This window comes from Saccopteryx leptura, chromosome 3, assembly GCF_036850995.1.
Source record: "Saccopteryx leptura isolate mSacLep1 chromosome 3, mSacLep1_pri_phased_curated, whole genome shotgun sequence".
NCBI classification, from domain to species: domain Eukaryota; kingdom Metazoa; phylum Chordata; class Mammalia; order Chiroptera; family Emballonuridae; genus Saccopteryx; species Saccopteryx leptura.
The window spans coordinates 317413283-317485371 of NC_089505.1; the positions used below are offsets into that span (position 1 = coordinate 317413283).

The window sequence follows — 72089 nt, forward strand, 5'->3', positions numbered from 1 at the left end:
GCCTAAGATCATACAGCCCATAAGTGGTAGAACATAGATTTCAACTTAGATAGCCAGCAATAGACCCAGTTTCTTAACTGCGGTCATAAGCTACAAAATGAGGTTTTGGTCAACATAACTGTTGGTCTCATAAATTATAATGGATTTGAAAACCTTTTGCCTAATTACATCATAGATGTCATAGCCGTCATGAAGTCACAGCACAATGGTTCCAAAAATCAACAAGTTTGTGGCTGAGATAGCAAACAACTTTAACCTGGGTGTGGATAAGGATGACATCGAGGATCTCCTAGACTAGAGGTTGTTCCTAAGGCACTGGTTAATAAGGCGTTGCTGGAACTGAAACAGAAATGCAAAGCTCAAGAAGAGGCAAGACAAAAATGAAACTGCAGGACAAGAAAAAAATGAACTCTCAAGAAAATTCACAATGGGTCCTGGCCATTTGGCTCAGCGGTAGAGCGTCGGCCTGGCCTGCGGGGGACCGGGTTCCATTCCTGGCCAGGGCACATAGGAGAAGCGCCCATTTGCTTCTCCACCCCCCCCCCCCTTCCTCTCTGTCTCTCTCTTCCCCTCCCCCAGCCAAGGCTCCATTAGAGCAAAGATGGCCCGGGCGCTGGGGATGGCTCCTTGGCCTCTGCCCCAGGCACTAGAGTGGCTCTGGTTGCAACAGAGCGACGCCTGGAGGGGCAGAGCATTGTCCCCTGGTGGGCAGAGCTTCGCCCCTGGTGGGCGTGCCGGGTGGATCCCGGTCGGACGCATGCGGGAGTCTGTCTGACTGTCTCTCTCCGTTTCCAGCTTCAGAAAAATACAAAAAAAAAAAAAAAAAGAAAATTCACAATGAAGGGATTAGCAGAAGGTTTTTCAGATATCAACAAACTCCTTAAAATGTTTGGACATATAGACTCCAACACTGAAAGGTTTCCATAATAGAGAAGAACGTTCAAGGTAACACTTCCTCAAGAAGAGCCTTAGGCAGTAATACACATGAAAACTCCATGTGTATTATTGCCCTTGAAGACCTTCCAGTGGGACAAGGTGTGGAGGTAGAAGCCACTCATATCGATGACCCTGACCCTGTGCCCAGTGTAGGCCTAGGATAACATATGTGTCTTAAATTTTTAACCAAAAAAGTTTAAAATGTAAAAAAAAATTTTTTTAATAGAAAAAAGCTTCTAGAATAAGGATATAAAGAAAGACAATACTTATACAGCTATATAATATGTTTGTGTTTTAACCTGTGTTATTACAAAAAAGCTGAAAAGTAAAAAATTTTAAGAAAAAAAGTTACAGCAATTAAGTTTAATTTATTGTTAAAGATAAGAAATATTTTTCTATAAATTTAATGTAGCTAAGGGTACAGTGTTATAAAGTCTATAGTGGTGCACAGTAATATCCTAGGCCTTCACATTCACTCACCCCTTACTGATTTACCCAAAGCAATGTCCATTCCTGAAAGCTCCATTCATAAGTGTTTTATATAAGTGTACTATGCTTTATCTTTTATACTATATATTTACTGTACTTTTAAATGTTTAGATATGTTTACACACACATATATATATTTAGCATAGTGTTATCATTCCCTTCAGTGTTCAGCAGAGTAACATGCTGCCATGCTTGTAGCCTAGGAGCAATAGGCTATACTATATGGCCTAGGTGTGTAGTCGGCTGTACTATCTAGGTTTGTTTAAGTGCACTTTATGGTGTTCACACAACAAAAGCACATAACAATGCATTTCTTGGAACATATCCTCATCTTTAAGCAATGGACTCTTCTAGAGACTGGTTCCACTGACTCTAAGAAAAGGGATCCATTTTGCAACAGCAGCTAACATCTCACAGGCAAGAACTGTGTAAAATTCTTTACATAGATTATCTCTCTTAATCCTAGAGAAAACTCAACTATTACCTTGCAATTATAAAGGGGACATTGAGATTCCCAGACGGAACAAGTTGTCCAGGTTGTCAGTTCTATAAATAGCAGAGCTGGAATGTGTGCCTAATTCTGTCTTCCCTCAGTCTCTCTCCAACTGGCCTTGTAAAACTTTCTTTTCTCTTTCATTCACTCTTGCCTTTCTTCCTATTCTTTAGATAGTCTATATAAACCCTTTTTGGAAAGAAGTTTTTTAAAAGGCCTTTAATTCTAAGACAGTCTTCTCAGTACTCAAACTTACATTATATGTTTTCTCAGTAAGTACAAAGAAAAGGTTTTAATAAAATATTTTAAAATGTATTTTATTTTTAGATTATACACAAATTAGAAGAAACCTTCCTAATGAAATATGAATAAATATTGAGAGTTAAGAGCTCTGAGTCTCAGAATTTGTTGTCTAGATCACAATGTATTTAAACTAAGCAGGAAGTCAAAAACTTATATTTCAAGTGAAGAACCTACTGGTAGGCAAGGGTGATGGTATATGGTTCTTACTATGGGGGCCAAGATGGAGACCAAGAACTCTACAGAGTACGTCAGGAGCTGAGAGTCTAAAGCACAATACCATAGAATTGTCCAAGACCAGCTTTTGTTATAGTAGTCAAGAAGCTACATGGGGGTAGCATCCACCACTGATAACATGAAGGCTTCTGCATAAAGCAAGTTGGGTCACCTAGAGTCTAGTCTAGAATGACAGTCATATGAAGTCAGACAATGTGTTTTGTTTCAAGCACACTGTTTGGACTTAAACCAGTTTCCTTTCTGCCTCAGTGACTGAAAGAAATAGTTCTCCAAGTTCAGGAGTTCCTGACCTCTGAATTTCTTCTCATTAGTGTTACCCTGTGAGGATTGTCCTTCCCACATGAAGTTGGACATGTAGCTAACAAGTAATAATATTACTAGGAGCCAATTTACCAAAGCAAATACAATGTCAAGAAAGTGTTTCTATATTAAGGAAAAATACATATTAAGAGTAGGTAAAGCCATCTGAGAATTTTAGAAGTTTATTTATGAGAAATGCATACTAATACCAATAAGTACAAAGATAGTGACAGGGACTTTGAAAGAGCATGTCTCTCAGCCATGAAGAAGACAAATCCGTTCTCTATGTAGGTTTATGTGCTAACCAGGTGTTTCCCTTTAGCTATAACCATTGTCTCACCATTCACCATCTTTTTTGTGTGTATTTATTAATCTTGTGATTAGTAGTGGATCATCCAGAAAAAATGAAACAAGTCCTGAACTTTCCACATTACTTTAAATATCAAATTATTTTTACTTTACTGATCACCGGGACTGTCATGATAACCTGGCCTCATTTTTGCTTCAGCCACTGGCCACCATGTTCCTGGTGTTATGGATTAAGGCTTAGTATGGTGCTCAAAATGTCTTCCAGTATTAAAGTGAAATATTTAGATTCACCAAAGCAGTTATGTTTAAAAAAACAAGTAATAACTGATTTTGATAAAGATTCCAGTTCAATCCTTCCATGTTCAGTAGCAATCATGTTAAATAGGTCTGCTGGGAAGTACCACTGCATATAGTGATATAGTGAGGCCCAAGTCATTAGCTGAACCCACCATTGTTAGACATCACTCTCTCTTCCTACCCATCTCAGTTTCTCTTTCTTTCTCTCTGTTGCTCACTTTTGCATTTCTTCCTGTTCTGAAGGTAGTCTATAAAACATAAATAAAAGTGCACATGTAAACCTATATGTTTAAAAGTTTAAATATATATTTGAAATATGTGCCTGCCAAATATACAAATGAAACATAGACAAACTAAAAAATGTCTGTCAAAGGAAGCATTTTTTGTGTTTAGTTGACTCTCCAGTCCCCACCTTTGAGGACAGCCTCAGGCCCAGACGCCCACCGGGAGAAGGAGAGGCCAGGCAGTCCCACTCTTCTGACACTAGGTAGGGGCAGAAGGAAGAAGAGTAGTGGCATACAGAGGTGGGACACAGCACTGTTCTGATTGACTGCTGTTCTCTACGTGGTGGGCATTTCTGTTGGTTCTCTGTAGCCTTCCATAATCCTTATTCTCCTGCCGGGCACATGTGACCCTAGTCCCCTATCATGTATGATGCTCTCCAGCCTCTGTCTTGGAAAACTTTTTCTCCCAGAAGGCCTGTCACCTTGACCTGGCAACCAGGCTGTCCTCGTGCACAGTATCTCAAGAGAGCCCTAGGCTGTCTATCTTCTGGGCAACTGCTTTGTCTAGCGCAGATATCCAGCCCAACTTAACTGTGAATTCAGGCTACTTTATGTAGGCCTCTCTCTTGATTGTATTCTCCCAGGTGTCATCTATCAACCTCTTACCTTACACACTCTTCGACTCCCTGTGCCCTCACATTCTAGGACAATGTTTTTCTGTGTGTGTGTGTGTGTGTGTGTGTGTGTGTGTGTGTGTTTCTGAAGTTGGAAACGGGAGGCAGTCAGACAGCCTCCCGCATGCGCCCGACCGGGATCCAACCAGCATGTTCACCAGGGGACAATGCTCTGCCCATCTGGGGCGTTGCTCTGTTGTAACCAGAGCCATTCTAGCGCCTGAGGCAGAGGCCATAGAGCCATCCTTAGCACCCAGGCCAACTTTGCTCCAATGGAGTCTTGGCTGTGGGAGGGGAAGAGAGAGACAGAGAGGAAGGAGAGGGGGAGGGGTGGAGAAGCAGATAGGCACTTCTCCTGTGTGCCCTGGCCAGAAATCCAACCCAGGACTCCTGCACGCCAGGTCAATGCTCTACCACTAGCCAACTGGCCAGGGCTCTTCTTTTTTTTTTTTTTTTTTTTTTTTTAAGTAGTTTCATCCAAACCCTTATTCTTCTGTCTGAGGTACAGATGGGGAAATTATGGTGAGAACAGCATCTAGCAACCAACTTTAAAGGACTCCTCACTCACCCCTCTCTACTGATCATGCTCCTGGTCTCTGTGCAGGTGGAAGGGAAGGACTGGCTGGGTGCCTTTGGGGATCCTGACAGTATGTTTGAGGAGATAGCAGGTAAATGACTCTCTTGAGAATACAGTATATGGGGTCTTCATTCCTATTGTTCTCAGCTTTTGAATCTCAGCCCAAACTCCAAGACAGTGAGCAAAATTACACCTAATACCCTGTGGCACACAGTTAATGAAACTGGGCACCCACTGCCCCCATCATTTTTCCCAGTCATAAGCCATCACGTAATCAATCAACAATTAAATCTGGCCAGGTCTTGTGCCAGGCGCTCAGAAAGTTATGTAGGAAGACTAGATTATAAGTCTTTGAGAACTAACTAATCAGTTCAATAAATAAACAAATCACTTCAATTTAAAACACATTTAGTCAAAAGCAAACCAGCTGGCACAGCCCAGTTATAGGTTGGTCAGACCAGGCACATATAAACTGGGGTAGGGAGCTGGCTGCAAGTCTAGAGCTCCTGGATGGAAGTGGTGGGAGGTGATCTCATCTTTTCTCGTGGAGCATTCCTCAAGAATCACAGGACAGTGGCCCAGGGGCCAATGGCAAAGGGAGAAAGCATGGGGAAGGGAAGCAAGGGCAGCCTGCCCTGCCCTGCAGGATAAATTGAAGTGTTCAAATCCAGGGAGCCTCCTGGTCTCAGCCAGTCCAGGGTCCAATAGGTCATGGCAGCCTGACTCAGAGTCCCTTGTCCTTAGGAAAGAACCTTTCTCAGCCAACTAGCTAAAGAAAGCCAACATGCACAAAGTATCTGAGGAAAGTAGATGGAAAAGTGTGACCATCGCGGTGTATGAGAAACGCAAATAAAGAATTAGCATTTGAGGAAAACAACCTTTTGGTTGCTGAATTGTGTTCTTTGATTGCATGAGACTAAATCATGCTGGTGGAATGTAGTGAATATTGTGCATAAATAATTAAGAAGACAACACAGTGCTTAACTGAATAGTAAAAGTTTGGAGCACAAGAGACATTCAGAGTGGACTGATGAAAGTAGGCTGGAGTGGGAAGAAGGCCAACTCCATGGGCTCTGCCTGCTTAGACTTGGCCAGGCAAAGAAGGGCAGAGGGTGGAGCAGAAGGGAAAGCAGCTTCAGCTACCAAAAGAAACACCCATTGTTTATAATTTCTAACTGTTATTAAGGGAAAACAAAACACTCCACATTTCTGCTGCATCTTTGTTTTCTCTCTAGCCTCAGCCTCTGGAGCCCTTTCCTAGACATCTAAGCTTTGGCTGAAGCCTGCCTAAGTGCTCCAGTTAGGAAGCAAGCAGAGTGCCTTTCCAAGTTACTGTGCATCTAGCCCTCCTTTTCTTTCTTTCTTTCTTTCTTTCTTTCTTTCTTTCTTTCTTTCTTTCTTTCTTTCTTTCTTTCTTTCCTTTTTTTTGTGACAAAGAGAGGGACAAATAGGGACAGACAGACAGGAAGGGAGAGAGATGATAATCATCAATTTTTCGTTGCGGCTCCATAGTCTCCTTAGTTGTTCATTGATTACTTTCTCATATGTGCTTTGATGGGGGGCTAGAGCAGAGTGAGTGACCCCTTGTTTAAGCCAGTGACCTTGGACTCAAGCCAGTGACCTTGGACTCAAGCCAGTGACCATGTGGTCATGTGTATGATCCCACACTCAAGCCAGAGACCTTGCTTTCAAGCAGGTGAGCCCATGCTCAAGCCAGCGACCTTGGGGTTTCGAACCTGGGCCTCTGCCCCCTAGTCCGACGCTTTATCCACTGTGCCATTACTTGGTCAGGCTATCCTTCCTTCTGTTGTAGCCTTGCTGTGATAGATGTTGATATGTGACTTCACTTTTAAAAGTTGCCCTAGTTTTTCTCATCTAGGTCAGTCTTTCAAAGACCTTAGGTCACAAATCCAGCCAGACTGGGAACTTAATTCACCCTCATGATTTATATTAATTTTCTGTGTGCCCTGTCAAAAAGAACATCGGTTTGCCCATCTCCTAGTCATATGCATTCTAGTCTGGCTAATTGAAGGGTTACTTTTTTTCCCTTGCTTATTGATGTTTATTTCTACCTTCACAAGTCAGTGTGGAGAATGGGCTTGCAGACTCTGCTAGACAGAAAGAGAAGACATTTCTTATCTTTTAAAAACAGTACAGTAGGATCATCCTGTTGGAACATGCAGTTAGTTGTAACATAGCATGATCACAGCAGCAATGCAGATATTAGCTCTGCCCCTCTTCTCCAATTTGTCCCCTGAGAGTTACATCAACATTACATACAGAATCGGTTTCTTAACTTGGTTTCTTCCTTCCTTCTTTCCTTCCTTCTGCCCTCTCTCCCAGCCTTCCTTCCTTCCTTCCTTCCTTCCTTCCTTCCTTCCTTCCTTCCTTCTTTCCTTCTTTCCTTCCTTCCTTCCTTTCTTCTTTCCTTCCTTCCTTCCTTCCTTCCTTCCTTCCTTCCTTCCTTCCTTCCTTCCTTCCTCCCTTCCTTCCTTCCTTGTTTATTTCTTCCTTCTATCCTTCCTTCTGTCCTTCTAAAAAATCAGTTTTTTGAGGTGTATTCTATGTACAATAAAAATTCACTGCCTGACCAGGCAGTGGAGCAGTGGATAGAGCGTCGGATTGTGATGCAGAGGACAAAGGTTCGAGACTTCGAGGTCGCTAGCTTGAGCACGGGCTCATCTGGTTTGAGCAAAAGCCCACCAGCTTGAACCCAAGGTCACTGGCTCCAGCAAGGGGTTACTTGGTCTGCTGAAGGCCCGCAGTCAAGGCACATATGAGAAAGTAATCAATGAACAATTAAGGTGTTGCAACGCGCAACAAAAAACTAATGATTGATGCTTCTCATCTCTCTCTGTTCCTGTCTGTCTGTCCCTGTCTATCCCTCTCTCTGACTCACTGTCTCTGTAAAAAAAATAAATAAATAAAATTTTAAAAAAATTCACCAATTTTAAGTGTTCTATTTGCTGAATTTTGTCAGCTACACAGAATCAGGTCAGCCCTCCCACCAGCATACCATAGAACACTCTGCCTCTCCAAACGCTCCCTCAGCCCTTCTTGCAGTCAGCTCCCTCCTCCTAGCCCTGCCCCTGTCACACTTGGGCTCTTTCTTGAATATGAACAGGGATGTGAGCATAGACATATAAATGTGCTCTAGGGTTTCTAGTTTTTAATCTACAGTAATTGCACCTTTCTTGTTATTTCCTAATAGATATCTTGAAGAATTAGGAATCATTAAAAATCTGTTTACTTTTTCTCAGTTATTAGAAGCCACCAGGTAACTCACCATCTTTGTTGACTTGCTCCATGTATATCAAATACATGTTTACTTCATCTTTCCAAAGATATTTCACTATCATTGACATCACCTCAGAGGCTGAAAGACAGAAGTCTAAACTTAAGGAGAAGGAGATGCCCAATTGAAATTAAATGTAGTCTGACCAGACGGTAGTGCAATGGATAGAGCATTGCCCTGGGATGCTGAGGACACAGTTTGAACACAGGCTCATCCAGCTTGAGTGCTGGTTCACTGGTTTGAGTATGAGATCATAGACATGACCCCATGTTTGCTGGCTTGAGCCCAAAGGTTGCTGACTTGAGCAAGAGGTCATTGGCTCAGCTGGAGCCTCCCTGTCAAAACACATATGAGAAAACAATCAACAAACCACTAAGGTGCCACAATATGAGTTGATGCTTCTCATCTCTCTCCCTTCCTGTCTGTCTTTCCCTGTCTGCTTGTCTATCTGTCTCTCTCTCCTTATGCACTTATATATATAAAAAAAGAAATTAAATGTAATGACAATCTCTAGGTCCTATCTTTCTTCCTATTACCTTCAATGTAGATACTGATAAGTTTTTGTGTCTGAGAGACACACTTGTTTTATTAACCTATGGTAGTCAGAAGAAATAAGAAGTAATAAATGAGGTTCAGAAAGGAGTCAGGCTGACAAGCAATAACACTGCAAATGTGGTAGGGTGAATAAAATGTATTATAAGCCACTTTTTGAATATGAGTCAAGCATAGTGCTGGGTTCTAGGATACCACACCAAAATAAGCTGGAGGTCTAGCCCACAAGGAGCTTATAAATCCAGTATGGAAGGCAGTCAGGCAATCGGGCACTGACAATACCATGAGATGTACACAATGACTGTTTGCTCTTAGAGCACACACAAAAAACATGAAACCTATTCTTTGGTCAGGAAGCCTCCTGGAGACTGTGATCTGAGACCAGGGTTGAAAAACAGGCAGAGTATAAAACCTGAGAATTTGTTTCTCAGCATTGTTTATGGTAAAAAGGGATTCATAAAGTAGAAGTTAGGGATTATTTAAAGGTAAGTGGTATCATTCAAAAGCATCAAGAAGTGATAAAAATTAAAACTGCAATGTGAATCAGATTATACACAAGTATAAAGTGATTCAATTGACCTGACACAGACAGAAAACATGCCACACCATGGAAGAGACACTTGGAAGGTGCTGAAAGCCCAGGCCAGTACTCTTGCTGCTTTTCTAAGAAGGGTTATATTGCCTACATCTAAGCATGTGGTGAGAATCATGCTGAACAGAAAGTGAGAGACCAGGGTTCCTAATCTTGCTTTGGGGAACTCAATTTACTTGCCTATAAAGTCAAGAGATGGAGCTGAGTTATCTCACTAGTGCTTTTAATCTCTGGAATTTTCTGATTTGATGTTCACCTGGCAGGTATTCATAGCTTTGTCATTAGGAATAAGGATGTTAAGATGTTACTTGAGGGATTTAATAGATGGGGCAATGATGGCTCTATCTGCTTTGGATGCCTGCAAAGGAAAACATCAGGCTATTCTTTTTCAAGTAGCTATGGCTTTCACCACGTGTAGAGTTCAAATGAAAGTAACCCTACTACCTTGGCTAAAATGACTCGGCCAGAGCCAAAGACACTCATGTAGATGTGCATGAGAACTATAGCATGAGACAAGGAACTTGGGATGAAACACTGCCAGTGTGAGTGACTCAATTAGAGTTCCCTGTGGTGGAATGAACATGAGGCACAAAAGAAATACTAGATCTTTGGGGCTGCTTTGTATTCTACATGACTATGAGTCATCCTTGAAGCACTTTATGATCTGCTGAACATTACAGTTTTAGAGAGAAGCACTGAGACACAGAATGACTCTAAGTTGCTGAGTGTGTTCCTAGGGTTCCTCATTCCTGTGGGTATTCTTAAATAAACCCTTATCACCAGTAATCTGGGTATGTTTTGTCTTTTCTAACTGTGAAAACCTCAAGGACAGGCAGGAGGTCCTCAGACTGAATGAGGCTCATGGGTAAAGACATAAGTAAGAGATTTTGTTCTGTGAAAAGAATAAGCACTTCTGGAAAACCTTATTGCATAATCTAGTATTAGTATTAGTAAATTGATGCTGCAAAAATATTTTTTATTTGCTTTGCAACTACAATGAAGAAATAAGTTTGTAAAGTTGGCTTTATGACTTATAGATGATATGGGAATTGTGACTGTCAAGAGCTCTGAAGAGTCTAAGATTTCACTCGATTTGCAGCTCACATGCCTTCCAATTTCATGGATGCTGGCAGAAGACACAAGACTCCTGTCTCAGAGACAAAGCAATTGTGATATTCAGGGTGTTGGTATTTGCATTTGGTTCTCAAGCCCCAATTCCCACAGGGTGACACTGAAAGGGTTGAGACTCCTGCACTTACAGTGGGTTGCATTACAGGAGAGGAACTTTGAGTGTGGGGACCTTAAATCTTTTATAATTGGCAGTAAGTCTGCCTGATATATGGGAAATAATGTGTCCCTTGCTCAGAAGGGAGAGACCATCCCTGCCATTCAAGGTTGTTTGCTATACAAACATTCTTGAAAAGGAAGCCAGTGTCTCTGCTAGAAAGAGAAGTAGAAACAGACTCATGAACTCTCTCCCACGTGACTTATTAATAGAATAATGAAATCAATTTAGAAGGTTTAAAATATAAAAGAATATTTCATATTTCATATAGTAAGGGCAAGAATTGATTAGTGAAGCTTTTCTTTTATACCTACATGTAAAAAGTTTTACCCTTTTCTCAATGGCAAAAATTTGAGACACATTGGCTAAGATATTACCAAATATATAGAGTTCTTACATTCTAGATGAATGACAGCTTATATAATACTCACATATGTGCAATAGCAATGTGCATTATGTTGGGGTTCTTCCATAACATACAGCTGACCCTTCAACAATATGAAGGTTATAGGTGCCAAAATCCCCACACAGTAGAAAATTTACTTTTGACTCTCCAAAAACTTTACTAATAGCCAACTGTTGACTAGAAATCTTACTGAAAACATTAAACAGTCAATTAACACATATTTTGTGTGTTGTATGTATTATATAAATATATTGTATTCTTCCAATAAAGAAAGCTAGAAAAAAGAAAATATTAAGAAAATTGCAAGGTTTGTCTACAAGTTTCTTTTAATTGTCACAAATTCCTTCCAAATTTCCAATATATGTGTTGAAAAAAATCCAAGTATAAATGGACCCACACAGTTTACCTGTGTTGTTCAAGGGTCAACTGTAAATTATAAATATATAAATAATTCCATAGACAATATATCATATTTTTCACTCCATAAGATACATCTGACCATAAGATACACTTAGGGTTTTAAAGAGGAAAATAAGAAAAAAAAATTCTGAACTAAATGGTATGTTAAAATATTTAATAAAATACCATATTTTACACTCCATAAAACGCACAGGCATTTTCCCCTGCATTTTGGGGGGGGGGGGTAGTGCGTTTTATGGAGCAAAAAATATGGTATTCTACTTATGATTGATGAATCAATTCAAATGTTATTCTTTGCAGGCTAGAAAATTTTAGATACTATATATTTTTTTAACTAAAAGGACTTTTAAAAAAGTGATTTTACCTTAGGTTTTAGGTAGATAATGTGCAAAATATGCAATATGAATTTATACCACTTGAATTAAATGTGGAAAATTGTACATTATTAACTAAATCAATGCTTTGTCAAGCATCAAATTTAATAAAAAAGCACACACAAAAATAAACAAATATTTAACATCTTCACAGCTCCAAAGCAAATATTTATTTCAGCTGACTTACATTTTTGTGAAACTAATGTTTTAAATAGACAAAGTGAATGTTGGGTCTTTATATATTTGTTAAATTCAAAAGTTTTTAAAACTTTTGCACAATAAACACAATTCTGTTAAAACTAGTTTTAAAAGTTCAATTTGCCTGATTAGGCAGTGGCGCAGTGGATAGAGCATCGGACTGGGATGCGGAGGACCTAGGTTTGAGGCCCCGAAGATAGCCAGCTTGAACGCGGGCTCATCTGGTTTGAGCAAAGCTCACCAGCTTGGACCCAAGGTCACTGGCTCGAGCAAGGGGTTACTCAGTCTGCTGTAGGCCCCCGGTCAAGGCACATATGAAAAAGCAATCAATGAACAACTAAGGTGTCACAATCAATGAAAAACGAATGATTGATGCCTTTCATCTTTCTCCGTTCCTGTCTGTCTGTCCCTATCTATCCATTTTTCTGACTCTCTCTGTAAAAAAAAAAAGTTTCATTTAATAAATATTTACTGAGTTTGTATGTGAAAAAAATCTGAGTTAGGTCAGAGGGCATAAAGATATGTAAAATACCTACCTGACTTCATGTTGTTCATATAGCTGAGAGTAATTATAATTTCAAAGGGTAAAAATGATATGTAGTTTTCTATTGTATGTGCCTACAGCATTGTCTCTATTTAATAAGTATTCACTATTATTGTTGCTAAGATCAGGGCCACAGTAGAAGTTATAATGTTAACATAATTATATTATGTTAACTGAAAAAGCTACCCAATAGTGGAGTACTTCTATTAATAAATCTTGGGGAAAACAATTTTAAGAATAGATGTAGATCAAGATCCATCCATGTTGTTGCAAATAGCAAGATTTCATTCTTTTTATGGCTGAGTAATATTCTATTGTGTGTGAATCACACCTTCTTTATCTTTTATCCACTCATCTATTTCAACCATATAAGTAATGCTTCATTTTGGATGACCAGCTTGGGCTCTTTTAAGTCAAGCCATTTTCTTTCAGTATCTGTTAAACTTTCGATTCTTTTCTTTACAATCAGGTATAGTTTTTGCTCCAAACCTATTTTGATGGCAATTTTTGTATTTAGTGACTCACTTTACCAAGTCATCCAAAGCTTTCAGCTTTATACTTATATTCCTATTTGGTTGTTTTATAATATTTAAGTTAGATATATATTTATAATAATAACCACAATGGCAAAATGGGGTTGAAATAAAACTAACTCAAGAAGTATATAAAGTTCTAGTAGTGAGATTGAAACAGAGCAGGTGCCCCAAAGCACTTAGCCTTCCTTAGGTGTGAGCACACAGATGATGGGGAGCAGTGTCTGACAAACCAGTTAAGCAGAAGGTGGTTAAAGAAGTTTCTACTGTATGTCAATTTTTATTGCTATTAGTATTTACAGAGAAAAAATCTTAGGTACTCTTCATCTTCCCCAACAACTACAGAAAAGGTTATTTTTGAAAGACAAATTTGCCTCAATTCACAAACCACAAATTCACAAATTATTTTACATTTACTTTCATATAATTTTCACTACTATAAATACATATTTAAAGGTTCTGACACCTTGTTACTGAAAAAAGTATGTTTTTTTATTCAAATTCCTATGAAGGTTTTAAGACAATAATCATTATACCAACCACATGTAACTAATTAAATTTTTTTCTTCTTGTTATGAAGTTGTTAATGATTATGTTATCTTTTATCAATTGTCACCTTAGCACTAGAGCACCTCTTGAAACTATGATCTTTACACTCACTCTCATTGGCATTTCTTGGCATTTTCTCCCCTAGTTCTTAAATCCCTTTTTTGTAGTGTAAATGATCCAGAACTTTTAGTGTCTCTCTAGTTGTCTCACTGAGGCTTTGCAGTGTCTTAGTGATCATGGCTTGATATTCCTTTTCAATATCTTTGAAAAACAAAATTCCGTTTATTTTTACAAACTTCAGCCAGGTTTTCCAATGATGTTTCTAATATTTTCATAACTACTATCTAACTCATACATTTTATTGATTTCATAGTACAGTTTTAGGTGATTCTGTTGAATTTACACTGTTATACTTCAACCCTTAAGCTATTTTTATCCTTGGATTTAGTGACCTTCACTTTGTTTTCTTCTCAGAGGAGCTTTGCTTACTTTTAAAAATAATCCCAAAAGCTGACATGGACAGTGCCATTTTCTTAAGATCTAGTGCTTCTAACACTCCAGAAACTATTCTTTCATTGATTTGAATTTGCACTTGAATTTGTTCTGTGATTATTTTTAAAGTCCTTACAGATTGCTGGCAGGAAAACCAAGCAACCATACAATAATCTTTGTTTATTGTATCTGTATAACCATATGTTTATTGTATCTCTATAACTATGAGTACATTCTACAGATGCTCTGAACTCTAAGGAAGTGGTAAAGGTCAGGGTGCCTCTAATGACTTGCTTACCAATGGATGTTCATAATCCATTCTCTGTAGCTGTAGATTTTAAGGTTAATATTAAAACACACTTAAAACCAATGAGATTTGGCTATGAACAGTAAAATATACTGCATTTTAAGTTAATTTTATATAACTATTTTAACATTTAAGAATGATACTACACATTTTACTATTCACTTTTAAGATGGAAAATGTGTCAATACTAATTATAATACCAATTAAATTTAAGTATTCACCTTTCTTGTTAAGGCAAGTGGCATAGCAGAAGGCAGATTTTTTATATTAAATGCTTTGTAAGTGCATTTGGAGGGCCTATGTTGACTCAAAGATTATATAAATATATTCTAGCTTGACTGACCATCCTAGGACAACCTTTATACCAAGTGGACTTGCTCAGGCAATTCCTCTCCCTCCTGGGGGAGTATAAGTATCCTTGGAAGTTAGAGAAGACCAGAGTATATTTTCATTATGAAAGCCCAAGATCAAGGCATGTTTTCAGCTCCATACAGCAGAGATTTTCAAACAGCATGCCATAAGAATTTTTAAAACATGCAATACTTGACTATTTAGTCAGGGGCACTGACCTTTTTTATATTCATACTGTCAAATTTTTAAAAAATGACAATAACCAACACAATGATAGCCATCTGGTGAGAATGAATTAAAATTATAACTATTTTTTTTTTATCAGATTGGCATAAAATATATTTTTTGGTGTTCCTCAGAATTTTAGTAATTAGTTTATGTGTGCCATGATTGCTGACATATGTATATAGAAGATGGTTTATACTGTCATGTGGAAGGAGGTGGATATCTAAATATACATACCAATATAAATGCATAAGCATTTAGATTACAAGAGATGCCAACAGAATAAAGAATGAGGCAAGGAAAATTCCTCCTGTCACTGGTCACTTCCTGCTCTGCCAGCAAGAACGCAGGCGATTTAAAAACACGAGCGCTGATGAGAAAGACATACAAATCTCTATTAATATGGCTTTTATTTTCCTCCATTCTTCAACAGTCAGGACTGTCACCAGGGCTGTATTTCAGCCATACATTGCCGTTCAAAGAGAGATTAAATTTTTACAAGGTACTCAGTACCCTTCCCAGCGTGGAAACCAGCTTCACCACATCCAGGAGTGATTTGAAAACCCAAACCAACAAAAGAGGAGCAGCCTGTCCAATACCCGCAGGAGTACTTAGCTGGCCGCTCCGCCCCCTGGACCGCCCGCCCCGGGGGAGGAGCCCTCTCGCCCGCCCCGCCCCCTCGCGTAACCCGGATACACACCCACGCTACCCTTTCACCTCCCGGCAGTTGGCTAACGTGGACGTGAGACCCGCTGGCCGGCTGTGGGGCTGGAGCTGCGCTGCCCGGGGCAGTAGGGCACGCGGGGCGGCGAAGGGGTGCTTCGCTGCGCGGCTTAGCCTTTCCCGGGGAAAGAGCTATGGGGAGCGCGGGGGAGCGGGCGCCGGTGTAGTTCGTGCGGCGCCTGGCCCGGCAGCGCGGCGGCGGCGGCAGCGGCGGGCGCGGGGAGGCCTGTGGAGGCCGCCGGCCGGAGCGCCTGGCCTTTGGCGCCATGGCACCCATGGGCATCCGCCTGTCCCCGCTGGGGGTGGCCGTGTTCTGCCTCCTGGGGCTCGGCGTGCTCTACCACCTTTACTCGGGCTTCCTGGCCGGCCGCTTCAGCCTCTTCGGCCTGGGCAGCGAGCCCGGCGGCGGCGCGGCCGCGCCCGTGCCCGCGGCGGACGGCGGCACCGTGGACCTGCGCGAAATGCTGGCCGTGTCGGTGCTGGCCGCCGTCCGCGGGGGCGACGAAGTGCGGCGCGTCCGCGAAAGCAACGTCCTCCACGAAAAGTCCAAGGGGAAGACGCGCGAGGGAGCCGACGACAAGATGACCAGCGGGGACGTGCTGTCCAACCGCAAGATGTTCTATCTGCTCAAGACCGCCTTCCCTAACGTGCAGGTGGGTGCCGCGAGCGCCGGGACGGGGGTGGGCTCCTCCCAGCAGCCCCAGGTCGTGGGGCTTTGGCTCCCATTTTACAGATGGGGATAGAGGTGCCCAAGGTCATACGGCCCGTGGGAAAGCCGGGTCAGATTGCTGGTGGTTTGACTCAGGGCCCGTGCCCTCTGGCCCCTCCCCGAGTGTGTGCGGCTCCGTACTGGGGATTCGGAGCCCTGTGTTCTGGGTCGGCTGTCCCATCAGAAGGCTGAGGTTAATTTCATTCCCTGCTTCAAGCTCCTCTGTAAAATGAAAGGGATTGTTCGGGAACCCCCAAGGTTCTGTTGCCTTCGTTGATTTTATTACTGTTTAATTACTGGGAAGATGACTGTGTAATATACGTTTTGGGGCCCACCGACCAGGAGCCAACTGAAAGCCAGCAACTGCAGAAATGTGGCTGCCCGGCCTTTGTAGGGTGGACGCTTATGAATTACTTTAGTTGTAGTGTTATCAGTGCCCTCTTAATGGCACATATTTTAGGGACCCTTCAAAGAAATGTTCGGTAGTATATTTTTCAGCAACTTCATTTCAGCCCTATCCCTTATTTACTCCAGAAAATAAGTATTGAAGAATATTTGCTTTTTCTTTGGGTAGGTTTCTGGTAAGGAATTGATATTAGGGAAATTCAGACATTTTGGCTACTGAGAAGAAAAAATATTTCCAGTGGATTTTAATTAATTAGATAAACATTAAACTTTAACTACAGGCTTCTTTGGAAGGTATTTGACCTTATAATATTGTTTTTAGAAGAGTTAGGAGAATATTATCATTGTAGAATTATATATCATGTGTGACCCTCCTTCTAGTCTATCTTAATATTCCTGTGGTTTTCTTTCTCTTTCTTTGTCTTTTTTTTTTCCTTTCCTTGACTTTTTATTTTTAAACAGTGGCAAGGAACATTGGCTTTCTTTTGTGAGCTGAATACCAGATGTAATCGACACGAGAATTCTCAAAACACATTTTCACTTTTTCTTTTGCCGTATCCTGCTTTATCACAGATTATTCTTACATGTGTTTGCATCTTTCTCGTCTCCAAAATACAGTGTTCTTCCCTAGAGTTTGTGGAGGAAGCAGGAGTTTCAGAGAAGTTGATGTGTAAGAGTTAAAACAGTAGCAGTAGTAATGATTTATTGAGTGTATTCCAGGTGCCCAGATATTGGCCACACAGGACTTCATTTGATCCTTACAGCAACCTTTAGAGGTAAATTTTATTTATGCCCACTTTACAGGTGGGAAATCTGAGGCTCATAACACTTCACTACACAGTTTATATCAACTATCTATTTCTTCATTTTAGTTAGATTTTTAGGAGGCTACTTAAAACAGGTCTTACAGTATGGTTTCCTAGGGAAACATAAAATTATAGAAGTTTAAAAGCAGTAATAGTGAAATATAGAAATCAGAGTTGAAGGTTTTTTTTAAGGTAAATATAAAGATATTCTTCTTAAGTATTGAAGACATAATCTGTTTGTGCATAAATGTTCACATGCAAAATCCACCCTACTCCATCTCTGCCAAACTTGTGTCTTGGTTAACTTCCACAGTATTCTGAGTTTCCTTTTTCACTTATTAGCAAATGCTAAGGGAATACCTGCCAAGAGTAGTGAGCTGTATTTTATTAAACACTAAAGCTAAGCTCTTTGAATTGTAGATGTTGAAGTCTCTGCCTTTATATAAAATGACTTTTTGTTTTCTTAGGATTGTTTGAATGTTTGCATGTACATATTTAGTATTCATGTTGGATGGTGATTGGTGGAATAGAGGAGGTTATGTTCATTTACACAGTGGTCAAATAGGATGGTGTCATGTTGAGCTGTCTCCTTTTGTCACTATGTTGTTAGACAAGAAGCCAAATGTAGCCCTCTAAGTAGAGACTTAGCAATAGAAGCTTTTCTTTCTTCACTTCCTTCCCCAACATCCAAAAGTACTGTCCTAAATGTCTGGTTGTTTTTGAAGCCTTACCTGAAATTTTTGGTAAGGAACTTAAATCTCACTCACTTTATTTCCTTATGTAAAAATTATCATCAGAAAGCCACAGTTAATCTTTTCTTTTACACTGGTGCCTTGTGCAAATGAAGAGAGGTCTCTTCTTTTCTCCCGTGACTTTCCTAGAGTAAGATACTTGAGCTTTTCCTGTTTGATGTTCACCTCTCAGATAAGTGCTATACCAGGTGCCACTCTAGAGCACTAAACTGGGGACAGTTTTGACCCAAGGGGACATTTGGCAGTGTCTGGAGATTTTTGGTTGTCACAGCTGGGGGCAGAATGCTGTTGGCATCTGGTAGGTAAAGGGTCAATGACCCACATGTGGAGGAAAGACCTCCATAACAAGGAATTATCTGGCCTAGTTTTTCAGCTGAGGCCCAGGTTGAGAAGCCTTACTCTAGAGCAGGGGTTTCAAACTCAACTCAGCATGTGGGCCGCAGAGCAAGATCACAGCCCTTCGGCAGGCCGCGCACTAGGTCTACAAAAGGCAACTGTTACGCAACACTTTTCTCACTGCAGTTGAAAACAAAAAAAAATCAGTACAACAAGCACAATCGTACATGCAGTTTACTCAGTGTCACAAAACGACCAGAAACTGTAGTTTGCATCACAACTGCTGTTAACTATGCTAATATCTAGCTAGGATGCTAGAGAAATGAAAAATACAAGTAGGCCCGTAGGCTTACTTAATTTTATCCAAAATATTTTGAACTTCGTGGATTAGTCTGTGGGCCGCACAAAATTGTTCGGCGGGCCACATGCGGCCCGCGGGCCTCGAGTTTGAGACCCCTGCTCTAGAGAAATGTGTTGTTCTAAGAAAACTCAAGTTTGACGTAGAATCCCTGCATTCCCTTCTGTTTTCAATCTTTCTCATGATAGGAATCTTGGGAGAGTCCTCAGGGCACCAATTCTCTTTCTAAACACATTGGCAGTGCTTGATTTCACTGTGTGAAAATAATGGTAGCTGCATCATTGGTATGACACTGGTTCCTCATGTCCTTGTGGATAATGACAGAAATGAAGGCTGAAGATAGTTTATTGGTGTAGATTTGCAGACAAACAGAACAGACAAACTTAAATGTATAGTTTTGATTCAAAGTAAAGGGAATTCCTTATTTGAGGGGCTCCTGTCTTTGGTTCGGTCAGAGTTTTGACAATGCTTTATTTGAAGATAAGGCATGGTATTCAAAGCTGGTAGGACTAGCTTGTGTTTGTGTCTTCCTTGACCTCTGGGCTGGGAATTAAATTCTTTCAACAGGAGTACTCACTGGAAAAGTTTGAGAAGTTCTGATATAGTGCAGAGAATACTTGCCTTGACATTTTGTCCAGTCTCCAGCCTGGGTGATTCTGGCCAGCCATTAAACTTATTTGTGTTACAGTTTCCTCTCCTTTAAAATTGAGATAATTAGTAATGTGATAATCAGTGCAGACATAAATATCTATTGCAGACAGAGAAAAGAATGAGGATTCAATGGGGCAGGCTCTGTAGAGGTGGTACTGTCATAAATTCAAGTAGCCTGATGATTCTGAATCAGAAGTGCATGGGAGAAATTAGGAACATAGGCAGGAGCTACATCATATGCTAAACTCAAGGAAATTTGGACCTGATCTTTAGTTTAATCCTAGAGTACTAAAAAATTTACCTGACTTTTCTTGAAACCTACAGTGTGCCATAGTTTGTTTTGGCTTTGGGTATTTAGAGGTGGGTGAGACCAGTTAGGAGACTTTTGAAATAGGCTGTGGGAAAGATGAGAACCAGAACTGGGGTGATGGGAAAGGTATACTTAGCTTGTTCTAGTAACTAACACTTACTTAGTACTCAGTAGGTGGCAAGCATGAAGGAAGTTTCTTATTGCTACCATTAATTTACTCTTGACAGAAGCAGGAGGTGATACTATTGCCTCTGTTTTGCTGATAAATTGAGACTTGGAGAGACTAAGTAATTTTCCCAAGGATATAGAGCTAGAATCTTAAGTTCACAGAGATTCACTTAATGATTTGAGAATTGTCTCAGATCTGTCTCATTTTGTATATAAGGGTGTACTGTAAGAGCTATAACTAAGGTGTACTCTTAAACTACAATGTTCTGAATGATTGGAAGGGCTCAGGGTAGATGCTTAGAGAATACTTTAGAGGGGTAGACCAGTTAGGAGGCTTTTTCAAGTGAGAGTTGATAACATTTTGAATTGAAGTGATGGTTGTAAAGAAGTTAGATGTGGAAGGGTATGAGAGAATTTCTACGGAATATGTCAAAAAATGACTCCCCTGTTTGTGGCTTTCATTAACTGCTGTTTTGCTGATGCTGGAAGAGAGTGAGTGATGACAATTACTAGGGGATAGATTAAGAGTGACATTTTAGACTTAAGGTGGAGGCGCCATTGGTATGTTCAAGGGGACATGTTAAGGAAGTAGTCGAATGTACGCATATGGTTCTGAAGCTCTTCAGATTTCTGAATTAGAAATACAAATTTGTGAGTCATCAGTGTTATGATATATTTGAAACCAGTTGTGGACAGGATTGCTTAGTGAAAGAATATTGTATGAAAGGGGAAGATGAAGACCTACAACCAAGAATAACGAAGTCTGAAAATAATCACTTAACAAGAATAACAGCAACCAACTTTTATTAAATGCTTACTCTCTGTTAAGCACTGTACTGTTTTTTACCTTTTCTATTTCATTGAGTCATCCAGAGAACCCTATAGGGAGATATATTTATCATCCACTTTTACCAATTGGTAACTGCTGTTCAGAAAAATTAGGTGACTAGCCTAGGTAAGTCACAAACCCAGTAAATCAAGGAGCTGGAATTCTGATGATAAAATAATGGTTCTGTATGTAGGTCATTGGCGAACTTTGTGTGAATTTGCTTGGTGGCTTGATGGAAGGAAACAAAATTGAAAAAGATGCGAGATAAGGAAATGGAGATGGTAAAAACAAGTTTTTTTTAAGAAATTGTGCTTCTAAGGAACTTGGCTAAGGTATTATATGGGACTAACAGAAGGTTCTATGGAATATTTTTTGGGGGGATGCTTGTTTTTAAAATGTGATGTACTAATTATAGGAATATGTTTGAGAGGTAGTAGCTGATAGTAAAAGGTTTCTGAAAAAATAGGAAAATAAGACAGATAAAGCAATGTTTATCCATTTAGAAAGTAGTTATTGAGTGCCTGTGTGATAGGCACAGTGTGAGTGAGTATATCCAAAAATATATTAGGATTTAATGATTTATGGAGAAATGCAGTAAATGGTACCTTAAGGTATTAATCAAAATCCTCTTTAACTCCAAAGTAACTGACCATATAAATAGCATTAATTATGTTTTGGAATCTTGATTTCTTACTCTTCAATTCCCCGTTGAAGACTGGGACAGATAGGCAGTAATGATGAGGGAGGGAGAGTAAATTGAAGGGGAAATGTTATAGAGAAGAAATAAAACTACATTAATGAAGAATAATTAATATTTAACACCTATTATTAAGGCACTGGTCTAGGCAGTAATGAAGGAAACTGTGTCTTTGAACTCACACGTCTAGTGGGTCAAGATGGATAGTTAAATGTAAACAGATAAATTGACTTCATACTAATAAGGGCTTTGAAAAAATAAAAATAAGAACATCTGGGAAGAGTGATTGGATGATCCCGCTTTGGCCTTGGCTAGTCAGGGAAGGCCACTCTCAGGCACTGTCAGTTGAGCTGAGAGCTGATTGATTAGATGCAGACCATTGTGTAGAGATTTGATGAAAGACTATATAAGCAAAAGAGTATAAGTGCAAAGGCACTGAGGCCAAAGTAGCAGAAGACAAGAAAGTCTGGAGTGTAGTAAATAAGAGTGCAAATGGAGAAAGGTTACTGGGGCCAGACCATCTAGGCAGGCCTTATCTTGTAGATGATAGTAAGCAGTCTGAGTTTTACCACTGTGTAATGAGAAATTACTGGAAGGTTTTAAGTAGGGAGTAATATAATCTCGTTTAGGAAGATGGCAGGTTGCTGGGTTAAGAAGGGACTCTCCATGAAAGCAGTAATTTTTGTGTCTTGTTCATTTTTATATTCCAGAACCTAAAACTTAGAATATGTAGTCATTAAATTGTTGTTGAAAGACTGAGTGAATCAGAGAATACACTATAGAAGGCAAAAACGATCAAAGGCTATTTTATTTTATATATTTTGCAGAAGCTATTTTAGGAATCCAGGTGAGGGACAGATGATGGTTAAACCAGAATTTTCTTAGTATACTGTGCATGGTTTATTCTGTGGTTTTTGCATGGTGATACTCTTACAATTCATTCATCTAAAGTTAGCCTAATGTTATCATTAAAACTGTGGGCTCTAAAATTAAAATACTTTTTAGTAATGTCTGCAAGATGGCAGGAGTTCTTTACTGTCATTTCCTCACAGAACATAGATTTTGGCCATTACTTGTGGACAAGGGTACCCTTCTGGGAGGCTGAGAGTCCAGCGGAGTAGTTACAGCACACCACTATTGCAAAATAAAAAAAAAGATTCACTAATGTTTTTTAATGTATTTAATATATTTTTATTATGTTTTTGTAAATCTTGGGTACATTTATTTCTAAGTAATTTATTTTTGTTAGTGTAAGTGGTTTTATTATGTTAAACATCTTTACTATTTATTGCGTATATATAAAAATGTAGTTGATTGATATAGCAACTTGGCTAAATTTTGTAATATAATTATATTTTAAGATTTTATTTATTGATTTTAGAGCAGTGTTTCCCAACCTTTTTTGTGCCATGCCCCACCTTAACCTTTCTAAAATTTTTATGTCCCCCTATGTAACATACATAATTTTTAACATTAAAAAATTGATTTGTTCACTTAATAAACATAAATGATAAGTTCTAGGAAGAAATCACTATGAAATTGGTAACAAAACAGTAAGTAAAATTTCAAAACATATAATGAAAAACAGAAATTTAAATTCCAAATAATTTTAATACATATTTTTCTATATTAATTTATTATTTTAATTTAGTGTGATCCTTGCGCTTGATGCTTGCTGCACAGAGATTTTATATTAGGTTCCAATTTGGTTAGCTTTAGTCTCAAGTCTCCACGTTGTGTTATATCCAGTCGATTTCTTTTTTTTTTTACCAGTAAATCATTTACAGCACTAAATCCACATTCAGCTAAAAATGAAGATGAAAACAGTAGCAATAGTTTTCTTGCACATTTGGTTGAATTTGGGTATTTGATTTCTGTTTCCTCACAAAGCCATGCCATCGCTCCTTTGATATTAAATAAAGCTTTAACTGACTCATCATTTTGCAATTCTGCGAGTTCTTCTTAATACTGCATATTTGATATATCAGACAAATCCACTAACATTGGCTGCATCATCCATGTTGGGAAATCAATTTGTTTTAAATCAGAAAATCTTTCTTTTAAATCAGCCGATAGAATATTCAAATGATTGACAATAACAAGTAAAGCGGTATCAGTTACTTCACATTTTTGGAGCCAATGAAACTGTTTAAAGTTTTTGTTGTTAATATGTTTCTGACATAACTCAATATTGGTAATGAAACCAAATATCTTTGCTTTTGCATCGACAAGAGTTTTATTTGTTCCTTGAAGTTGCTTATTTAATATATTTAGTTTTTCAAAGATATCGGCTAAATAACTCACAAATGCTTTACCATCTATTGTTAACAGATACTGCATTTCAGGTTTGTCTCTTAAAAAATCACTAAGAGTATCAAACAGTTCCATAAATCTTTTCAAACAGTTTCCTTTAAATAGCCATCTTACTTCAGTATGAAGTAAAAGTCTCACATGGTCTTCATTTTGTTCTTCACAAAATAGCTTGAAAAGACGCTCACATTTGGCACTAGCTTTAATAGCATTAACACACTTTATTACTGTATGTAGTACTTCATTCAGAACAGGCGAGATGTTTTTAGCTACCAAGTTTTCCCTATGAATAACACAATGCAGAAGAATCATTTCTGGATTCGCATCTTTCATCAATTTTAAGCAGCCATTTTTCTTGCCCATATTGGGAGCACCATCTGCAGCACAAGATGTTATATTTTTCATTGGTATATCATTGACATCTAAGTAGTTTTTTAGCTTATTATATATATCTTTGGAGCTAGTGGTGCTTTCTAATCTTTTACAGAACAACATTTCTTCAGCAAAATGTCCTCTATCAATATATATTACATAAGTTATCAATACTGCCTCACTGTCTCTCAAAGTTGATTTATCCATTTGCAAGGAGAATTTTCTTGTTTTCAGCTTTTCAATAAGTTGTTTTTCAATATCCTCACTCATTTCGTCTATTCTTCTGCTAACAGAATTGTTACTGAGTGGCATAGCTTTTACATCTTTGTCATCTGTTTCAAGAACCGTTTTAAGAAATGCTGATATTGACGGTTTTATTAAATTCTCTCCTATAGTGTGATTTTCTCCAGTTTTAGCGATGAATAAAGAAATTTGATAACTAGCCTCAAGAACACGATTATTAGTTGAAGTATGAGCAGTAAATAGAGACTTTAATGTTGTTCTTTTTTCAAAATTTTTCTTTAAACTTTTAAAGTAACTCAAATCTGAATTAATATGAGCACTATGTTTCGCCTTCAAATGCACCTCAAGACAACCTCGTTTCATTGATTCATTGGTCAAGCATTGCTGGCATAAAAGACAAAAAGAAATCTGCTCATCGTGAACAGCGGGTATGAACCCAAATTTTAAATATTCCTCCGAATATTGATGAGTTTTTTTCTTGCTTGCACCACTCATTTTACTATGGGCTATAATAAAAATAAGATCAATTAAAAACTAATATTAAAATATGTATTAAAATATATTCAATGTGACATAGAGTAAACGTATACTAAAAATTCATATTTATTTAAATGTATATAACACATTTACTACACTACCACTGCAAATCAAAAGGTATCTATATTTTTTCCACTTGACAAAATTTTCTGGAAAGTTATGCTTCTAAAATTAAAATTGTCATATATGCACTATTATAGCCCCAATAATATTTATAAAATATTAGTGTTTTCTAGCCCCGATGCAAGAAGTACTTAATAAAGAGTTTAATATTGATAAAAATAAAATCAAATACTTACCAATTATATCTATACAATATATATATATGTATATTTATTAAATCAACGAGCTTTTACAACAGTTTTGACTGACACTTATTTCAAATTAACACCAACTGAATGATGTGAAACACTACAGAAGTTGCGATGGGCCAATTAGGTGAGAATAACTGCGTTGTTTAGCGAGTTTTTAAAATGTCCAGCGTTCCCTGCGGCAGATGGCACGCTCCGCGGTGAACCCAGGACGAAGTTTACTTGACGATGCCAATCACCCAGTTGATATTTTGGTCTCGTCAAATGAAATTATACTTAATAATTATATACAGCAATTATTTAAGAATTGCATTTTTTGTTAAATTTGCACCGATATCTAGCATTGCATTTAAATGGTCTGGGGCAAAAGAGTTAAAGTCTTGTCGAGTCCATTTTCAAATTGCCCCCCTTAACTATCGAATTGCCCCCCTGTGGGGTGTGGGCCCCACATTGGCAAACACAGTTTTAGAGAGAGAGGGAGAGAAAAAGAGGAAGTGAGAGTGTAATTACTTCACTTTAGTTGTTAGTTGATTGATTGCTCCTCCTACATGCCTTGACTGGGCAAGCCAGGGACCCTGAACCAGGGGCCTCAGCATTCCAGGTCGAAGCTCTATATCCACTGCATCATCACAGGTCAGCCTTGTTCAATAATTTATCCACAAGTTCTTTTGAATCTTTTCAACAAGCATATATCAGTTGCATATTTTGTTTCTTCCTTTCTAATCCTTGCTTCTCTCCCCATGCCCAAACCCTTCTTCAGCTTTCCAGTGACTAGGACTCTCTGCACATCCTTAACAGTGGTTATGAAGGAGGACATCAACTGTTGTTCCCAAAGGGTCCTTCATCTTCTGGCTTCCGTTACTCTCTGACCTAGTAGGACCTCGTCTTTCTCTCCTTTCTTGGCTCACTTGCTCTGGCCATGCTGCCTCCTTGCTGTACTCTGAGTACACTGGGCTCACCTCAGGGCTGCCGCATTTTTTTATTCCATGGGCTGGAGTGTTTGTTTTTCAGATGCCTGCTAGGCTCCCTTCCTTTAGAACTTGACCCTAATACCACCTTTTCAGTGTTGCCTTCCTTAGATACCCTGGGTTGTTTTTTTTTTTTTTAAAAACAAACAGACTAAGGAGCAAGAACTTTATTGCAGCATGTTTTAGATTTCATAAAATTTGCCCATTTCAGATGTCCAGTTCAGTAGTTTTGGGTGAATTTCCTGAGTTGTGCAACCATTGTTATTAATCAGTTTTAGAAAATTTTCATCACCCTAATAATATCCCTGTTCTACCCTGTGCCCCAAGCATCCACTAATTTACTGTCCCTATAGATCTGTGTGATCTAGACATTTTGCATAAAAGGAATCATTTAGTATGTAGACTCTTGTGTCTGTGTTTTTCATTTAGTATAATTTCGGGGGGTTCATTCATGCTATAGTATGAATCATTACGTCATTTCTTTTTATGGCTGAATAACAGTCCATTGTGTGGATGTACCACATTTTGTTTATCCATTCATCAGTTGGTGGACATTTGGTAGTTTCCAATTTGGGGCCATTATGAATAATCCTAGCCATGCTATCTTAAAGAACAATCCTTCTCTCCAACAAAACATTTCCTGTTTCTCCCTATTTTATTTTCTCCAGCATACCACATGATTTACTGATCTATCTTGTGTATTATTTATCTCCTTCATTAGAGTCTAAGTCCACAGAGACAGAGGTGTTTGTATCACATTGATCACCATTCTACTGACTTGCACTGTGTCTGGTATATAGTAAGCAATCAGTAAACATTTCTTAATCAGTAAAGGAAAAAGTGAATGGACGAATTGGATGTTTACTGTACACTGTACTAAAATTATTTTATGACTTAAGTGACTTGATGTTTCAAGAATATTACTATTTTTAACCTCTTCACTGACAATTTAGGATATTTCAAAGTACTACTAGAGATTGCTGAGAGTTGTAGGTTTTCACCCTCTTTGACTTTTTTGCTATGTACTATCAGTGTTAATATCACACGGACACTGTAGTATGGGGTCGGCATGGCATCACATTCCGTGTAAAAACATCGATGTACCCTGGAAAGGAAGCTTTTCAGAAAGCACAGTACCCTGCTTGTTTTTTTGAGGCTTACTTTGTATTTCCCTATGTTAGGACAACAAGCTAAGCTTGAATATTAGATTGGAAAGTACTTGAAGACAGGGTATTGCTGGAATTCCTTTTACAATATTTCATTTTGCAATAAAATGCCTTGAAATAAACGAAAATATTGATATATTTAGTTTCAGTTTCTGTGATTTTGTCTGAAGTGTTTTTCCTTTTTGTGCTTTCTCAGGTAGTTATTTTTTCATACTTTAAAAACCTTTTTAACTATCACCTATTTTTGATGCAGATAAATACAGAGGAACATGTCGATGCAGCTGATCAGGAGGTTATCTTATGGGATCGTAAAATTCCTGAAGACATCCTAAAGGAAATAGCAACCCCTAAAGAGGTACCAGCAGAAAGTGTTACTGTCTGGATCGACCCACTTGATGCTACACAGGAATATACAGGTAATTTTAAAATGAAAACTGATCTCAAATTTTAGATTGCCATTATATATCTGACAACCGAAATGAAGACAGGTAGTATAGTCAGAATATAATATTTACACGTGATAGTGGGAATTTCAGTTTTATTGCATATACATCTGTTGTTGGGATTCAAAATACTAAACTCTAGTCACCCATAGAGCAACTAATAAACAAAACAGAGAATTACCACCCCATACCCTATTTTTATTTTTTACCTAATCTTTGTTCAGATTTTATTTCTGTGGATCCTCTCCCATACCTTGTTCCTTACCTAGAGTTACCTAATTCTTGCTTTTTCTCTATTCTTTTGGTATATATATTAAAGTTGGTTGCTTATGTATTTGTCTTTCTTCTAGATGGTAAGTTCTTTGAGTGTGGGACTTCTGCTTTTTGTCACCTTGGTATTCTAGTACTTAAGTACTGTACTTGAACCTTAATAAACACTGTCGGTAACTATACTGCTCACAAAAATTAAAAGATATTTCAAAATGAATATTAAGCAATAAAGTGTCCCCTAATTTTTGTGAGCAGTATATTTGGAAAACAGAGAGGACACTAGGTTGTGTATCTAATAGTAACTGAAATTACAAAACAGTTTTTTTGCAGGAGTTGATAATAGAAATACAGACTATCAAGGGGGTTGTTTATAAAACGTTTTTCCTAAACTGAGATTGGTCTGGTCATATAATAGTAATGATGTTTAGTGAGCTAATCCCTTGTGCAGAGACTTTTAAGTAGTTGATTTTTAAGCTTGATACTAAAACTTAAATTTATTTTAATATTTAAAGATAGATACTTAATTAATATCTGTATTTTACAGATGAGGAAACTGAACTTAAATAATTTGCCCAAAGAAATTCAGCTAATTAAATGGTAGGCTGGGAGAATAACCCAGGTTATTTGTGTACAAAACCAAAATGCTACTTCCTTAAGCTGGCTCTCACTGCTAGACTGTTTGCTTGAGAGGTGGTTGACTACCAAAGGCATTTCATAAAATGTACATAAATGTTTAATGAAATAAAGTATAGCATTCTATCCTGATTTATATTTGTTACTTTGACAATTGTGTTTATTTCTCGTAGAGGATCTTCGAAAGTATGTCACTACTATGGTTTGCGTGGCTGTAAATGGTAAACCTGTTCTAGGAGTCATACATAAGCCATTTTCTGAATATACAGGTAAGAAATAAGCTCAAGAGGTAATATTATGAAATCATTTGTCTTGTAGTACTTATCGTCCTGTCAGAATCTCAACCATAGCTCATTATAGTCAGTTCCCAGCCCTACCTCAACCCTTCACTGGATCAGTGAGGATTTTATTGTTGGTACTCAGAACATGTGACAAAGCAGGGTTTTCTAAACTTTCCTTAGAGGTTAGAAGCTGTTCAATGAAGATGAGAGATTCTTAGTGTTCTGAGGACTACAGCAGTTATAACTCCCTAGCAGCTGAGGTCCTCTCTGTTTCTCTCATGCTATTGCTGGAGATAAGGTGAATTTTACACATTGGATTCTGAGGATCATCCAGAAATGGCCTTAGCAAAATCTGCTGGCATACCAGGAAATGAGCTTGATCTTATGAGGTTAAGGGCATATTAATGGTGGTTAAGGATAATGCGAATTTTAGTTTCAAAAACAGATGGTGTCACTGTGAAAGTCTCAATAATCAGGCTAATAATCCCTTTGTAGCCCTGGAAGCCCTTCAGAGCTTCTTTGGACACTTGCTTCCCCACCATCTTGGTGCAATCATGTTTGTTAGCTTCCTGCAGATGGCAGGTCAGCTCCTTGATGACTGTGTTGGCAGTGAGAGTATAGAAGAGCATACCAAAGAGCTTCCATTCGGTTTAGGAATGACCTTGCCCAAAGCCTTATTGGTACTAGTTGATTCTGGAATGACATTTTGGAATCATTGCAGCTATTTTGCTGTAGTTGCCTATTTAGAAAGGCCATGATCTTAAGTCCACAGTGATACCTTGAATTGTCATTGTGGAGAAGTTTAGGGAAATAGTGGTGTAAGCAATATTGCTGACAGTCTGAGGGGAATTGTTTACATTCTGTTGTTAACTCCCATCAAAAACGCAGGGCAAGTATCATGCCCTTTTGGCTCCACTATTTTCCAAGATAATGAGGTCCTTTTTTTAAAAAAAATTTTAATTTATTGTGTTAACATGAATTCAAGTGTGTCACTCAATATAACTCCTTCACCCCCACCCCCATGCTTCCCAAACCCCCCCTCCCTGTGGGATTTGCTGTCCTGTTATCTGTATCTATATGTTATATATATATATATGACTTCACTGATCCCTTCACCTTCTCTGATCCCATCCCCTCATCCCTCTTCCCTCTGACTGCTGTCCCTCTGCTCCCTGTGACCCAGCCTCTGCCTCTATTCCATTCCTCAGTTCACTTTGTTCATTAGGTTCCACATGTAAGTGAGATCGTATGATATTTGTCTTTCTCTGCCTGGCTTATTTCACTTAGCATAATAATCTCCAAGTTCATCCATGCCATCGCAAAAGGTAAGATTTCCTTCTTCCTCACAGCCATGTAGTATTCCATTGTGTGTATGTACCACAGCTTTTTAATCCACTTGTCCACTGACAGACAGTTGGGCTATTTCCAGATCTTGACTATGTTAAACAATGCTGCAATAAACATGGGAATGCATATGTTTTTTTTTTTTTTTTAATATTTTTCTGAAGCTGGAAACGGGGAGAGACAGTCACACAGACTCCCGCATGTGCCCGACCGGGATCCACCCGGCACGCCCACCAGGGGGCAATGCTCTGCCCACCAGGGGGTGATGCTCTGCCCCTCCGGGGCGTCGCTCTGTTGCGACCAGAGCCACTCTAGCGCCTGGGGCAGAGGCCAAGGAGCCATCCCCAGCGCCCGGGCCATCTTTTGCTCCAATGGAGCCTCGCTGCAGGAGGGGAAGAGAGAGACAGAGAGGAAGGAGAGGGGGAGGGGTGGAGAAGCAGATGGACGCTTCTCCTGTGTGCCCTGGCCGGGAATCGAACCCGGGACTTCTGCATGCCAGGCCGACGCTCTACCACTGAGCCAACCGGCCAGGGCGCATATGTTCTTTTGATAATGAGGTTCTTGATGGTGACTGTATCCTCTTTTGCTGGTGTTGAAAGCAGCCCTAATAACTAGGTTTGAATAATGTCTACCACAATTCCATATCTAACCTTGTATTATTAGTTTCCTAGGACTGCCATTAAAAAACAAACCCACAAACTGTCTTGAAACAAATTTATCTTTCAGAGTTATGCTCATTGTAAGGGAGAATCTTTCCATGTTTTTCTCTTAGCTTCTGGTAGTTTACAAGCTATCAGTCCATGGTGTTCTTTTGCTTATAAATACATCCCTCCAGTCTCTGCCTCAGTTATCTTTTGGCATTCTTTCTGTGTCTCTGTGGCTTGGGTCTCTTCTCTCCTTGTAAAGATACCAGCAGGTATGAGCCTTCCCTACTCCAGCATGACCTCATCTTAACTAATTACGTCTGCAAGGACCCTACTTCCAAATAAGCTCAATTTCTGAAGTGCCAGGGGTTAGGGCTTCAAAATGTATTTTGGGGAAATAAAAGTGAGCCCATAACAATGTGAACTTCAGATTGTGACCTTATTTGTAAATAGGTTTTGCAGACGTAATTCAGGTAAATATCAAAATGAACTCATCCTGGACTAGGTTGCATCCTAATCCTTATAAGAAACAGAGTAGCCTGACCAGTGGTGGCACAGTGGATAAAGCATCAACCTGGAAATGCTAAGGTTACTGGTTCAAAGCCCTGGGCTTTGCCTGGTCAAGGCACATATGGGAGTTCATACTTCCGGCTCCTCCCCCCTAGTGTCTTTCCTCCCTCTCCCTTCTTCCCTCTCCCCTACCCCTCCCCCTTCCCCTAGAATGAATAAATAAAATCTTTAAAAAAAAACCAGTATACAGACATATAAGGAATAAGTGACGTGGAAGTAGAGACAGATTGGAGTGATGCATTTAAGCCAAGGAACACCAGGGTACTGGCAGCCACCAGAAGCTAGAAGAGAGGCGCAAATGGATTCTGCTTTAGACTAGGAAGGAGTAAACCCTGCTGACATCTTGGTTTGGGACCTCTGTCCTCCAGATTGCAAGAAAATAAATTTCTCCTACTGTAAGCACCATGTTTGTGGTAATTTGATACGGCAACTCTAGGACAGTGTTTTTCAGCGTATACTCTTCATACATCAGGGTGGTTAACTCTTCGTGGACCAGCAGGGAATTTCTGGCCCCAGTTTGCAGACTGGCAGTTGAAAACCACTGCTCTAGGAAACCAATACACCAGTCATTCCTATAGTTCTGTCATTTACTCCAACATCTCTGTTGTGTCTCCGTGGTGTGGCTGACACTGCAGAAAAAGAGAGAGCCTGACCTGTGGTGGCTCAGTGATAAAGCATCAACCTGGAATTCGGAAGTCACTGGTTTGAAATCCTGGCTTTGCCTGCTCAAGGCACATATGGGAGCTGATGCTTCCTGCTCCTCCCCCTCCCCCCTATAAAATGAATAAATAAATAATTTTAGAAAAAGAGAGAAATAGAGGCAAAGTTAAGTTTTGATTAGTCTAAATTTATCAATATTTGCTTTGCAGAATAACATTGTATCCACAATTCTGTCTATGACTATTGGCTCTGCACTTTAAAACAAATCTACCTGGTGGTATCTAACATTATATCTCATTTTTATAATTCACATAGTATTTTAAGTTGGCAGTTTGATGAGCTACAAAAGTTTTATGTCATTACTGTGATAATGTGCCTCAAGATTAATTATATAATTACTTTATGGTTTATGGATTGCTTTCACATATTAATATTTGATTAATCAGCAGTAATTAGGCTGCTGTAATAATATGCACCAAAATACAGGAGGTTGAACAAGAAAGTTTATTTCTCTCTTTTCTAACAGCCTATATAAGCAGGTCAGGCTGCCATGGCAGCTGCCTGGCACCAGGCAAACAGGCCGTTCTGCCTTCTTGCTTTGCTGTGCAAAAATGTGTTGCCCTCCTCTGCTTGACTAAGGATGGCTCATGCTTCATCCCCATTCCACCAGTAGAGAGAGTAAAAATGGAGAGTTGGAGGACATTTCCCACTGAGGGTTGACCTGTAAGTTTTATACATCAGCTCATATCCCATTGATCAAAGCATAGCTAGAATCTAGACTTAAGGGAGGCTAAGAAATGTAGTTATTTTCAGTTGCCATCCACACTAACTCAGAGATTCTAACACTCAGGAAAAATAGTAAGAGTGGATATTATTAGAATATAATTTAGCAGTACTACTATACTTAATTCAGCTCGTGAGTGAGGGACACAATTACTATTAGTATTCCCACTTAGACATGACAAAATGAGACTCAGAAAATTGATACATTCCTCAAGCTTATCCAGCAAAATTAGAGGAGGAACCAACCCAGGTATTTTATGCAAATCAGTACAGCACATCACTTTTATAGTAATAATTCTGTGATTCCTAATGTTTGTATAGTATTTAGCAATTTGCAGTATACTTAATGTTATCTCGTTTGAACCTTTTGATAACTGTGTGACAAGAAAAAATATTCTTTTTTTTTTATAGATAAATACCATACATTTAAAAATGTTGCTCTAAGAGCTTTTTTTTTAATAGCTCACATTTGTTTAGTACTTTCACAGTTTATGAAGTGTATTGACATAAATTTACTTTAGCCTTAAAAATAACTCTGGAAAGAATATAAAACAGGAATTATAGTGACTTTTTAATAAAAAAGAAAACAGGCACATCAAAGTTAAGTATGGGGCTTAAGTCTTTGAAGTCCTCATTCTTTTGATAATGTCCCACATTGCCTTTTCTAATCAGGATTACATTTAGCTGCATAGAAAATAAATTTAATAACAGTGGTTAAACAAGTAAGAGCTTTATCTTTCTCATCTAATAAGATGGGTAAAGAGTAAGAATTATTCAATGGCTTTATAATACTGTTAAGCTAAATTTTCTGGTTTTGCTTTTTTCTTAGAAGATGGCTTTATATTTGCATACTCAAAGATGGCTGCTTCCAGTTACCATGGGTCTGTTCTAGGCAGCAAGAAAGAGGAAAGAAGAAAGACAAAAGATCTACCCAGCTATTCTTTATATTAACTTAAGCTCTCTGCTTTATCTCATTGGCCAAATGTCACATGGCACCCTTAGCTACAGACAGCCTGCTACTTCAAAGAGAATTAGAACCGCAATAAAGGGAATGCAGAGGAAATTGATATCAGATAGGCAAATAGATTCACATTCTTTGGGCTATAGTTTTCCACAGCTGTTCATTTTTGGGGAGAAAATTAAGATAATATAATGCCCATTTTTATTTGTTTAATTGAATTTATTGGGGTGACATTGGTTAATAAAATTACATCAGTTTCAGGTATACAATTTTATAATCATTGTATCGTGTGTTCACCACTCCAAGTCAAGTCTCCTTCCATTACCATACCCCCCCCCTACCCTCTAATGCTTGGCCCCACTCCCTTTTCAAAATGCCAGTTTTTTAAGTCTTTATAAGAATATGTATTTCTCCATATGGGATTACCTCCCTTAGAGTGAAAAAGCCAAAAGTCTCTAACTTGTAGAAATAAGTTGTGTTCCAAAACTCATCTTTGTAAGTCACTAAATAAAATGCCCTGTTCTTCTGTGATGCAGCTTTTTCTCCCAGCATAATGCATCATAAGGTACTTATAAGATAGCAAACATTGAAAAGAATCAAATAGGTGTAGACTGACCTTCTATTCCTGGATCAAAGGTTAGCTTGGTTTGCCCTGTTCTTGGACTGTTATTTTCAGATCCAGACTGTATATTGATGGTAGCAGAGTACCAACTGTCAAATACCATGTGTTTACCAGAATTTAGTAACACTTGACCAAAATGAATGAAAGGTAGATACTGCTGGCAGCACTTAGAGTGAAGCTGATCAAAATTCTTATCAAATTTAATTAGAATTAATTTATTGAGTTGAAATTCTTATAAGCAAGAGATACTTGAGTAGTATTTTTAATGAAGTAATGTATACATGGATATGTGTAGAGTATCTGTTGGTTGTTGAAACGGCACCAGGTATTAGACCAGTCAGTGAAATCAAAGTGGACTTCAATTCAAAAACCTTGGCACTTGAGTTCTGGCTGAGAAAGAATTCAGAGTCAAAACTCAAACTATCAGAAAAAGTTTTATTTAGAAAGTCACAGAGGTAGTAGTGAGCTGTAGAAAAAATGGGTTCTGGAAACAAGTTTCAGAGGCAAAGGAATGGCCCTGGAATTTAGGAGAAAGAGCGAGGCAAAGAGCACGGTTCTAGGGAAGAGATTAGGGGAGGGCCCAGGGTCGGATGCTCCCTGAGAGAGCCACTAGGTCCTCTGTCCTAAGGACTTTTAAGGGTGGAGATTTTAGGGGAGGTCCCAAGGGAGGGTCTCTATAGAATATTCATCAGTTTTCTAGGTGTGTCCTTTTAGGGTTGTGGTTGACCCCAGGGCAGTGGGTAATGCAGCTGGTCCTGATGTCAGCCACGGACTTGCTTGTCTGGTTTTGCTGTTTTTCTGGGCCTGGAGCTGGAACACAAATGAAGCCTAGATGCATTTGATGCAAGTAAGAACCTCAGTGTCCTGGGGGCTTAACAGTAAGGGCTGTTCTGCTCTCTGTTCTTTCCTCCTCTAAGGGGGTCTAATCCTCATGACTGACAACACGCCAGGGGAAAAAAGGTCAGGGGAGGGTCTGAAGTGCATTACCAGTGATATGAAAGGTTCAGGGGGTCTAAACTGCATGACCAGTGATGTGCTGGGGGGAAGAAAGGTTACCTGGGGGGAGAGGTTCTTCTTTTCCTAGTTTTGCTCATTGCTAGGTACCCAGGGCTTTCTACTCTGGTGACATTTCATACTGGGCCTGTCGTCCTCTGCTCATGCCTATCTGACTGCCCACCATGTATCAGTGACAATTTTTAGCTGTTAAAAATAAGTTCCAATATCTGAAGTTTGTGTAGCTAAGTGCCAACCATTTTTTATTTTCTGCTGGACTTTTTCTTAGCATATTTTACAGAGAGAATAAACACATTCTATTAGCTGTTATTTTACTTTAACACTATTATCTCATCATCATCGATCATTAATTCTTATTTAAATACCTACAGTATTTTTTAAGGTGACTGAAATAGTTTTGTCTGTATTATGACTAAATGTATTGAGTTTATATAACATAAAACATTTTTTAAAACATTAGTAGTTTCTATCTAAAATTATGCTGGTGCTATCAACGGAGATACTGCTGTCTTTATTCTCTTACCCAGTAGTGACCTCTAGAGATACAGCATTGTAAATTCACTGAGAAAAATCATTTTTGGATCATTTCTAAAAAGAATTGAGAGAATTTTTTTTTCCTTTCTCATTTCTTTTTTTATTTTATTTTTATTATAAATAACTTCAAACATAAAATTGTAATGATTTTTTATATACAGTAGTCTCTCCTGTTGCAGTTTGATTTCTTTTGTGGTTCAGTTACCCTAGATCAACCACAGTCCAAAAGTATTAAGTGGGAAATTTCAGAAATAAACTATTCATCAGTTTTAAAGTTGCTCTCCCTTCTGGGTAGTGTGATGTAATCATGTCGTTCTGCTCCGTCCCACCCAGGATGTGAGTCATCCTTTTGTCCATCCTTGTAACCACTCTACTCACTTGCCACCCATTAGTCACTTAATATTCTTCTCAGTTATCAGAGAGAGACTACTTTCACATAACTTTTATTGTAAATTGTTATAATTTTTCTCTTTTATTGTTATTGTTGTAAATCTCTTATTTTCCTAATTTATAAATTAAACTTTATCTTTTCCTATGTCTAGGAAGAAAGCATTGTATAAAAAGAGTTCTAATACTACCTGCTGTTCCAAACATCCAGAGAGGGCTTTGGAATGTATCCCCAGCTGATAGGGTTGGGTGGTGGCTGTACTCCTTCTAGAATTATTCATTTTTATTTATTTATTATATATATATATTTTTTTTAAATGAGAAGCAGGGAGGCAGAGAGACAGACTCCCGTATACGCCCCAACTGGGATCCACCTGGCAAGCCCGCTATGGGGCAAAGCTCTGCCCATCTGGGGCTGTTGTTTGTAAATATATGCTATGTGGTTGGCTGCCTTTTTGTTTTGTTATTGGTTTCTTTTGCTGTGCAGAAGCTTTTTAGTTTGATATAGTTCCATTCATTTATTGTTTTTACTTCTCTTGCCTTTGAGGTCAAATTCATAAATTGTACTCTACAACCAAGGTCCATAAGTTTAGTATCTATGTAGGTCTTTGATTCATTTTGAATTAATTTTTATGCATGGGGACAAACTGTAGTCTAGTTTTATTCTTTTACATGTGGCATTCCAGTTTTCCCTGCACCATTTATTGAAGAGGCTTTATTTTCTTTATCGTGTGTTTTTGACTCCTTTGTCAAAGACTATTGGCCCATTTTGATATGATTTTATTTCTGAGTTCTTGATTTTGTTCCATTTGTTGGTTTGTTTTTCTGCCAGTACAATGCATTTTTTAATACCATGGCTCTGTAGTGTAATTTGAAGTCAGGTGGTGTTATACCTCTGGCTTCATTCTTTTTCCTCAGGATTGTTTTGACTATTCAGGGTTTTTTTGTTTGTTTATTTGTTTTGAGACAGAGACAAAGAGAGACAGGGACAGACAGGCAAGAAGGGAGAGAGATAAGAAGCATCAATTCTTCAGTGCAGCACCTTAGTTGTTCATTGATTGTGTTCTTATATTTGCCTTGACCAGGGTACTACAGCAGAGTGAGTGACCCCTTGCTCAAGCCAGTGACCTTGGGCTCAAGCCAGCGACATGGGGTCACGTCTATGATCCCATGCTCAAGCCAGCACCCCACACTTAAGCTGATAAGCACACACTCGGGCTGGATGAGCCCGCAACCATGCCAGTGACCTCAGGGTTTTGAACCTGGGTCCTCTGTGTCCCAGGCCAATGGTCTATCCACTACGCCACCAACTGGTCAGGATGGCTATTCAGCATTTTGTATGGTTCCATACAAACCTGTTGATTTTTTGTTATATTTCTTTAAAAAATGACAGTAGGATTTTAATGGGGATTGCGTTAAATTTGTATATTGCTTTGGGTAATATGACCATATTAACTATGTTGATTTTTCCAGTCCATGAACATGGAATACTTTTCCATTTCACTGGGTCTTTTTCAGTTTCTGTCAATAATGTTTTGTAGTTTTCAGTATATAGGTTCACATTTTTTATTAAGTTTATTCCTAGGTTTTTTATATATATTTTTTGTTGCAATTGTAAAAGGAATTTTTTTTTAGAGTTCATTTTGTAAAGTTTCATTGTTGGCATAGAGGAAAGCGGGAGACTTTCGTATATTGATTCTGTATCCTGTTACTTTACTGTACTTGTTTATTGTTTCTATTAGCTTTTTGGAGGAGTCTTTGGGCTTTTCTATATACAGGATCATTTCATTTGCTAAAAGTGATATCTTCTTTCCCTATATGCATACCTTTTATAAATTATTTTCTTAATTGATCCAATATTCACATTTCTCCCAATTTTTCTAAAGTGAATTTTACAATTGGTTGTTTCAAACCAAGATCCAATCAAGTAACAAGCAGTTATTTTGGTTGTTAGGTTGTTGTGTTAACTTCTCTTAATCTAGAACAACCTTCAGCCTCCTTGTGACCATCACATTGATTTCCCTGAGAAGATCAATCAGTTATTATAGAATGTTCTGCATTTCAGATTCTTCTCTTTCATCAGGGTGTCATTTATTTTTATGTCTTCTTTTTCTTATGAAGTGCTGATTAGTTCTGGAACCTTAATTGAATTAAGATGAAGCATTTTTGTCTAAAATACATTGTAGATATTCTTCACGTACTTCCTACTGCATGATATTAACATGACATATAATATCTTGCATTATTAATGATTCTAAGATGGTTCAGGTGGTTGTGACCAGATCTCTGTTATAAATTATTTTGATTCTTTTGATATGAACAGTTAATTTGGAGAGATTTTGGCAGTATTTGAAATTGAGATCCTATTAAAATTTTCACATAATAGTTTAATGATCTATTAAAAATGTAAAATGAAAATTTCTAATTGTTTCTCTTTTTTTCCTATGTATACTAGCTAGCTGGAATTCTTCTATAAAGGAAATTGCTCCAGTTGAAGTTATTTATCTTGAAATCTATTCTTACCAAATAAACTTTTAACTCTTTTCCTACACCAGTTTTCCATTAAAGAATTAGGGTAGGAAGTACCTCCAGTGAGAACAAATATCATATTATTTGGGGTCAGGAAGAAGGAGCAGGCTTTCTCCTTTTTTTATATAGCCTTATCTCATGGCTTTTTATATATTTAAAGTGGTTCAAAGTTGAGTTATTTATATTAAATTGTTGCTCATTTTTACTAACATCTTACTATATATCATTATGTTGTCCATTTCTTTAGGTATTATCTGTTGGCTGTCTCCTGTAAGCAATAGTTTAGTCAGCTTATTATAGCCTCCTTTCAGGTCACTAATCCATTTTAGTCATATCCTTTTGATGTTTATCTTTCTACTCTGTTATTTAAATCTTCAGATTTAAATAATATCTTTTGACTCTCACCAATCAACTATGATATAACATTTACATATCTTTGTTCTTCCACTTTATTCCTATCTTTGGTTTCCTCTTAAATTCACAGTAACATTTATTCAGTGAACCCATCTTACAGTATACCCTTTTTTCTTGGTTAATGTAGAAGCTACTGATTATTTGTATGGGCACATGTTGATTCTTGTCAAAAAGGCTGGTAACTTGATTTTTTTTCCTTTGTAAGAGGCTTAGTCTTTTTGTCTTGATTGCTGAAGAATTTTATCTTTAAAGTATAATAATAGAGGTACGATGTATCTCAGATACAGAGTTGACATTCTAGGCAGATGTCTACATAGTATGTCTTTCAGAGTGGACATAGGCATCTTTTATATCAGGGACACTTCTTGAATCATAATTTTAAAGATTAATTCTATTTTATTATATTGTTATTCTTTTTTTAGGGATTCCTAATGTATGTTTGTTGACTCTTCTTTCACTGACTTTTGTGTCTGTCACTTTCTTTCTGGTTCCATTTATCTATTTACTTGTTTTACTTTTTGCTTATGTCATTCCTTGCTATGTTTTTGGACAAGTCCATTGTCCTTTGTGTATTTTTTGACTTGCTACTAAGTTTTCAGTAATTTTGTCTTTATTTTCTTTCCTGTGTTATGAGTTCCTATTTCATGTCTTCCTACTGTTTGTTCTTCTTTTCTTGAGCTTTTTGTTTCATAGCATTCATTTTATTTTTGTTGCTTATTTTTAATCATGTTGGAATGTTGTATTGTAGTTTGTAAAGCCAGCAGGCAGGGCCGGGGCCACTATCACAGCAGCCCGGCCCATGCAGGTTCGCATTGGATTCGGACAGTCGGTAAAGAAATGGCGGAGTCAGAGGATGGGGGGCCATCCTATTTATTGGTGTCTCACCAAGACAGGCAAACCACAAAAGAAGACAAGGGAAAAGCAGAAAACCAGCTCTTCCCATGAAGGGCAAGGGATCAGGGAAGCCCCTGCAATTGTGATAGCAGGAACTGTGTGTCCAAGCTCCTGGTCTGTCCTACTTTATAGTGTAGAAAAACCAAAATCCCTTAATCCAATATACAAACAAGGAAGTCTCCGATACAAAGTCACCCATCCAAGGCATAATTGGATTCCTCATGAGAGTGCACCACCCAGATAATACAATCATTCAAGGGTGTGGGGAAAAGCTTAGTCCCAAAACCAAACCCCAGGCTACAACGACCTGGCCTGCTTATAGCCTGTCCCCCACACCCAATATAAGTCACAAGCGAGCAAACATATATATCACATTTACAAACTTATTTGACCAACATAGTTTTTCTCTGCTTTGTAGAAATTTTCAAGTAGCCCCTTAATCTGGTATTTTCTAATGTTTTTCAGTGGACATTGTGGTTTTGCATTTTTTGTTGTTGTTGTTGTTGGGGCCAGCTGCTGTTGAATCGGACAGAGGCTGGTGATTCTCAGTTCTGGAGCTGTCTTTACTGTTAGCATGAGGAAGGCATTGTCTTTGATCATCAGGCATCTTTTTTGTTTTCACCTTTCTTCTTTCTAGTTTGAACCAGTCTTTATTCACCCCCTTCCTTCTCTAGTTCCATTAACCAGTCTTGTTCCAGCTCCTTCTCTTTAGTTCTATTTGCTGTCTTTCAAATTGCGTCTTATTTGGAGAAACATCCTAAAATATGTTGTACATCATTATTTTCTTAAGACTTCACTTTTTTTTTTTTAAAGTGAGAGGAGGGGAGATGGAGAAAGAGACTCCTGCATGCACCCTGACCAGGATCCATCCTGTGTCCCTCTCTGAGATTTATGCTGGAATCAATGGAGCTATTTTTAGCACCTGAGGCTTATACACTCGGAGCAACCAAGCTATTCTCAGTACCCAGGGCCTACGCTCGAACCAGTCAAGCCACTGGCTGAGAGGGGAAGAAGGAGGGAAGGGCTAGTAGGAAAGAAGCAGATGGTCGCTTCTCATGTATTCCCTGACCAGGGATAGAACCAGGACGTCTATACGCCAAACCAACACTCTGTCCACTGAGCCAGCCTGCCAGGGCTTCACTTCTTGTTCCATGTCTTCTCCAAGCCTCTTCTCACTGCTCTGTTGCGAGGTTTCAGGCCTACTTTCAGCAGTTCTCGTTTTAGACAGGACCTTTTCCCTCTGGGAAGAATCCCTGGCTGATGTTCTGACACCACGGAGATCCTCTGACCTTTGGAACTTCTGTGAAGCTCTCGTCCTATTACTCCTACTTGGGTCAGCTGCAGCACTTACTCAGCTGATATGCAGTATTTATTCCCCTTGGGTTGATAGCTATCCTCTTTCTTCTACTTATAGGTATTGATTAAGTGTGTTTGTATTCACTTTCCTCCTTGCTATGTGGAGATTTTAGAGAGAAGTGTGAGAAGAGTCCAGGAGACTTTCATCATTCTTGCAAACTCAGAAACATGGAGTCTGTTAATTTCTTTGATTTTTCTTTTTCTGAAGCCAGAAATATATAATAATGCAGCTGCTTTTATTGCTAGCCATGGTCAACTATAAATATATTCTGTCCCATAGTGAGTGATTGCTAGCTAGAAAAAATAGTCTAAAATGAGATAATTCTGAGTAAGTTTTGTTTTCTTATGTAATTTAGTAGATAGGGAAGAAAACTTCCAAACCAAGAAAAACATTTAAAGCCATCTCTGGAGTCTTTTCCACCTTCCTAAAACTTCTTTCTATACTGTTTGAGAAAGCAGATATGTAAACATAACTCACCACTTTAACACTTTTATAATTTAAAGTATCTAGGGTAATTAGTTGTACTTATATCATAGACTGATGAGTTGAGTTCTCCAGGAATCCAATTTAAAATAGAGATTAGCATGCAGAATATTTACTAGAGGTGCTTTTGGGATTAAATGTGTGGAAGAGAAGGAAGGAAGTTGGGTTAGGGACAAGGAAGAGTTGCATTGCAATCCCAATGAAGACTCAGCCACCACCCCACAGGGAGCTCTGGAGCCTAGGATTCTTAAGCCAAGTGTTTAATAGTTATCTCTGGACCTGGCTTGTGGTGCAGTGGATAAAGCATCCACAGGAGCACCAAGGTTGCTGGTTCCATCCTGGGGTCGCCAGCTTGATCCCCAATCAGGGAATTTATGAGAAGCAATCAATGGATATACAACTAAGTGGAATGACAAGTTAATGCTTCTCTTTCTCTCTTTCCCTTTCTTTCTCTCTCTCTTTTCCTCAAAAAAAAGTTATGATCCTTGGCTAGGCAGGATTACTTGGTCTTTTTTTAGGTTAATACATGCCTATTTTAATATAAAAAAAAAAACATATTACTCTATATTCAGAAAAAAAATAAAACTTCTGTTTTGGAAAAAAATACAGGTAACTCTGTGGAAGAGAATTTTTCTTTCAGTCACTTTTGGTACTTTGAGTTACATTTTTAAAAATTCCAATGATATTAATGGATATTATATTTGGTTTTCAGCTTGGGCAATGGTAGATGGTGGGTCAAATGTGAAAGCCCGCACTTCCTACAATGAGAAGACCCCAAGGATTGTTGTGTCTCGATCCCATTCAGGAATGGTTAAACAGGTTGCTCTTCAGACTTTTGGAAACCAGACTACAATTATCCCAGCTGGTGGTGCTGGTATGTTTCTACTTCCTTATTACGCCTGTGAAGTGTTCTCAGCATGGTCAAGGCTAGTTCAGGAGAAAGATTTGGTTGCCACATTCTTGAGAAGGAAATGAGAGTAGACAGTGTACAGCAGTCCCTTGTCTATAGCGGAGGTAAGATTCCAGAACCCCCACGATAGGTGAAAATCCGCAAAATAGCAACTTTATATTTATTTTATTATTTATATATATTTTAAGGCTTTATTTCAATTTAATATTCTTTTAATATGTTTTAATTAGTATTCTTACATAAAAATTATTTTCAATTTTTAGACTAGAAAATGCTTATTTTACTGCAAAAATAATTAAAATAATAAATATATAAAAATACTTATATACCACAAAATCCTGTGACATACCACAAAATCCTGTGACATAGCATAAAAATCCGTGATACAAAATTAGATATATACACTGCTCACAAAAATTAAGGGATCAGGGAACATGCAGATACTCCAGTACTTTCAGCCTTTTATATAATGCATTTTCATCAGTGAAATAAAAGTTGGTTTTGTATCTCATTTGCATAATTGAACAACTTTCTTTGACGTCGTTTGTTTTTCTGATGTTCTTATTTAATAAAAAAAGAAATCCAATGCTTTTTTTAAATCACTTCATATTCATTTTGAAATACCCCCTAAAGTTTGTGAGCAGTATACATTTTAAAAATTTGCAATATAGTGAGACTGCAAAAAGTGAACTGTGTTATGGCGAGGGATGACTACTTTCAAGACAGACATGGTCTCCTACTTGTTTATTTCTAGGGTGGGATTTCAGTCACACATGTCTTCTTGTTAGAAACAATCTCCCAATAAAAACAAAGTTTCACAATAGTGTTTTCTGTTTCTAGAATACTACAAGAGCATCTTCCTGTTAGTGATGTGCTGTCCATGGTGGTTTTATGTATGATCTCATTTCAGAGTAATTTTATTAGGTTTACTCCAGGAATATCCAGGACAGAAAAAAAGATCCAAGTACATTTACGATGCTTCCTATGGCAGAAGGATGCTAGGACTCATCGTAAGTGTTGTTACAATGGCTCGTCTTTGAATCACATTTAATACCCCTGAACTCCTCAGCTTGCACATCTGAGATGAGCCAGAGAGTCTAGTGCCCACCTAGCTAGCTTAATGCATATTCTGTACTATTGCATTGACCATATTGTACATCAAGGGTCAGCTGGCTTTTTCTGAAAGGACAGATAGTATATATATTTAGGCCTCATGAGCCATAGATGTTTTATATTGCATAGTGGTCTTTGTTTTGTTTTGTTTTTAAACTACCTTTTCAAAATATAAAAGTCACTTATAGCTTTTGAGGTCTATATAAAAATAGGCCATTTGCCCACCTTGTTTTGAATACTGTTTAATATAAAAGTATTTTAATTCAAATAAATAGCAAATCATGGTTAGAAACATTTGTGTTTGAAAACCTTCTCAGCAATGCTTATTAACTTATAAGCCTAATAGTTTTACTTTATTGATTTTATGTATATCTGCCTTTTTTAATATGACTTTATTATTTTCATAGGTTCTCTTTTAGGTTGGTTAGAAAAGGCAATGGTCAGAATACCTAGTAGAAATGGGATAAACCAGGTTCTAGACCTCATTTTCTTTTGAAGTTGTTTTATTTTGTTATTTTTAAAATCTGCCTCATCTCAAAGAAGACATAAGATAGTAGTGTTGTTTTGTATTCTGTTCTTCCAAATCCAGCCTTTCTAGATATTCAAATGAAACCTGTGGGTATTTAGTTTCAGTTTAATAGTCCATAGGAAGCGAAATGTACTGAATGTAGTCTTTCATAGAAAACAACCACAAAGTAGTTGTAAATTTAAAAAATTATAGACATATATTTGGTTGTACTTGAATAACTTAATAAGTTACTTTGCAGTATATGTTTTATTCATTTGAGTTTAATGTCTATGCTATTCTTTTAAATATATATATATATTTAAATAACTTTAGACTTAACAGTTACAAAGAGTAGAGAGAGCTCCTTCCTGCTCACCCTATGCTGTTATTTTTAACAAGGTACTCAAAAAAGTAAGCTGCTTTTTAAAAATTTTTCCAAAAGTAACAAATTCTGTGTTTATCTTTTAGGTTATAAAGTTTTAGCGCTCTTGGATGTGCCTGATAAAAGTCAAGAAAAAGCTGATCTATATATTCATGTGACATACATCAAAAAGTGGGATATATGTGCTGGTAATGCCATCTTAAAAGCCCTTGGGGGGCATATGACTACCCTGAGTGGTGAAGAAATCAGTTACACTGGTTCTGATGGCATTGAAGGAGGGCTGTTGGCTAGCATCAGAATGAACCACCAAGCTCTGGTCAGAAAACTCCCAGAGCTAGAGAAGACAGGACATAAATAAGCAAAGTTGATGGTAGATCACAGCTGTTCCAGAGCAGAATGGTCACCCTGAGATGCTGAAGACTTAAAATCATCGGTGGAGACTCTGCATGGTTAAGGCCATCGGAACTTTTTAAAGTATTTATGAAGCATCAGAGACTTATTTTCCCTATAATAGGATGCAAAATCAGGGAAGATGGGTTGCTTCGTGTCTCAAGTATTGTCTTTATTTTTGAGACTATTTTCATACAATTGTCATACACAAGGCTCACATATATGTATACATATATATGTATATATATATGTTTGTGAATTAAAATCTATAGCTGAGTTTACATTGTTCTGAGTCAGCATTTTCACACATCGTGAATCTTTCATGTAGAATTGGGCTGAAGAAGGGATTGATTTCATATAGATGTTTATTATCACTTTATACCTACATCTCATTGAAAATAAAGTAATTTGGGGGTTTTACCCCCAATTTAGATGGAAAGCACAAGAAGCCACATGTTCATTAATACGCAACAAATGCTCTTATCTGTTTCTGAATATTTCTTACAGATTAAAATAGAAAAAGCTTAAATTGTTTTTTCTTTGAAATTTCAAAAACAAGTTCACCAGCCACTAGAGAATAAGGATATATGATGGCTGCATTGTAAAATCTCTGTGTGTGTGTTTCTACAAAGAAAAATGTGTTCGTACCCATGGGCTCAACTTTTGACATCTTGTTTTTCTTTTGCCCTTTAGTGCATGATTCCATCCTTTCCCTCTTGACCATCCTTTTAGTCTTTAACTTGTAAGGTTTGGATTAAGATTTCAGGGTTAGCACTAGCATTTTGGTGCATTTTCTCATTAGGGACAAAATATGATATAAGGCACTACAAAAATGTAAACAATTCTATTATTAATTGAAAGATATTTGACACTATGTGAATATAGCTAGCTTTCCTTACTTTCAAATGCTTCATTTAAGTACTTTTTAAAAAAATTGCCAGGTTTGTATATAGGGATTCTCTCATTGTCAACAATGAGTTACGGTTGCTCTGGCCATTAGTAAATGAATCTAACCTAACCAAACTCTCAAAGTAGCAAATTTTGAGATATTTTATAGTTGTCCTTTGAATTCGAATAATGAAAGTTAAAGTTAATTTTTGAAACATTTTTCTATTCAGTATACAGAATCTGGTTGGAAGAAAAGTTGTGGCATATTCACTGTGTCTCACTGTGATTAGAATCTTGCTTTGTGAACTATCATCGGGATGTCTCATTGTAGTATCTGAAAACTTTGTATGCAAACAATACCATTTTTTCACGTGACTTTGATGTTCTTGTATTCTGTAACACGCTGATAAGGAGAGGGATTTCTCATGGTTTCTTTCGTTTTTGTTTTAACATTCTTAATCCTAAAGCAACTTTCCATTTACTTTCTATCTTGAAGGTAAAATTGACCAGAGTGGCCATCTTTACCTGGTGGAATGTGCATACAACTTGAGGTTTGCGTATTACACTGTCTAAGGCCCTTCATTACCTACTAGGAAATCGGATTTAGTATGATGCACGTTTCCACCCATTCTTTAGCAGCTGGTTACGAACTTAATAGAGGAGTGGACCTCAATAGGTGGGCTTTTGTTTAGTGAAAGTTTATTCAAGAATTTTGGTAGTTGGAACACTTGATATTTAAAAAGGACTTAAGAATCCTGAACAGATATTAAGGCCTCATCTTTTTATTTTGCAATGAGATGAGGGAATCCTTTTTTCTCAGGAGAGATGGCAAAGGCATACACTATTTCTAGAGTCCTGTGGTATAAAAGCATTTCTGTCATTGTACTGTGTCCGACTTAGGGAAATAGAACTGGCAGAGTAGGATATAGACTTTATTTAATTGGAGTAGGGTTTTTTCTCAATATTATACAGAAACTTTCTGATTTAATGAAAATGAAACTAGTTCATATTAGCAAGTATGATTGCTTTGGTTTTGTTTTTAATTTCATTAATTTGTGTGTAGATAATGACTTTGTGAAGGACTTGTATGCAAAAATTAAGATATTGGCTAACAGTTAAATGCATTATTTTTATAATTTGTTGGGTATAGTCTAGTTCCTCGTGGTTTTTTTAAGTGCTTTAAAGAAAGTTTAACATTTTTTGTTTGTTTCTAAAAGCCAATATACATTACAGAACTAATATAACTGCAAAGAACAGTATTTATATTTATTTATGCGAGACATTATTATACCAGAACATGCCAGTTGAACACCTTCATGAATATGTGAGGCACGTAATATCCCAGAATTACGTAAGTTATTTCCAAAATATAGCAAAATAACTAGAATTTACTTTTAATGACTCTTACCTCCCCAACTGGTGTTCCTTTCCCTCATCTGTGTCCTTATTTAGAGGGTAATTTTCTCATGAAATTGACTTTTACACATCAAATTTAGTAAAGCAGTGGCATCAATAATCTCAGTAGCCACCAACTGTCCCTTTTCTCTGACTCTTTTCATTTCTACCTCATTCCCTAGCTCCTGAATATTCTCATTTATTTCTGCTCCTCTTAACCAATATATGCTTCCCAAAACTTATCCAGGAATTCTTTCATAGATCTATTTCTCTCAAGATTGGCTGTTGAACTCTTCCAGTGGAATCGATACTCTAGGAAGTTTCCAGTGAGAGAATAATTCTGCAGGAGTTCTAGCTGACCATTACTTTTCAGACTCCCCTGAAAAAGTAAAGGAAAATCACCTTCAAAACCACAGAGCTTTAATGTTGTCAAATCTAATCCAATTCTCTGTCTTTACAATGCAGTTCTTCCAACCCATTCTTCAAAGAATGAAAATGAGGAAAATACAAGAGAGTTGGTTAATAAGCGTGTTTGAGAAAACTTGCTTTTTCTATTAGTTTTCAAACTTGAATCCTTATTTCATTTGAGATTATAAAGGCCTACAAGACAGGTCATAGCTGTCCTTGGTATTCAGTTGTCCCCTTTTCCTCAATTTCACTTTATTTTAAATTAATATTCAAATGACTTGTTCATAACTGTATAATAAAATAAGCATTTGGTCTATGTGTTTTAAGTAACAGTTGTGCAGACTCTTCCTGTTTGTTGGCTACACTCTTTCAGTGTTGGGCAAACTGGGGCAGAGGAAGTGGAGGAGGGGCAGTGGCTAAGGAAAGGGTGGGAAGGAGGGAAGAGAGCTCAGAAGGGTGGCAGAGGCAGGATGCAGAGCAAATATCTGCCCTGACCCCTGTGATCCGGAACTCGGCCCTTGTCTCAAATGTTTAATTCAAAAATTGGATTTCATTCAGGCTTTGACGGTGACATCTATTCCTGGTAGTTCAAGCATAAAAGAAAGTGGAGCACTAACCCTTTTCCTCAGAAAAGAAAATATCCAGCTTGCCTCTCCTTGATAACACCTTGAAAATGGCCTTATAGACGTAATCATTGGCAAGTCAGAAACTAAGTATTTGGATTGTTCTAGCTGCAACTACTTATTTTGTTTCTGTGCTGATTGCTCCTGGATAGAAGCAATGGTTTTTCATTTCTGCTCTTGGTTAAATTGCAGACATGTATAATTATTCTCAGTGTACGCCTATAAAAAGTCTGTCTTGTAACTCTTGTGTAAAATAAATCTAATCTGTGATTTCATTTTTCTCCTAAAAAAGTTGTGCCTTAACAATAGGGCATTGTATGTTAATAAGGGAAAACAATCTTTTTTTTTAACAGATGGGGAAACTAGGAACTTTTTGCCATGAAAGTTTAAGTTCTTTTAATGTTTTTAATATTAGAGTTGGGAAAATGCATTAAAGTTAAATAAAATTGATATAAAATTATTTTTGCATAATCTAGCATTTACAACTAAAGTACATTTTTATAACTGGCATCTATCTTGATGTATATAGGTTTGAAATGATACTTTATCCTTTGCTTCTTAATTTTAATATAAGGCCAGGATAGATTACATTTTTAAAAATATTTACTTTTAAATCATTTTAGTATGTTATTCTATCTGTTCTTGTCCTGAGTCACTTTGGTTTTAAAAAAAATAGCTATTTATTCATCGTGCCATATCAGTAATTTATTAGTGTTAAAAAATACTGTATGTTGTATTATATATAAACCAGAACAGTTCCTGGATAAGGGAGGGTTCTGATCACTAGTTACTGCCAGGGCAAGAAGAATTAAACTGTACTTCAAAAGAGGTTTAGGCTTTATGAGGTGCCGGTTATGTAGGTTGTTGATTTTTATTTCCTCAAAGCCTGGCAGGTGTTTGCATTGCAGTTTTCCATTGGTAAAGGCTTACAGGAAAGTGTTTTCTTTTAATTGTTTTTAAAGTTTGGTGGTGAATTCTGTGAGAAAATGAGATAAAATTTTCCTTTGAGATAAAATAAGGTGAACTTTCATAAGTTAAGGATAATGAATAACATAAAACATCTTGCTATATATTGTTTGTTTGTAAGGGTTCCAGAAGTATTATGATTAAGGTAATTAGTGTAACTGCAAAACCAGAAACTGATGTTTGATTATTATGATGTTCTGTTAAAGTTCTCTTTAGGTATATGTTATACACATTGTAAATTATTTAAGAAGGCTCTTGTATTTTTTTTTTTTTAAATAGGAAATACAGCATACATCACCATTAGGTCAATTAGCCTACAAAGACTTTATTTTTCTCCCTGAGATGAAGCCCTCTTCTTCATTTATGTTGAGTTCAGGAGGGAATGTTTTTGGCATTTAATTTATGTGTAAAATAGGAACTTAAATTTCCATCTACCCTTATGTCCACCTTGGCGGTAGCCAAAGCTAGTTTTATACTGTAACAGGAAAGACCATGTATGTCATGATGAACTGTGGTGCTGCTGGTGACTTTTAACCCATTTGATGGTGTTACTATCTAAGCTACTAGATCAGGGGTTGGGAACCTATGGCTTGGTGGCTCTTTTGATGGCTGCATCTGGCTTGCAGACAGATCTTTAATAAAAAAAATAATAACGTTAAAAATATAAAACATTCTCATGTATTACAATCCATTCATTTCCTACCGCTCATGTTCATGGTTACAGGTGGCTGGAGCCAATCACAGCTGTCCTCTGGGACAACACCAAATTTTTATTGGATAATGCATAACGTACACAAGTCGTTGTATGACTCTCATGGAATTACATTTTAAAATATGTGGCGTTCATGACTCTCTCAGCCAAAAAGGTTCCCGACCCCTGTACTAGATGCAGATACAAAAGGGGTTGAATTTACACTAAAACTTTGCGATGGTATTTCCAGTCTATGTCCCTGCCTCTTCAAACTTTTTTTAAATCCCTTGTATAATGGGCTGTTAATGATGCGAGGGATTAAAATAAAAATAGCTTATAATACCCATTCCCACTCAGACGGTTTAAGCTGTAAAGGAACTAGACCACTCCTTGTTGCTAAGACATGCTTAGACACCAGAGTTTTCTTTACTTGGCCTGCTGTACCCTGCCTCAACAATATCACCAAATTTAAGGGGGTTCCCAGCTTCAGATTTCAAGCTCTACTGAGAAGTAAAACTTTCCTTATCCCTGTTTTTACAGCAATTTGTTTTGTTGTTGTTCCTCAACTATATATATATAACACTGATTTGTATATGTGCTGTTGTAAACTTTTAAGGACAGGGATTACGTATTTTGGTAAATTTTGTTTCCTCCTCAACCCCGGCAGCTAGCCCGATATCTTGAACAAACTAGGTGCTTAATATATGTTGAACTAAATTGAATAAAGGATTACTACTAGCATTAGTATTTTTCATGCCTCAGTTGTGTAAGCTGGTTGCTTGTTTTGTTACCTTTGCAAATATTTATTATCACCCATGATTTTTTAATATTTTGCTTCAGATACTGCCCCTCAGCCAATTAGCTCTAGAAAATGTGATTGTCTCTAATTTGAAATGATTATCCCAAATTCTCTGCCCCTGGATATACTTGCCAAACAAATTTGAATTTTCTGAATAAATTGGTCATGTGTGAAATGGTGTGTTGCATCTGTTTTTTCTCCCATTTTTTTTACTATAGTAAACTATAACAAATTTACCCTTTTAACCACTTTTAAATATACAATCAAGCGCATCAAATACATTCACAATGTTTTGCAGACGTCACCACTGTCCATTTGAAGAACACATTCATCATCCCAAACTCTACCCATTAAACAGTCATTCCCCATTTCCCCTCTCCCCAGCCCCTGGTAACTCCTGCTTTCTTTCTGTCTGTGTGAATGCATCTACTTTGAACTCTTAATTCTATGGGATTCTCTGTTCTTTCTCACTGTCTTTACAGAAGTCATATGTTTGAGAATGGGTGTATGTGATAAACAGCTATAATAAAACTATAACTGGAATCTTTTATTAGATTTTTTGAAAAGAGGGATGGAGAACAGAAAAAAAAATTATAGAAAGATGGTAATAGAAAAAGTACAATGAGGAAGATATCCAAGGCTTTTGTTTTCCTCAGTCTCCTAGATGACAAAAGAGGTCATCCAGCTCCTTTAAGATGTTTGTTTTTAAGTTGGTTTCTTCTGAGGATAAATCAAAATTCAGAAGAGTAAGACATACCTTTTATCTTGAGCAAACTGCACATCTCTCTACCTCCACTGATAGTTGCTTTTTGTGACATTGTTTTAAGTTCATTAGCTACACTTTTTAAAATTAATTTAATTTTTAAAATTTTTATTAATTTAATTTATTTCATTAACATGGATTCATGCATCCCACTCAATATAACTCCCTCACCCCACCCCCTTGTCTCCATTATACCCCATTTACCCTCCTTCCCCAAACTCCCTCCCCCCTTCCCTCTGGAATTTGCTGTCTTGTTATCTGTATCTCTGTGCTATGTATAATATATATAATTCTACTAATCACCTTCTCTGATCCTATCCCCTCATCCCCCTTCCCTCCGACAGCTGTCCCTCTGCTCCCTGTGACCCTACCTCAGCCTCTATTTCGTTCCTCAGTTCATTTTGTTCATTAGATTCCATATATAAGTGAGATCATATGGTATTTGTCTCTCTCTGACAAGTGGATTAAAAAGCCATGCTACATATACATACTGGAATACTACACGGCCGTGAAAAAGGAAAATCTTTTGCGATGGCATGGATGGACCCAAGATTATTAGGCTAAGTACACTTTTAAAATATGAATTGACATTCTTTCAAATGCTACATGATTTTTCTGAAACTTTGCTTGTTATATTTTCTGAGTCTTGAAAATTTGTCAGCTTTACAGATTAGCATTCCCCACTTAAGTTGATTATAAAAATGGCAGGGTGACATACAATATTCTTACTTTCAAGTGTACAACATAAATGATTTGACATGTAAGTAAGTATTATACCTTACAGAGTAATAATGGCAAGTCTAGTAACTCACTACGTAAAGTTTCAGGATTTTCTTGACTATTTCTTATATGTCAACTAGATATATATATATATTTTTTTCATATTTATTTATTTATTTAACAGAGACAGAGAGTAAGTCAGAGAGAGGGATAGACGGGGACAAACAGGAACGGAGAGAGATGAAAAGCATCCATCATTAGTTTTTCATTGCGCATTGCAACACCTTAGTTGTTCATTGATTGCTCTCTCATATGTACCTTGACTGTGGGCCTCCAGCAGGCCGAGCAAACCCTTGCTGGAGCCAGTGACATTGGGTTCAAGATGGTGGGTTCTTGCTCAAACCAGATGAGCCAACGCTCAAGCTGGCGACCTTGGGGTCTCGAACCTGGGTCCTCTGCATCCCAGTCCGACACTCTATCCACTGTGCCACCGCCTGGTCAGGCTAGATATATATGTATTTTTAAATAGCAGAGTAGGGAAGATATATGGGCTTGCTCTTAAAGCTGTTGAGCCCGGTTCTGGGTGGGAATTACTAGGTGGTTGTTCTACTATTTCCAGACCCAGCTGGTCTCTAGGCCACATTTACATATGGAAGGCAGAAAATACCTGATTACCTAAAGAAGCAGATGTCTTTGTGATGCTTTTTAGAACTCAAACATACCTGATTTTACATTGTCTGAGTCCTTCCCAGTACTGGGTTTTTCTTAGATACTCTATAAATATACCTTAATAGTTGTACTTATTATAAATGCTCACCCAGGAAAGGGCAGTGTGTGAGTGTTGTATTTTGTTTATTTAGCTACCTTCCCCCTCTCTACTTAACCACTGAGGAAATATAATAGAAAAAATTTAAACCCCTGGCAGCTACTTCAAATTCATGCCATTTAGCCAGAAAATATCAAGAGTTTCCATGAGTGCCAGTGAGCTTTCTCCATAGTACATTTAATTTCATGGAATATTGGATCGGCTCTGGAGCCTTCCTGTGGCTTTTCTGTTGCTATGTTATGTTCATATCCTAACATGAAAAAAATATTTTCTGTTCCTTGGAAGCCAGCATAAGCTAGTGACTTCATTTCTTATAGCCCTTGTCTCCTCCAAAGTAGGTTAGAGTCCTTGGAGTCAAGCATCTTACACTGAAACAGATTTTTGTCATAGATTACGTGAAAAGTTGTACCTGGAATAGCCAAGATCAAGGAAGTTCATAAGATGATCAAAAGAGCACAGCAGGCATTCAATTATTTGAAGAAAATAGGTAATATGTATACACAGGGAGGGAAATCAAATTATGTGCATCTGAAAATGGCTAGATAACTTCCTATGTGTGGTATTTTTACTCCTTATTTCAATCCCATTGAACACCACTGAAGAGGAAGGCTAACTCCCATTTCAGTGATGGTCTCCCACCTCCCACACTGTCAAATGCCAGTGCCTTTCTGGCTTGGGTTTTGCTGGGGTTGATTGTCTTTACCCTTTTGATATCAGTAAGCTAATTTTCTTCTGGTTTTCCTCCTACCCCTTTACATCTTTGCAGCTTCTTTCCTGGATCTCTACTGTTCATTCCTTTGATGTTTGAGTTCCAGGGTTTCATTTAGGGGCTTCTGTTCATCATATTAGCATGTACTCCCAGGACAATTTTAAACCACCTCCTGTGACCTATCACCAATGACCCCAGCTTCATATTGCCCATTTACAATGTCTCCTATGCTCTAAACCTGTATTTCAAACTGCCTATCTTTAATTGAATATCCTGCATGCTCCTCAATCGAAACTAATTATGTTCCTATATATAAACTCTGGCGGCCCTGGCCGGTTGGCTCAGTGGTAGAGCGTCGGCCTGGCGTGCAGAAGTCCCGGTTCGATTCCCCGCCAGGGCACACAGGAGAAGCGCCCATCTGCTTCTCCACCCCTCCCCCTCTCCCTCCTCTCTGTCTCTCTCTTCCCCTCCCGCAGCCGAGGCTCCACTGGAGCAAAGATGGCCCAGACGCTAGGGATGGCACCTCGGCCTCTGCCCCAGGCGCTAGAGTGGCTCTGGTGGCAACAGAGGGACCCCCTGGAGGGGCAGAGCATCGCCCCCTGGTGGGCAGAGCGTTGCCCCCTGGTGGGCGTGCCGGGTGGATCCCGGTCGGGCGCATGCGGGAGTCTGTCTGTCTCTCCCCGTTTCAGGCTTCAGAAAAATACAGAAAAAACAAAACAAAACAAAACAAAAAAACTCTGGCAGTCTCCTTAGCTAAGGATATCAGTGTCCCCAAATTCCCACAATCTAAAAAACAAAAATATTTCATCAGCTTTTTTCCTAGTTGCCTTTCTCTGTTGTCACCCAGGCTCAGGTGCTTGTCATCTTGCCTACTAAATGTCTTAAGAATCCCGTTTCTATTTTCACTGAGCAATTTTAGACTCGATCACTAAACTGGTTTAAGAGATTTTAAAATTTATTGTAAGGCAGGGCTAGAAATACTTTTTAAAAGTAAAACATTAAATTATAAACATAACACGTGCTTACAAAGAAAAGGAGTGAAACATAGACACAAACTAAAAAATTAAAGCCGCCCTAATCCTCCATTTATAGGTACCCATTATTTACACTCTAATGGGAGTTTTTTGTTTGCATGTTTGTTTGTTTTTCCCATAGAACATAGATTATATACACATATTTCCCCCTGCAGTATAGATTATATACAAATAACAGAAATGTACTTACATATTTTTACTCTGCTTTGTTAATTTAGCTTTTTTCATGCTAGTACTTTTTTATGGCATGTTTTAATAAGTATCTTATTCAACAGCTGTATATTTAAATTATTTGCTATGTTATTTATTATAAATAACACTACAATGATAACCCATATGTGGCTACTTTCTTAAATTTCTATATCAAATGACACACGTTTAAAGAGTATAAGCAATAAATGCATTCTTATTAAGTCAGCAATATATGTATATTATAGGAAACTATTGTTCAGCCAAAATGGTAGAATCCCATGCACATAATCAAACAAAATTAACATACTTGTTGCAAGTATGTTAATGTTTGTGAGGTCCCAAGACCACTTTCAGTTTCAATGATTTGCTAGGAGGACTCAGAACTCAGTAAAGCTGTTATACTCATGGTTATTGTGTATTAAGGATACAGATTAAGATCAGCAATAGGAAAAGGCACAAAAGGAAGGGGCCAGAAGTGTTCCATGTATCAGCTTCCAGTTGTCCTCTTCCAGTGGAGTTGTGTAGGCAGTGCTCATTTCTCTCATCCACCATGCACAGCAACATGCACAGAGTATTGCCAACCGGGGAAGCTCACCCAAGTTTCGGTGTACAGGGTTCTTACTGGTGGTTAGTCAGGTAGGGAAGATTGACCATTTTTATGGCTGGCCTTAGTCTCCACTCATCAGGTTGATACCATATGACCCAAAGAACTCACCATAAATCACATGGTTAACAAAAACTATCCAGTAAGGTCCAAGGCCTCTAGTTTTTTTACATGTCTAGTACCTGCTGATGTCAAGAAATAAGTATTTTGAGCCTGACCAGGCAGCAGTGCAGTGGATAGAGTGTCGGACTGGGATGCAGAGGACCCAGGTTCGAGACCCCAAGGTCTCCAGCTTGAGCGTTGGCTCATCTGGTTTGAGCTAAGCTCACCAGCTTGGACCCAAGGTCTCTGGCTCGAGGAAGGGGTTACTTGGTCTGCTGTAGCCCCACGGTCAAGGCACATATGAGAAAGCAATCAGTGAACAACTAACGTGTCACAACAAAAAACTAATGATTGATGCTTCTCATCTCTCTCTGTTCCTGTCTGTCTGTCCCTATCTATCCTTCTCTCTCACTCTCACTCTGTCTCTGTAAAAAAAAAAAAAAAAAAAAGTATTTTGAGCAATGAAAGTTTTTCTTTTCAACAGAATTTAATTTTTTAAAATTTATTATTTATTTTTGAGAGAGGCAAAGGGAGAGAAGGACAGGAACATCACGCTGCTCCTGTATGTGCCCTGACTGGGGAATTGAACCAGCAACCTTTCGCACTCCGGAATGATGCTCCAATCAACCAACCTATCTGGCCAGGGCTTGATATTTATTGATTTTTAGAGAGACAGAGAGAGGAAGAAAGAGAAAGCGGAAGGAAGAAAGGAAGCATTCATTTGTCGTTCCACTCAGTCGTGCATTCTTTGGTTGCTTCCCATGTGTGCCCGGACCGGGGATCGAACCCCAAATCCTGTCGTTTCAGGACAGCACCCTTAACTAACTGAGCTAACTGGCTGGGGCCTCTTATCAACAAAATTGTAAATTAGAGTAAGAGGGCACACATCCTCTAGAAGACAATATTTACTATTATATTTAATTATCTTATTGAATATCAACATTTTTCCCTTGGTTGTTAAGAAACATCAGAAAATTATGAGAAAAGAAAGCATGGTCTAAAAATGTGGTAGTCTCTTTATTCTTTTTTGTTTCTTTAAGACATTAAATGGTCAGATTTATAAATAATCAAATTTTATGAATCACTGTTTTGAGAATGATTATATATATACTTTTGAGATTAAATATATGTAGCCTAATCAAAATGTCAGGATGACTATGATGCACATAATTTTAACTATGTAGCCTTTGGAATGTAGGAAATTTTATACTCTAGACTTCTGTTTCATGAAGATGAACCTTCGCTAGTTTTATAATTTTCATGAACTTGAGTACTATAATGAACTTAAAAGCTATTTACATGGTAATAATGGTAATAATCAGAATAACAGTCAAGTTAGTGCCTGAGCTCTATTATTTATGAAAGCAATGGAAAGTGTTTGCCCATAAAGAGTACCATTTTTTCTTTTCAGTTTGTAACCAGGAATAAATATGATATATTCCTGACTTATTGATATTAATCTAGCCACAAAATAGAGCTAAATAGGGATGTACTAATAAAGTAAGTTTATTAATGGAGTCCTGTAAAATAAAGTTTCAGGTAATATATGTTAATCATGTACAATAACCATAAAGGCTATTTGGTGGGATTCTAATCATAATTTATTGTTTCATCTCTCAAAGAACTTTTTGAATGACAACAAACCTTTGTGGCAGGTAAAGCAGCCCAGAGATATTTTTCTTCTTTGGGAGGCGGTGAGGTGCAGTGAGGAACACAGGCCTTAGAGTCAGGTGGGTCAACTCAGCTCTAGGTGAGTGACCTTGGGCAAAAAAGTTATCCTCTATCTGCTCCATTTATATAAAAAGAGGGTAACGATATTTCCTCATACGGCTAATCATGAAAATAAAGTCTCTTATAAAGATTAGCTACCATTAATATTTCATTTTGTTAACTGCAGTCTTCTGTTTCTCTTTGATAGTTCTCCTTCTGCCCCTTTCTTCTTGAGGATCCATTTTCCAGCACTATATTATCACAGAGGAGAGGTTTTATTTCCTTGCTTTTGGAGAGCGAAAATCCTTCACACTGGGTGCAAGCTGGCTGCCCACTTGAAAGAGATACAGACATTCTGACTTTCTATAGGATGGAATTAAACACGCTTCCTGCCTACTACAGCTCAGCTCAATTTCCTTATTTTATCATTTAAATAACAATGATGTTCACACCATCACTGGAGCCTTACAAGTGGCTTTTCAGGTCCCTTATGCTGACCTTCACCTTGAAATCTAAAGTCCTAACCTTGTTTAATTTTTCTAAAATTCTACAGCACACTTGAAGTAACCAACTGACCCCATATTACTTCCTTCTTAACCTAAAATGTTCTAGATCAGTGATTTTTAACTGGTTTGCTGCAACAAACTGGTGTGCCGCAAGAATTATTGAAACATGCAATACCCTGACTATTTAGTCAGGGGCACTTATCTCTTTTCCCTTTTTATTGTCAAATTAAAGAATGTTGCCCCTGGCCGGTGAGCTACATTGGTTAAGAGCCCTGACTGAATAGCTACATTGGTTGGAGCTTTGTTCCGGAGCACCAAGATTGCTGGTTCCATCCCCAGTCAGGGCACATATAAGAGTAGCTCAATGTTCCTGACTCTCTCTCAAAAAAAAAAAAGTCAACAGCCAACACAATAACCATCCAGTGTAAATGAATCAAAACTATGCATTTTTTTGGTCATACTGACAAAAAGATATCTTTTTTAATGTGCCACAAAATTTTAGTAATTAACTTAAGTGTGCCATGAGATGAGAAAGGTTGAAAATTGATGGCCCTGCCTGGTTGGTTCAGTAGATTGAGCTTCAGCCTGGCATGTGGCTGTCCCCAGTTTGATCCCGGTCAGAGCACACATGAGAAGCAACCATCTGCTTCTCTCCCCCTTCCTTCCCCATCTACCCTTCTATCTCTTTTCCCCTCATGTAGACAGTGGCTTAATTGGTTTGAGCATTGGCCCAGGGCACTGAGGATAGCTGGGGTGATTCAAGCATTGGCCCCAGACAGGGGTTGCCAGGTGGATACGGTCAAGGTGCATGCAGAAGTCTGACTTTCTATCTCCCCTCCTCTCACTTAAAAAAAAGAAAAAAAAATTTTGAACATTGCTGCTCTAGATAAGTACTTACTCACCCAGACAGTTCTCTTCTATATTAGTTTATTACAAGGATATACAAGTAATAATTTGTATCACTGAATTTTGCAATGCTTGCCATTTTTTTATGTGTCCACTTTACCACTGGAAAGAGGGACATAAGTATCTTTAAATCTAATCAAATTGTTAAACCAACTCCATATAATCCAGAATCAATTCTAAGAACTCATTGTTAAGAGTCTGTTCCTCTAGAACCATTCTTCACATCAAATTCTGCATCATTCTGAGTTAAATCAGAGAAGCAAAACCAATGGGAATGCATACATATGGACATGCATATGTATGTGTATGTGGAAGTACCCGTATATATAAAATAAGAAAACTGAGAGTTGGTTAAACAGTCTCTCCGAAGTTGCTGTCTTTGTACCAGTGCTGAAGATCAGAGTAGTCATACACAAGTCGCCACACCGAAAACTGAAAATCAAAAAAAACACCTCAGCATAAACTTTAATTTTAAAAAGCCGGGGACAAGAAGGATCTTAGGGAGCATTTGACTTGAGGACAAAGTAGAATGCTTTCCAATGCTATAGCAAGTGGGGTTTAGAAGAAAGTTAGCTAGTTTGGGGTGGAAAGGATTGTTCTTGTGGATGTGTGGTCATTGTTCTAGAAATTTGGATTTCATCTGGCAAGGACCAGCTGGGGTCAAGGACATGCAGCAACCACGGTAAAAAAAAAACCTCTCAGTCCTTGTCTCTCTCCCAGCATTTCTGAAGCCAGTAGGGAGTTCTTTTCTTTTCCCCAGATAGAACCTGGCCTCTGAGGGCAAAGTATCAGCACAGTACCCAACACAGACTAGCGGCTCCAGTAAGTATTTGTTGACCTAAAACGCCATAAAGAGAGAAAAGAGGAAACAATTGGAGAGTAAGATCACAGAAAAGAAGTTGTCTAGAGCAGTGGTCCCCAACCCCTGGGCCGCGGACTGGTACCAGTCCGCAGAGAAAGAATAAACAACTTATATTATTTTCATTTTATTTATATTTAAGTCTGAACGATGTTTTATTTTTTAAAAATGACCAGATTCCCTCAGTTACATCTGTCTAAGACTCACGCTTGATGCTTGACTCGTAAGTTCGTCAATTATATTTAAAAATACCACAGTTTTTATGCTGGTCGCATAATTTTATTTTGTGCATTTATCCGTCCCACCCTAAAAGCCAGTCTGTGAAAATATTTTCTGACATTAAACCGGTCCGTGGCCCAAAAAAGGTTGGGGACCACTGGTCTAGAGCATAGATGAGGTAGGTTTGACCTGTTACATAAGGAGGGGAAATCTCTGCTTTAAGACAAGAGAGGAGAGGAGAATTTACATAAGAATAGAGGTATTGGAAGTATAAAGAAAGCTAAAAGGGGATTTACTTAACAGCCCTGGCATTTTTATTTTTGGAGGAAGTAGGAGTAAAATGGAAGGTTTTGGAGACAATTATAAAATGTTATCTTCAAAGCTGGTGTGAGGAAATGTATTATTGGAGGAGAGGGCCCTTGAGGAGGAGTTAGCCCTAGTTACCTGCAGAAAACATCACTTTTATTTGGGAAAGCCATTCTAAAGGGACTCTTCCCTGTGCACATTCCTGTTCTTCAAGGAGTTATTGGGACCTGGAGGAGTCAAGTTAAGGCTCTCTGTCTCAATGTACAAGGCAATATTCACTCAGGTCAGAGTATATGAGCAATGTGGACAAGGAGGATTAGAACTTACAATAAAAAATCTTATGTACAAAAATGTTAACTCATTTCTAACCGAGTGCAACTTAGAACACCATCTTCTGGTTAATGGAGAAAAGAGTTAAACTTGTAAAAATCTGAATATAAAAATGGACAATGGTTTGATCATATACAAGCAGGACTTTGACCCACAAGCTTCATCAACCTGTGCATAAAACCAATGCCTTATCTACAGTAAACATCCCTGGAAGCCAGTGTGCTTTAAGTCAGACTTACAGGAATCCATTTTGCTCTCTCTAGTGACAATCCAGAAAACTTAACAATAACTTCTGTACCAATCAGCCCCAAATGGCTAGGACTTCATTAATATCTGCCAGCTTCCCTAATTTTTGTTTCTATTTCTAGCTTAGGATCAACCAGTTCCTGTAACCAATCACATCAGATGCCTCACTGCTAGTCAGCTGCCCATAGCTTCGCCAGGCCAATAGCCTCTGATAAGGGCACATCTGAAGACTTCCCTTCTCGTTTTTCTACTGTAACGCTTTCCCACTCCTCTGTGTGTCTTTGAATCCTTGCCCAAATGCAAATGATGGTAACCAGAATAACTATCCTCTGCTTTGCTTGTTTCATATGTTGGTCTCTGTTTATTTCTACACTTGCTGTTAAGCCAGAAGCCACGGCTACCATCACAGCAGCCCAGCCCATGCAGGTTCGCATTGGATTCGGACAGTCGGTAAAGAAACAACGAAGCCAAAAACTGGTGGGCCATAGTCTTTAATCCTAGCTTGCACCCGGCGGGCAAGCAAAAAACACACACTGGGCTCCAAAACCCACTCACATTCAGTGCTCACAAAGCTACTGGCTTATCCGAGTTTCCTAGTATCAAAGGTTTCAAGCTCACCAGACTTATTCACCTCTATTCCCCATCTCCTTCCTTCTCCTTGCACAAACTCTGCCCAAACTGGCTTCTCTCTCAGCACGCTGCCATCTTGGCTGCTTCTCCTGGCCACATGGCCTCTTTCTGCTCTCTGCTCTAATGATAATCTCAGGAACCAAAAGAGCAAGCTCCCGTTCTGCCCCTATCTTATAGTGTAGAAATTCAAACCTTTAATCCAATATACAAAATAGGGAAGTCTCTAATACAAAGTCACTTCTCTGAGGCATGATTGGATTGTACCACCCCACATCAAAAAGGGTGGGAAAGGCTTAATCCCAAAACCAAGCCCCAGGCTACAAGGATTCTACCTGCCCACAGCCAGCCTCCAACACACATTAATATCACCTGGGCGACAACCTCCACGTGGGCAGCGCCATCTTTAAAAAAGTGAGCATAATACATTTTATCTGCCTAACACTTGCCAAATCAGGACAATACTGTCACTCCTGATAAAGGACGGGGGTTGTTAGGGTCTATCTGTTGTCACACTTGTAAGTTCTCCCCTTCTTCTGCTATCAGCTTCCTATGATGGGCCAAGTTCCCAGAGGTTTCTATAGCTATCTTGACAGTGGGAATGGGCACCTGGTCTTAGTGCCTGTTGGGCAGATAAAATGTATTATGCTCACTTTGTTAAAGATGGCGCTGCCCACATGGAGGCCATCACCCAGGTGATATTAATGTGTGTTGGGGGTGGGCTATGGGCACGCAGAATCCTTGTAGCCTGGGGCTTGGTTTTGGGATTAAGCCTTTCCCACCCTTTTTGATGTGGGGTGGTACAATCCCATCATGTCTCTGATAAGTGACTTTGTATTAGAGACTTCCCTATTTTATATATTGGATTGAAGGTTTTTATTTCTACACTATAAAATGGGGGTAGAACAGGAGCTTGCTCTCTTGGTTCCTGAGATTATCATTAGAGGAGAGAGCAGAGCAGAGAGCAGAGGGAGGCCATGTGGAGGAGTCCAGAAGCAGCCAAGATGGTGGAGTGTTGAGTGAAAAGCCAGTTTGTGCAGAGTTTGTGCAGGGAGAAGGAAGGAGATGGGGGACAGAAGTGAGTAAGCCTGGTGAGCTAGAAACCTTTGATTCTAGGAAACTTGGATAAGTCAGTAGCTTTGTGAGCACTGAATGTGAGTGGGTTTTGGAGCCGAGTGTGTGCTTTTATTTGCCCTCCGGGTGCAAGCTAGAATTAAAGATGATGGCCCATCAGTTTTTGGCTCCGTTGTTTCTTTACCAACTGTCCGAATCCAATGCGAACCTGCATAGGCCAGGCTTCTGTGATGGTAGCCGTGGCTACTGGCTTTACAGTGCCATTGTCTGCTACAATCTGATGTCTGCTGAAACCACCATGCCCATGGTTTTTGGATGTTGGCCATTGTGTTTTTGTTTTGTTTTGTTGTTTTTTTTTAAGTGAGAAGCAGGGAGGCAGAGTCAAACTCCTGCATGTGCTCTGACCAGGATCCACCCAGCAAGCCCCATACCGGGATGCTTTGCCCATCTGGAACCATTGCTCTGTCTGATATTCATCAATAGAGCTATTTTAGCACCTGAGGTGAGGCTGTAGAGCCATTCTCAGTGCCCAACTTGCTCCAATGGAGCCACAAAATAAAGAAGTCTCTAATACAAAGTCACTTATCTGAGGCATGATGGGATTGTACCACCCCACATCAAAAAGGGTGGAGAAGGCTTAGTCCTAAAACCAAGCCCCAGGCTACAAGGATCCTGCCTGCCTACAGCCTGCCCCCAACACACACTAATATAATCATGCCCATCCCAAGCGAGAAGGGCAATCAATACCATCACTTGGGTGACAGGTGGAGGGGAAGAGAGATAGAAAGAGAGAAAAGGGAGAATGAGAGAGATGCAAAAGCAGATGGTCACTTACTTCTTCTGCGTGCCCTGATGGGAAATCGAACCCAGGACATCCACACACTAGGTCAACGCTCTATTACTGAGCCAACTGGCCAGGGCCTCCCTATTATTCTTTAATTATTTTTAGGTTCAAACATGCAAAGGCATGTTTAGTTATTTGCAGCTAAGAGCCCTATCAAACTGTTGGGCAGATAAAATATATTATGCTCACTTTGTTAAAGATGGCGCTGCCCATGTGAAAGCCCGTCACCCAAGTGATGGTATTGGTTGCCCTTCTCGTTTGGGATGGGCATGATTATATTAGTGTGTGTTGGGGGCAGGCTGTGGGCAGGCAGGATCCTTGTAGCCTGGGGCTTGGTTTTAGGACTAAGCCTTCTCTACCCTTTTTGATGTGGGGTGGAACAATTCCATCATGCCACAGATAAGTGACTTTGTATTGGAGACTTCCTTATTTTATATATTGGATTAAAGGTTTTGATTTCTGCACTATAAAGTGGGGCAGACCGGGAGAGATTAGCTTTAGAGAGGAGAGCAGAGAAAGGCCATGTGGAGGAGGCCAGGAGAAGCAGCCAAGAGGGCGGAGTGCTGAAGGAAAAGCCAGTTTGTGCAGAGTTTGTGCAGGGAGAAGGAAGGAGATGGGGAACAGAGGTGAATAAGGCTAGTGAGCTAGAAACCTTTGATTCTAGGAAACTCAGATAAGTCAGTAGCTTTGTGAGCACTGAATGAGTGGGTTTTGGAGCCTAGTGTATATTTTTACTTGCCTGCCGGGTGCAAGCTAGGATTAAAGATGATGGCCCATCAGCTTTTGGCTCCTTGTTTCTTTACCGTCTGTCTGAATCCAATGCGAACCTGCATGCGCCAGGGTGCTGTGATGGTGGCCGTGGATACTGGCCTTACACAAACACTTTCTCAACCATTGCTAATCTGTTTTTCAGGTACCCTGCAGCCTCAACAAATAGGCCAGCTCTGATATTATTTGCTAAGAAGCTTCCTATCTTTTAGGTTACATCCTGAGAAGAAAGGCACCTTGGGCAAAGCACTCAAATTCAAAGAGAAACAGCTATGTTATAATAAGAGGTGACCCAAATACAAGTCTATTGGGACTGAAACAGGAGGTAACAAGCGACAATCAGACTGACTAAGAGAACGTGTATACTTTCCTCAGGTTCTTGAAATACCCATTGGTGCTTTTACAGGCACATAAGGTGGTGGTGGTGGGGGTGCAGCTATGTCAATTGAGTGTTAAAGTACAGGATAGCTGCTCTCTGATCAGGAGAATCTCAGAAAACTCAGGTTCCAGAAGCTACTATACTGAGTACTGCCGTGAGCCAGGCCCTCTCCTAAGCACAGAACATTCTCTATTTTAGTTAATTTTCTCTACAGTTTGCAGAAGCAGTACCACACCCCCATTCTACAGATAAGAATATTGAGGTGTGGAGAGATTAAGATCAAAGTCACATAGCTGGTAAATTTGGAACCATGACACAGAAACGTAGCAAGGACGAGGGAGAGAGCGATAATCAAAGTACCTTCTGTTTTTTTAAACTCATATTTTTTAAGCTAAGAAAATATGTTTAATTAAACCAAGGTTCAAATAAGGCTGCAAGGCAGAGATGCCTTAACCCCTTACCTGAAATATTTACCTGAAAGAAAAGTGATAGATGAGAGAACTGGGGCTTCCCTCATGAAGTGAGAAGGGCCTGTTCCCTGAAAAGCTCAGTTTGTTCTTCCACTTACAGAGACGAGCGATTCTACAGCTTTGTCCACAGCTGTTCATAAACAACTCCCAGAGCCAAACCTCCTTCTTGGTCTGCAGAAGAATTTCTGTGAGAAGAGGGCTGGGTTTTATTTCCTCCTACGATATTATTTGATTTGGCTGGCCTCTGATACCCTGCAAGTTCTTTTATCTTCTCAGGCATCGACCTATGCACATTGTGGGCCATGTAAAGATGGGTGGGAGGCAGGGCTTTGTCAGTGGCAAGTGCTTTTCTTGCTTTAAAAGTTAACAGTTTTTGAGCAGTGATCTGCAAAGTGTAGCCTCCAGACCAGAGCATCAGGATCGCCTGGGAACTTAGGTGTTCAAAGTCTCAGGCCCTGCCCCAGAACTACCAACACAGAAGCATAATATGGTGAAGTCCAGCCATCTGAATTTGAACACATTTTCCTGGTGATGCTGAGGTTTGCTCATGTTTGAGAACATTGAAATCAATATAAATCCCTAAGTCAGCTTTTTTATATTTTTAGTGAGAGAGAGCTTTTTTATTTTTATTTTATTTTTTTAATTTTATTTATTCATTTTAGAGAGGAGAGAGAAAGGGAGAGAGAGAGACAGAGAGGGAGAGAGAGACAGAGAGAGAAGGTAGGGAGGAGCTGGAAGCATCAACTCCCATATGTGCCTTGACCAGGCAAGCCCAGGGTTTCAAACCGGCGACCTCAGCATTTCCAGGTTGACGCTTTATCCACTGCGCCACCACAGGTCAGGCTGCTTTTTTATTTTTAATGTAACAGCTTCATTGAGATATATTCCAGATACCATACCAAATCACTCATTTAAATATGAAATATAGGGGTGTTTTAGCATATATACAGATTTGTAACCACCTGTGCCCATTAGCAGCCCCTCCCCCTTTACCTTCAGTTTCCATCCCTCTAAGTCAGGGGTAGTCAACCTTTTTATACCTACTGCCCACTTTTGTATCTCTGTTAGTAGTGAAATTTTCTAACAGACCACCTCTTCCACAGTAATGGTGATTTATAAACTAGGGAAGTAACTTTAGTTTATAAAATTTATAAAGCAGAGTTACAGCAAATTAAAGCATATAATAATAATTACTTACCAAGTACTTTATGTCAGATTTTCGCTAAGTTTGGCAGAATAAATCTTTATAAAACAACTTACTATAGTTAAAGCTATCTTTTTATTTATACTTTGGTTGCTCCGCTACTGCCAACCATGAAAGCTGGAATGCCCACTAGTGGGCGGTAGAGGCCAGGTTGACTACCACTGCTCTAAGTTCTAGCCAATCACTAATTAATTTGGTCTCTGTAGTTTCCTGTTCTGAACATTTCATATAAACAAGATCATATAATATATAATTTTTATGACTACCTTTTTTTCACTTAGCATAATGTTTCAAGAGTCATCTATGTTGTAGATGTATCAGTGTGTCATTCTTTTTTATGGCTTAATAATATTCCATTTTATGACTACACCCCATTTTACCTACCCATTCATCAGTTGATGCACATTTAGAATTTAATTTGGTTTTATTAAATCTCTGTGGTACAAGCGTCCTCCCTCCTTGTTAAAATATCTACATGTGAAAATTCTGTATTTACACACATTATTCTGAATTATTGCTTAGTACCAAGTGTACCTAAGCATTTATAAAGAGCATAGTGCTCTAATTGCATAGTTTTCCTGCCCCAAATAGATTTAGGGTTTGTAAGACTATTCTTAAAACTACTATTATTACCACCAAATTAGAAATAAATCAAACATGTGGGATTTCATGTGATGTCTGTTTTATGAGTTCCTCACTGTGTCTATTAACAGGGGCAGCCTCGTGGGTGCTGGCAGCTGGGGTCCAACACTTCTGAGCTTTGGGTCCTGATCAGTGCTTAGGTGAATATTGCACACATGACTTGTCTGGGTGTTATTACTCCTGCCCCTTCCTTATAAATTAGAAGTTCCTGAGAGATTGTAAAACCAAATGTATCGTATAACTCAAATAGTGAAATAATATTATCCCTAATTCTCCTTTTCTGTAGCATGTCAACAGAGGACTTAAAGCTTCTGCAGTAAAAACATATATGTGACTTACTGGATTGGCAATTCTGAACTAAGACATATACACCTGCAGGGGATGCCAGATGTCAGGGAGAAAGTCCTCAGAGGACTTTCATCTCAACAATGCATGGCTGCTATAAGAAACCTATATCAAACCAGGTGAATAATCTGTCTCTACAGGTTGAGATTATCCAACAAAAGAAGCCACAAATATATCTCTGTAACTGAATAGTATTTTTATTTCCAAGAAACAGATAATAGGGGATCCCTCCAAGAACTTATTGTTCATGAATGTAAAACTCAACTCAGTGTGGTTCTACATTTTGGAGATTTATGATCTTAGAAATTACTGATGCAGCAATTAAGGAATTAAATAAAATCAGTTGAATTTTTACATGTTACTTTTGTTTTTATAAATAAATAATAAAGAATTTTATTCTACACCCTAATAAAAAAATGAGAAGCTAGACCATTCTCTTAAAAATTGCTTCTGATATTTGAGTATTTTGAAGTCACAGAAATAAAATTTTAAATGCTTCATCTCTTTAATGGCTTCAAGGACTGTTTTCTTCTCTCCCTTTTAACTCTTTTGGGTGGATCTTATCAGGAATAGTACTACAGGATTCTCATAACACTTCAACATGAATTTCAGTTTTTCTAAAAGGGACATGACCCTGTGGGTGCAAACACTTTCTGATATTTTAAAGGTCATATTTGATTTGATGTGATTTGTTTTGCCACTCTCAAAAGTTTTAACATCTTGCTGAACAGTTTAACATTTGGAGCAAAGGGAGAGAGACCATGATTCGCAGTGAGTTTACTGATGGAATCCAGCACTTTCATCATCTCTAGAACTTTTATCCCATCCTCCCAGCCAGATCTGTTTGCCAGCCAATCATGCTTTGGGGATTAATATGAGAACACAGGAAAGAAGAATTCCATTTGTTGGACAGAGAGCAGAGTGGTCTCTTTCCCAAACCATATTTCCAATCATGAAACAAGATTTCCACGCCTCTGGTGGGAGTTCTTCCCAGATATGTAGTGGGTCAGATCTTATTTCACAGTAGGAATGCAAACAGCACATTTGCGAAAGTTTTTCTTTCTGTTTTCAGTGAATTTAGTTTCTAGCTGGATTAAGATCTTTGGTTTCATCAAATCTCCAATTGGCAGAAGACCAGACCTAATTTTTCAAAGAGAACATTGTCATGAGAAATATTTTTTAAAGTGGCTGAAATTTTGCCTAAAGCAGCTGTTGGTAGGTAAGCAGTGGGGTGGCATGGGGCCGGGTGAAATGTTCTTTCTCAAAAACACTTTATGCTTTGGAGAAGTGATAAAACATTCTTCAGTGTGTCAAACAGTTGTATTTGAACTGCGAGCCAAACACATCTTGGAAACCTCAGCAGACTAAATATCTCAACAAAAGGAAACATGTAAAATTGTAAGGTATGTTAGACAACAAAATGATACAGCCAGTAACAGTAAGAACTGACTCGCCACTGTGATGGGTCACCCTCAGCCTTGGAAACCTCGTGGACCCGCTAAACGGGTGGTTGTGTTTAACTCAACAGTTTAAGAATAGTAGTTTACTACTGAGCCATGTCCTGGGTAGTGTGTCTGCATTTGAATACCCTTCTGCCTCTTATTAGCTGCATGGTCTTGGGCAAGGTAATGAGCCAGAAAGAGGGATAAACACAATACCAACCAAAGTGTTGTTTTGAGAATGAAATGAGATAAAGCAAGGAAAGTCACACATCATTAAAAGCTGTGTGGCCCTGGCCGGTTGGCTCAGCGGTAGAGCGTCGGCCTAGCGTGCGGAGGACCAGGGTTCGATTCCCGGCCAGGGCACACAGAAGAAGCGCCCATTTGCTTCTCCACCCCTCCGCCGCGCCTTCCTCTCTGTCTCTCTCTTCCCCTCCCGCAGCCAAGGCTCCATTGGAGCAAAGATGGCCCGGGCGCTGGGGATGGCTCTGTGGCCTCTGCCTCAGGCGTTAGAGTGGCTCTGGTCGCAACATGGCGACGCCCAGGATGGGCAGAGCATCACCCCCTGGTGGGCAGAGCATCGCCCCATGGTGGGCGTGCCAGGTGGATCCTGGTCGGGTGCATGCGGGAGTCTGTCTGACTGTCTCTCCCTGTTTCCAGCTTCAGAAAAACGCAAAAAAAAAAAAAAAAAAAAAAAAAAAGCTGTGTGTTCCCTCCTTCAGTCGTTGCCTGATGCCAGGGCTGCTGCCCCATGCTGTGTTTATTGGGGCAGAACTCTCTTTCCTTCTAGTGACAGACATAAACTCAAATTAATCTCAGCAGAAAATGATCCATTGGCTCAAGTGCCTGAAAAAGATGAGGTTAGGGGTGAGACCGACTGTTCAAATGATGTGGCCATCTCTCTCCCTGCTTGTCTCTCTATCCCTTGGCTGTCTGTCTGCAGGTGTGTTTGTTGTCTTTGTTCACTCCTTCTATGGACTATCTTTCTGCACAAGACGAGTATGACCCTCAATGAGGCCCGATCCACTTTCTTCCAACAGGCCCCACTTTGCATGGAAATGTTTTCCTTACTAACTGTACAGAAAAGTGCTGGAAAGGATTGTAGTTGATTCAGTTGAAACATGTGCCCTCACCTGTTGCTATTTCTCCTGTCCATGGGGCAAGATGTCCTGTTAAAGAGGGAAGGTTAAGTGGAGGAAACAATAGCTACTAAAACTCAGTCAACAAGGATTTATCTGTGAGGATGAGGTCTGGGAACCTCACCCATCCCCAGTCAGTGCCCCTAGTCAAGAGCAGCTGACAACCAACATCTCCTCAGGCTTCTCACAGGTTCTTCCCTAAAGTGAGGACGCAGGTCTCAACATCTTAGTTCTATAGCACAGATTTCTTTCTTTCTTGTCTAAGACTAGATATTCTTGGCACCTTGCTCTTCTGTGAAGTATTAGGCTGGGGAGAGAGGCAACCCATGGATTGGACTGCACCTCTGTTTTTCGGCTCAGAACATATATTCCTATCAAATCCCTTGATCCTTCTTTTTCTGTAGATTTCCAGGAGTCAAGGCAAAGCCATTAATACTCTGTTAGTCCAAGTAGCAGATGGCCGTGCCCCTACCGGCCCTGGGAACCTGGGTGAAGGGAGATGCACAAGGCAGATTGCAAGTGGGAGACAGGGAACACTGTCAGTTTGAGTGTAATGAGTACTGGTGCCCAGGGGCCCACGTCCCATGCTTTTCTACTTATCCCTAGTGATTGGCTTCATTCTGGCAAGAGGAGACAAGAGGAACTGAGTTCTTTAGTGAGCTGTCGATGTGGCAGATATGACAGATTAAGCACTCTGATAAAGTATTAGGAAAGGCTGAGGCTGTAAAAAAAACATAATATTCCTGATTTGTCATATCTCATTATTTGGGCAATTCTTAATCTAACAGGTAAAATGTAAGCAGAAAAGGACACATGACAATGGATAACAGGCTAGGACAGAAAACCTCTGGAATAAACACCAACCCTTCTCTCTTTTTTTCTTAACAACAACCCTTCTCTGGAAGGACTTGAGTCGCAGTGAAGATCTGTGGGAACACAGATGTATTTTTGTTAAGAGCCACCCACAGAGTTAACTCTGATATTCAAAGAGTTAAGATATTTAAAGAATTTTCTGTGCTTTCAAAGTACTAACATTTAGAAGTGAGTTTTAAAAATAATAACCTACATCCTAAAAATTCTCTGTTGTAATAAATAAATAAATAAAGGCATGTTTAGAAACCTGGGTATAAATTTGTTTATTTAATGTCCTTAACTTCTACATTAGTGATTTCTTTGTTGTTGTTGTTGTAGTTTGTATTTTTCTGAAGTTAGAAGCTGGGAGGCAGTCAGACAGACTCCCACATATGCCCGACCGGGATCCACCCGGCATGCCCACCAGGGGGCGATGCTCTGCCCATCTGGGGTGTCGCTCCGTTGTGGCTTGAGCCATTCTAACACCTGAGGTGGAGGTCATGGAGCCATATTCAGAGCCCAGGACAACTTTGCTCCAGTGGAGCCTTGGCTGCGAGAGGAAAGAGAGAGACAGAGAGGAAGGAGAGGGGGAAAAGTGGAGAAGCAGATGGGCACTTCTCCTGTGTGCCCTGACAGAGAAACTTGGGACTTCCACAGGCCAGACCCGATGCTCTACCACTGAGCCAACTAGCCAGGACCACATTAGTGATTTCTAAGATCATAAAGTCAAGTTTCACATTTATAACCAAAAATTCCAGGTACTCCTTA

The 72089-nt window shown here is 38.7% G+C and overlaps 1 protein-coding gene across 1 annotated transcript; it reads left to right on the forward strand.

Annotated features, from left to right (window-relative positions):
* Nucleotides 1-15675: 15675 nt before the first annotated feature.
* On the forward strand, nt 15676-51681 carry BPNT2 (3'(2'), 5'-bisphosphate nucleotidase 2). The gene is made up of 5 exons (XM_066379035.1): nt 15676-16335; nt 27864-28026; nt 29130-29225; nt 43146-43307; nt 45433-51681. Exons 1-5 carry the CDS (start codon nt 15949-15951, stop codon nt 45702-45704), a joined length of 1080 nt encoding a protein of 359 aa, XP_066235132.1. The 5' UTR covers nt 15676-15948; the 3' UTR covers nt 45705-51681.
* The last annotated feature ends 20408 nt before the right edge of the window (nt 51682-72089 follow it).

Bases quoted from the DNA above. Each gene is read 5' to 3' on its own strand.
- BPNT2 (XM_066379035.1), top strand. From the start codon at position 15,949: ATGGCACCCATGGGCATCCGCCTGTCCCCGCTGGGGGTGGCCGTGTTC. The intron at 16,336-27,863 runs GTGGGTGCCGCG...TTTTTGATGCAG, and splicing joins CCGCCTTCCCTAACGTGCAG to ATAAATACAGAGGAACATGT. The intron at 28,027-29,129 runs GTAATTTTAAAA...TATTTCTCGTAG, and splicing joins TGCTACACAGGAATATACAG to AGGATCTTCGAAAGTATGTC.